Source organism: Phyllostomus discolor, chromosome X (assembly GCF_004126475.2).
Source record: "Phyllostomus discolor isolate MPI-MPIP mPhyDis1 chromosome X, mPhyDis1.pri.v3, whole genome shotgun sequence".
In the NCBI taxonomy this organism is placed as follows: Eukaryota; Metazoa; Chordata; class Mammalia; order Chiroptera; family Phyllostomidae; genus Phyllostomus; species Phyllostomus discolor.
The window spans coordinates 37,503,028-37,575,116 of record NC_050198.1 but is presented as its reverse complement, the minus strand read 5'-3'; the positions used below and the strand labels follow the sequence as shown (position 1 = coordinate 37,575,116).

At 39.7% G+C, this 72,089-nt stretch overlaps 3 protein-coding genes across 3 annotated transcripts; 1 reads left to right on the top strand and 2 right to left on the bottom strand.

Moving 5' to 3' along the window:
* Positions 1–22,220: 22,220 nt before the first annotated feature.
* Positions 22,221–29,562, bottom strand: RAB39B (RAB39B, member RAS oncogene family). Its single transcript, XM_028523146.2, has 2 exons — positions 29,103–29,562; positions 22,221–25,229 (listed from the first exon to the last, which is right to left on the bottom strand). The coding sequence occupies exons 1-2, from the start codon at positions 29,519–29,521 to the stop codon at positions 24,803–24,805; spliced, it is 846 nt and encodes a 281-aa protein (XP_028378947.1). The 5' UTR covers positions 29,522–29,562; the 3' UTR covers positions 22,221–24,802.
* Positions 29,563–43,510: 13,948 nt separating this feature from the next.
* Positions 43,511–44,365, top strand: LOC114505000 (28S ribosomal protein S18a, mitochondrial-like). The gene is given in 1 exon segment (XM_036016554.1): positions 43,511–44,365. A coding segment is annotated over 1 exon segment (591 nt). The 3' UTR covers positions 44,102–44,365.
* Positions 44,366–64,929: 20,564 nt separating this feature from the next.
* LOC114505455 (histone H2A-Bbd type 2/3-like) lies at positions 64,930–65,292 on the bottom strand. Its single transcript, XM_028523351.2, has one exon. It carries the CDS (start codon positions 65,287–65,289, stop codon positions 64,930–64,932), a length of 360 nt encoding a protein of 119 aa, XP_028379152.1. The 5' UTR covers positions 65,290–65,292.
* Positions 65,293–72,089: the final 6,797 nt, after the last annotated feature.

Below are 72,089 nucleotides of genomic sequence, written 5' to 3'. Positions count from 1 at the left end.
AGAATAATATAACTAACCTGATTTGACATGATGTTTTCAAGTTTAATTTTAATATTAGTATAATAGACCTATAGAAGATAATGGGCAAAAGATTGACTATAAAACTTGATACTGGGTAACAAATGTGTTGGAAATACAACAAATTTAACTTTTTTTCATTATAAAACATATTCATTTGAGAAAATTTAGAAAATGGGAAAAGGATTTTGTTTCACTTGTAGTTTCCCCTAACATTCTGTCTTCCATTTCCTTTTCTATGCATAAGTTTTTATAAAAACATAATTGAAATATTTTTCTGTGTAATTTTTATCCTTTATTTACTTAACATGGAATTTGCTTATTGCATAGTGCTATTACATTAACATTTTACTACTTTCATAATAGTCAAATGGATGAGCCTGTAGTAAACTGTGATTCACAGTTAGACACTGGGTGGTTTTAAAATTTTTTCTCTATTATTAGTGACAACTAATTCAGTTTTTTTTTTACATAAGATGTTATATTTAGGCTTTTTCCCCTGAGACTAGATTACCAAAAATGTACTTAGGAAGTGAATAATTATAGATAGCATTTTATTTTCTGGGGTTTAACAGAGTAATTTTGTCAGAAGCAACAGCAGGGGCTGATGGAAAGCACAACTCATCATCCCCACTACTCCTACCCTCCTCTACCATGTAGACACCAATGGCTACAGAGGGAAGGACCATACAAGGCTGCATAATCAGCAAAAGACCCAGATCCAGCTCCTGAATGAATTTCCCTCCCTCTGTACCATGATGCCTCACTCCTTTATTTATAACTAAGTTTGGTAAAAATGTTAACTTCAATCCTTTAATGAATGAATATTCTATATGTTTGCCATTCTCTGCCCTCAACCTCAGTGATCCCTTTAAGGGCCTTAAACCATTTCTTAAAGGTTTGTCTTGGTTGGTTCTAATGCCATACCCTTTTGATAGTCATACCTGGGCCTATTTCGTACTAATGTGGGATTGTTGTCTCTGTAGACACTGCTGAGTACATGCGCAACTCCTATCACAGTTGACGTTGGGTTCAACTACACACATTTAAACTCCCAAGACCTGAATAGGCTATGTGTGATGCCAGTTTACTCTGGAGGACATGAGAAGGCAAGACACCATGACGGGGCAGCTTTAGGCATAGTTCCTATGTAGGAATTCTCACAACCATCTCCACAGACTACACAGATGGGTGCAGGAACCCCCTGGCTTAGAAGCCCTAAGGGACCACCTCATTGTAACAGTCCCCTGTGCATAGCATCCCCATATCCTGACTAGGGATAGGTCCCAGGAACAACAGGGCACTGTACCTGGGAAACCAGAGCTGTGACTCCTAGCACGTATGAGCACTCAGTGCACTACCAGCTTGGACACAAGGTACCACTCAGGGCATTTTACCAGAATCAAACTCCTGTTCACACTGCTAATGGTCCACGTTCATCACATTTCTAGGAACTGAGCTAGAAAGCTAATTCAAGGTCAGTTTGTTGTCTCGAGAGGAGAGAGGGGTTTTAATACACCTCTCTCATAGCTTGTTGAATCTTGTGTAATCATGGACCAGTTTTGGATAATGGATTACTTACTTTTCCAGATCCTTTTATATAAACCCCTTAGGTAATAACTGTTCTGCCAAAAAAATATATATCACAATAGTTATGTGTTTTAAAGGGCTTGATGGAAGCATTTCTGTCCATGTTAGGTGAAAGTAAGGCATCAGCTGGGAAGTCCAAGTCTCCAAAGTTTCATAATTATACAATGGATTGGAGATGCTATAAATTTAGTGAGACTATTTGTGATGTAATTGCAGTGACTTTTTAGACATGTTGCCAAAATTGATAAAATTTCTCATATTTTACACTTTTTATTTTGATATTTTATAATTATAACCAGTATCATAAAAGAGATGGGCCTGCTAATTAACCATATTTTCTACATATTAATATTCTTCTGGCCCCAAGGAGTACTGCTTACATGAGCAGTTGTGAGAAGAAACCAGTTTGAGACTGGAAGGGTTTGAGGCTGGAGAAATTGGTTAATGTGTTATGTGCACAGAGATGCTTTTCTTGTTTTTATTATCAAAAGCTGTCCCAGGGTTCTGTGTGCACATGAAAACTCAAGTGAGAATTGTGTCTTAAAGAGTTTTTATTTGTGTCCCTCTCTCTTGTCTGATGTCATACTTGGTTACAGACACATTGAACAAAAAGCATGGACCTGGTGTGCACAGTATATTTGAGCAGTTTTGTTTATAAAGGATCATGCCTCTTGGCCATGGTTTTCAATTTTTTTTTTATTTTAATCGTTCAAATACAGTTTTCTCCCTTTTACTCCGAATCCAGCTCCCCCTCCCCACTCCTCACTTCCCTCCCATTACCACCCTCCCCCTAGTTTTTGTCCATGTGTCCTTTAAGTTTGTTCCTGTGAACCCTTCCCAATGTCTCCTGAAATTCCCTCTACTCTCCCCTGTGGTCACTGTCAGCCTGTCCTCTATTTCAGTGTCTTTGGTTATATTTTGCTTGTTTCTTTGTTTTGTTGTTTAGGTTCCTGTTAAAGGTGAGATCATATGGTATTTGTCTTTCACTGCCTGGCTTGTTTTGCTTAGCATAATGTTTTCCAGCTCCATCCAAGCTGTTGTGAAAGGTAGGAGCTCCTTTCTTTCTGCTGCATAGAATCCCATTGTGTAAATGTACCATAGTTTTTTGATCCATTCATTTACTGATGGGCATCTTGGTTGCTTCCAGCATCTAGCTATTGTAAATTGTACTGCTATGAACATTGGAATGCATAGGTTCTTTTGGATTAGTGTTTTAGTATTCTTAGGATAAAGTCCCAGCAGTGGAATCGCAGGGTCAAAAGGCAGATCCATTTTTAGTTTTCTGAGGAAGTTCCATACTGCTTTCCATAGTGGTTGTACCAGTCTGCAGTCCCACCAGCAGTGCACTAGGGATCCCTTTTCTCCACAGCCTTGCCAGCACTTGTTTGTTGATTTGGTTATGCTGGCCATTCTCACTGGTGTGAAGTGGTATCTCCCAGCAGTGCACTAGGGACCCCTTTTCTACACAACCTCTCCAACACTTGCTGTTTGTTGCTTTCTTTATGATGGCCATTCTGACTGGTGTGAAGTGGTATCTCATTGTGGTTTTAATTTACATCTCTCTGATAGCTAGCGATATTGAACATCGTTTCATATGTCTTTGGATTTTCTGTACATCCTCCTTGGAGAAGTGTCTGTTCAAGTCCTTTGCCCATTTTTTAATTGGATTCCTTGTCTTCTTAGAGTGCAGTCGTGTAAGTTCTTTATATATTTTGGAGATTAAACCCTTGTCTGAGGTATCATTGGCAAATATGTTTTCCCATACAGTTGGTTCTCTTTTAATTTTGACACTGTTTTCTTTAGCTGTGCAGAAGCTTTTAATTTTGATGAGGTCCCATTTGTTTATTCTTTCCTTTATGTCCCTTGCTCTAGGGGACAAGTCAGTGAAAAAGTTTCTGCGTGAAATATCTGAGATTTTCCTACCTACATTCTCCTCTAGGACTTTAATGTTGTCACGTTTTATATTTAAGTCTTTTATCCACCTTGAATTTATTTTTGTATATGGTGTAAGTTGGTGCTCAAGTTTCATTTTTTTGCACGTGGCTGTCCAGTTCTCCCAACACCATTTGTTGAAGAGACTGTTTTTACTCCATTTTATGTTGCTGCCTCCTTTGTCAAATATTAATTGACCATAGAGACTTGGGTTTATTTCTGGGCTCTCTGTTCTGTTACATTGGTCTATGTGCATGTTTTTATGCCAGTACCAGGCTGTTTTGATTACAGTGGCCTTGTAGTATAGTTTAGTGTCAGGTATTGTGATCCCTCCTACTTTACTCTTCTTTCTCAAAATTGCAGCAGCTATTCGGGGTCGTTTATGATTCCATATAAATTTTTGAAGTGTTTGTTCTATGTCTGTGAAATATGCCATTGGTACGTTAATAGGAATTGCATTGAATGTGTAAATTGCTTTGGGTAGTATGGACATTTTAATGATACTAATTCTTCCAATCCATGAACACGGTATATGTTTCCATTTGTTTGTGTCTTCCTTGATTTCTTTCCTGAGTGTTATGAAGTTTTCTGAATACAGGTCTTTTACCTCTTTGGTTAGGTTTATTCCTAGATATTTTATTTTTCTTTTTGCTATTTCAGGTTGGATTTTTTCCTTGATCTCTGTTTCTGCTGTTTCATTGTTGGTGTACAGAAATGCCTTTGATTTCTGGATATTGACTTTGTATCCTGCTGTTTTGCCAAATTCATTTATTAGGTCAAGCAGTTTTTTGGTGGAGTCTATAGGATTTTCTAGGTACACTATCATGTCATCTGCGAACAGTGACAGTTTTGTTTCCTCCTTTCCGAGTTGGATGCCTTTTATTTCTTTTTCTTGTCTGATTGCTGTGGCTAGAACTTCCAGTACTATATTGAATAGAAGTGGTGAAAGTGGACAGCCTTGTCCTGTTCCTGACCTTAGTGGAAAAGATTTTAATTTTTGCCCATTGAGTATGATCAAATATTTTTATGTTTAGTTAATTGTGTGACAACTCTATTTGCCTTTTGAGAGTACTTTATTTGGAGGTAGTCTATGACCAAATAGGAAATTTCTTTCAGATTTTTTATCTCCTCAAGTAAACCCATCTTAGACTGAATCAGCTTATTTTCTCCAGATCAAACCTGTGGATTCTAGAGAGCAAAAAAAATACAAACATTAAAAAGCAAGCCCTGGCTGGTGTGGCTTAGTAGATTGGGTGCCAGCCTGTGAACTGAAAGGTTGCTGGTTCAAGTCCCAGTCAGGGCAAATGCCTGGGTTCTAGGCCAGGTCTCCAGTGGGGTCGTGCGAGAGGCCACCAATCACTGTATCTTGCACATCAATGTTTTCTCTCCCTCTCTTTATCCCTCCCTTCCCCTCTCTTAAAAAAAAAAAGAAAAAAACAGGGAAAAGGTCAGCATATAACAATCCCTTTTCTTAATATTCACATCCTTGGTTACTTTAGCCCATGTCTAGCCTGGATTGGGCAGTAGCTTCTCAGGTGGTCCAGAGGCAGCTTAAGAGTTCAATTTTAATTGACCCTAGATACTTAATTTCAACTTTACTGTAACAGTTGGTTATACTACCAGAGCAAAGTGACAGTGCTAGCTTTTCATTATCTATTGAATATTTGGTGTCACACTGAAAACACACCAGTGTTTGGTTAAAAAGTGGTCTGGTTGCCCTTCTCCACTTGGTCCTTGCCTACCTCAGAGGTGACCAAAGTCTAGGACTGACCTTGGCTTTCTGGCTAGAATCTGTGCAGGTCAGATGACAGGGAAAGAAGATACTGGAGAAAATAAATTTTATTCTAGGGGAGGAGCAGTCAAGTTCCAGTACAATAAAGATGGCCATGGAAAAACAAAAGGCTGGAGGAACAAGGGAATTTAGCCCTGGGGCTAGATGTAGGCAGGACAGGCAAGCTGGGAACTAAGCATGGAACCCCTTCCCTTCCTCCCTGCTCCCTGTCATACCCCCTTCCTTGACACTCCACTTACCCCTCGGGTAAAAGTTGGATACACTAAGAACTGAAAGTAGATAGGACCCAAACTGGTTCTGGGAGAAATTCAGATAACTAGTAACTCTAGAGAAAATTATTCATTCATAGTTAATAGTAACCAAAGAATCAGCACGTCCTCCAGCCCACATCTATGCATTGCCAGCCTGTATTTATAAACCAATGATGTTAGGCTTTTTTTTTCCCTAGGCAAGAGGAGTCAGAATAGCAGGAGGAGAATCATAACTATAAAGCCCTCAGGTCAACTGCTTTGCTGTCAGCAGGAGCACATTGGGCTGTATTTTAAGTAAACTAAAAAATGGAAAAAAAAAAAGCCCTATGGTGTGGCTCAGTTGGTTGGACATTGTTACACAAAGCGAAAGGTTGCTGGTTTGATTCCCAGTTGGGGCAAGTGCAAGAGGCAACCGATCAATGTGTCTCTCACTTACTTCCCTTTCCCTCTCTGGAAAAATAAATACAAATTAAAAAATCTTTTTAAGTCCTGGATGGTGTAGCTCAGTGGATTGAGCACGGGACTGCGAAGCAAAGGGTCATCAGTTCAATTCCCAGTCAGGGCTCATGGCTGGGTTGCTGGCCAGATCCCCAGTTGCGGGTATGTGAGGGGCAACCACATATTGATGTTTCTCTCCCTCTCTTTCTCTTTCCCTTCCCCTCTCTTAAAATAAATGAATGAATGAATGAATGAATAAATAAATAAATAAATAAAATCTTTTTTAAAAAAAGTTTAAGAAACAAAAAAGAAGCTTTCATATGGGACTCTTCCTGAGTGCAGCCCCCAACCTATGGCACTTTCTTTTAGCAGGTTGTGCTTTTTCTGCACCTATTTCCCAACAACTTTGCTCTATCCTCTTCATCTCAGCCTCCAGCCCTGCCCTAACTGAAACACTGGAAGCATCATAAACATTTTTGGGCAATGTATGGGGAGCATTTTTAACATCCCTGGGGCACTTCAGTTATCCAAGTACTGGCCTGGTGTTATCTCCCAGGTACCAACAACTGTATCGGTGATATGCCTCAAACCATTTTTTCCCGAGGCCCCTTGCTATTGTTAGTGTATTATTTTGCCAGTTGCTGTAACAAAGTATGACAAACTGAGTGGCTTAAGCAATAGAAGTGTGCTGTGGTACAGTTCTGGAGGCAGAAGTCTGAAATCAAGCTGCTAGCACTGCCACACTACTCCCTGAAAGCTCTAGGGAAGGATCTGTTCTGGGCCTCTCCCAGCTTCTAATTTTTTGGCCTGTGGCAGCACCATGCTAAACTTCATATGGGGTTCTCTCTGTGTGCATGCCTGTGTCCAAATGTCCCCATTTTATAAGGACACCAGTCACTTGGATTAGGGGTCTACCCTACTGTAGGGTAAGTGGAGGCAGTCTGGCTTCCTCACCCAGGTGACTAAGGGGAGCAGTGTTCCCATAGCCTCAGAGGGCCCTGATAACCAGTGTTCTCATAGCCTTGAGACTAGGTTTAATAAACTGTTCCCATAACATCAGGTGGGCTCACATGTGCAGAATTATGTTATATAAGTTCTGGCATCTTGTTCCCCTCTAGTACTTAAACAGGTAGGACTCCCTGATGGGGGCAATGATGAGAGACACGCAAGGAGACAGGTGCCACAATGGGTGCCACATTGGGGAGCAAGGGCCATGACATGAGATATGCAGGTAGACACAGCCTGTAGTGTGTGTGGCTTGACCACCCATAAATAAAGGCATGACAGACATCCTAATGGCTCCGTGAATATTTTTCCATCTGCATGAATACCATGGACCTGCCTGGCCTTGAAGGGTGGCAACACACCTACTTTAGTATGACCTCAACTAATTACATTTGCAAAGACCCTTTACAAATAAGGTCACATTCACAGGTACCAAAGGTTAAGACATCAACATTTTCTTGGGGAATTCAATTCAACTCATAATAGTTGCTGTGCACTGAGCTACCACCCTGATCCCAATCATCAATATCTCACCCAGATCACTGCAACAGCACCTGATGGCTCCGTGCTTCCACTCTTGCTCCTCTTCAGTCCGTTCTCTAAGAGAGCTGAAGGAGAGGGATTCTGGTACAATGTAAGTCAGATCAGGTGTCTCTATTGCTCAAAACTTTCTACTGCCTCCTGTCTCACTCAGAGCAAGCCAAAGTTGTTAAAATCATCCATAAAGTCCTATCCAATCTGGATCCCCCATTCCTTTAAATTCATTCACATGAGCCCTGGCTGGTGTGGCTCAGTGGATTGAGGACTGGCTTGTGAACCAGAGGGCTGTTTGATTCCCAGTCAGGGCACATACATGCCTGTGTTGCAGGCCAGGTCCCCAGTAAGGTGCGGGGAGTAAGAGGTAACCACACATTAATGTTTCTTCTCTTTCTCCTTTCCCTCTCTCTAAAAATAACTGAAATCTTTAAAACAAATTCATTCACGTGAGATGGCTTCCAATCTCTTCATTTACCCCCTATCATTCTTCCCCTTGTGCATTCTGCTTAGCACACCTGTCTCTGCTATTTGTGGAATGAACTTGTTTTACTCTTACCTCAGGACTTTCCCACTTGCCATAATTTTTAAAAATATTTTATTTCTTTTCAGAGAGAGAGGGGAAGAGATAGAGAAAGAGAGGGAGAGAAACATCAATGTGTGGTTGCCTTTCATATGCCCCCCACTGGAGACCCGGCCCGAAACCCAGGCATGTGCCCTGACTCGGAATCGAACCTGTGACGCCTTGGTTTACAGGCCAGCACTCAATCCACTGAGCTACACCAGCCAGGGCCGTAATTTTTTTTTTGAAAGTGCTTCCCAGGAATCTACAGATAGCTACTTTCTCACTCCTCAACTCTCTCAGGTGGCCACTCAAATGCAACTTCATAAATAAGCTTCATATGGCCACCATATATACTTTTGCAATTACTACTCACCCCCTTACACACATACACAAGTGCATATTCTTGTCCTTCCTTGTTTTATTTACCCCTGAGCAGTTAGCTCTAACTGTATGTCATAGTTTGCCAGGAGGAGTTCTGATTTGTACCTGTTCTGGAGCAGTTAACACCTATTGATTTTTTAGTGGCCCCTTGTACTTTCAATAGTGTCTCAACTTAGTTGGGATTTCTGTCTGGAGCACAGAAAAGGGAAGCCCAAGAGAACTGGCAAGTACTGGGGTGAGACACACAGGGAGGGAGGAGCTCTGGAAAGCGACTCCTCCCCCACATGTTGATTACCAAGTCCCGGGTTTCCTGTGTTCCTAATTAACATACTGAAGACCTCTAGAAGTGGACAAAAGGATAGACCACTGACCAATTTTGGGACTGGCCACTGGGTCGTGTATGAACTAAGGAAAAATTTCATTCAAAAGGTTTGAAAACTAAAGTGGCATTGATTGGAACAACCACCCACAGAGGCCAAGTTAGAACATGTGACATGAACCCATCTACATAAATTGTCGGCTAAAACTAACATTCTTGACAGAATTTTAACAAGACCCAGGGTCACGTAATATTCAAAATGTTCAGAGTACAATTAATTACTTGGCATATGAAGAACCAGGAAAACATTCACGAACATGAAAAAAAGACAAAGTATAAATTTCTGTAGCTGATGACATAAAAATGAACAAATTAGGGTGCAAAGAGGTAAAATCGATAAAACCAACAACCAATTCATCAAAAATACTAATAAAAACAGATCCCTGGCAACTCTTAAAAAGGAAGAAATAACATCACAAATGAGACATTTCTATCCACCAATATAGAGATTCAAAATTATACTAAGTATAACTGTATACCAATGCATTTGAAAATCTACGTGGAATGGATAACTGTAGCGGTACAGCTAAGAGGGGACCCCGAATAGGGATTTGTAATGGGGTCCAAAAGAGCTTGGCGATGATTGGCTCCACACCACAGTGTCACACCTGCCTGGAATACTGGCAGCTGTGGCCAATTGTGGGAGGAGCCAGAAATGAGGCTGTAGAGGAAGATTGGCGTTGGGAATTAAACCCAGGCACAGCAGCTATTTGGCGTCTTTTTGGGAACCATGCGGCTTTGGAGGTGTTCTCTTTTGCCACATGGATGGTACTGGGAGCCTGAATCATGGACTTCTACTTCTTTCCTGAGATACAGTACCCCAGACTGGGCAGAGGGAGAAGGAAGGACTGTGTGCATTTGTGGGTATTCTAAAGAACTTTAGTCTGTGTAACTTTTATTTTTTTAAATGCATTTTATTGATTATCCTATTACAGTTGTCCCATTACCCCCCTTTCACTCCCCTCCACCCTGCATACCCACTCCCACCCACATTCCCCCCCTTAGTTCATGTCCATGAGTCATAAGTTCGTTAGCTTCTACATTTCCCATACTATTCTTGCTCTCCCCCTGTCTATTTTCTACCTACCATCTATGCTACTTATTCTCTGTATCTTTTCCCCCTCTGTCCCCCTCCGACTCCCCTGTTGCTAACCCTCCATGTGATCTCTATTTCTGTGGTTCTGTTCCTGTTCTAGGAGTTTTCTTTGTTTTTGTTTTAGGTGTGGTTGTTAATGATTGTGAGTTTGCTGTCATTTTACTGCTCATATTTTTTATCTTTTTCTTAGACAAATCCCTTTAACATTTCATATAATAAGGGCTTGGTGATGATGAATTCCTTTAACTTGACCTTATCTGAAAAGCACTTGATCTGCCCTTCCATTCTAAATGAAAGCTTTGCTGGATAGAGCAATCTTGGATATAGGTCCTTGCCTTTCATTGACTTGGAATACTTCTTTCCAGCCCCTTCTTGCCTGCAAGGTCTCTTTTGAGAAATCAGCTGACAGTCTGATGGGAACTCCTTTGTAGGTGACTCTCTTCTTTTGCTGCTTTTAAGATTCTCTCCTCTTTAATCTTGGCTAAGGCAATTATGATGTGCCTTGGTGTGTTCCTCCTTGAGTCCAACTTCTTTGGGACTCTCTGAGCTTCTGGGATTTCCTGGAATTCTCCTTTATTATTTTTTCAAATAAGTTTTCCACTTGTTGCTCTTCCTCTTCTTCTTCTGGCACCCCTATAATTCGGATGTTGGAATATTTAAAGATGTCCTGGAAGTTCCTAAGCCTCTCCTCATTTTTTTTTTTTTGAATTTTTGTTTTGTCATTATTTTCTGGCTGGATATTCCCTCCTTCTGGTCCACTCCGTTGATTTGAGTCCCAGTTTCCTTCCCATCACTATTGGTTCCCTGTACATTTTCCTTTTTTCAATTATCATAGCCTTCGTTTTTTCATCTGATTTGCGACCAAATTCAACCAATTCTTTTTTTTTTTAAGATTTTATTTATTTATTTTTAGAGAGGGGAAGGGAGGGAGGAAGAGAGAAAGAGGTCAATGTGTGGTTGCCTCTCAGTGTGGCCCCCACTGTGGACCTGGCTCGCAACCCAGGCATGTTCCCTGACTGGGAATCGAACCTGTGACCCCTTGGTTCGCAGCCCGCGCTCAATCCACTGAGCTATGCCAGTGAGGGCAAATTCAACCAATTCTGTGAGCCTCCTGATCACCAGTGCTTTGAACTGTACATCTGATAGGTTGGCTTTCTCTTCATTGCTTAGTTGCATTTTTTCTGGAGCTTTGATGTATTCTTTTGTTTGGGCCATTTTTTTTTTTGTCTTGACACTCCTGTTATATAGTGAGGGGCGGAGCCTTAGGTGTTCACCTGGATGGGGCAACACAGTCACTGGGTTGTGACGCTGTATGTGGGGGAGGGGTCCAGGAGGGAACAATGGCACTTCCCTGCTTCCCACAAGCAAATTGGGTCTTTCCAGTGCTGATTCCCGTGTGGGTGGACTTGTGTACATTCCAGGACCCTGTGGGTCTCTCCAACAAACTTTTCTGTGAGGCTGGGAGTTCCTCCTGGCACCTCAACGTCCACAGGTGTTTTCAATTGGTGTTTTGAGGCTTCATTTCCCCAGCGCTGGGACCCTGAGTTGCATGGTCTGTCTTGCTCCCCAGTTTTGCCTGGTTTACAGTTTAGTTTAGTGTGGGAATGTGGTAACACCCAGTCCGCCAGCCACCTTGTGTGCCACACCCCTCCACAGTCCTCTCCCTTGCTGGGTCCACCAGCCACTGCCCTGCATGCCCAGGGTTCGCCAGCCACCACTTTGCTGAGACCCCTCTCTGCCCAGCCGTCTGACTCCGTCCCTCCTATGGGTCTGGACGAATGTGTCTACTTTAACTTCTTGGTTGTCAGACTTCCATACAGTTTAGTTTTCTACTGGTTGTTACTAAAACAACCAGTTTTAGTACTGGTTGTTTTTTGTTTCTAAACTGTCCTTGTTTTGGTTGTGTGAGAAGGCACAATGTGTCTACCTACACCTCCATCTTGGCCGGAAGTGGGCTGTATAACTTTTAAATAAATAGTAATTCCTTTCCTTTTCATCAGTCTCTGGTATTGAGGGACATCTTTCCTCTAGCTGTGGGCAAATTGAACCTAGTATGGGGGAGGACCCCCTGGAGGAAAAGGGGGGGTCTTTTATATCATTCAGCCCCATCCCCCAGTCTGTTCTGTAACAAACTTTCAAGAAAAAGATAAATTACTAAAAGTAATTTACTAATTTACTAAAGGTAAATTACTAAAATTTACTCATGAAGATGTGTATATTTAGATAGGCTACATGATGCTGTGCTAGTCACTCCCAATTCCTGTGACCTCATGTCCTCTGCATGTCAGGGTGTCTCTGCTCCATGATCTTTTCACTCTAGAATTCATGCTGATGGGAAGCCTACATCATAAGTGGGAAATATACTGTTCCAGGGAAGGGCAAAACATTTTGTTTTATGGTTTTAAACTGATTCTAACCATAAGCATGAAATAAATTGAAAGATTGTTAAAGATCATACTCTTTTGAAAAAAAAAAAAACCTCCAAAATTGTTATGAGTGAATTCTATCCCATGTTATTTAAACCACTCTACGGTATAGAAAAAGAAGACAAAGAGATTCCCAAATATTTTATGATTTCTTGAGATCAGAATAACCATGATGCCACAACCTGACAGGAAGCATAAAAGATCAACATTTTCCAATGTGTTTTAACTGAACAGTAGTTATTTTAAGTGCTCCAGAAAATAAGAATTATTTTGTCATATAAGTTAAGATGCTGTACAAAATTGCTTCCTATTGGAGAGCCCCAACATATGATCGTGTAATCCTACAGAATATTTTACTTTGTTTAATCTGCAGTTTTCCAAATTTGTCAGTTCTCCCTACTCCCCACCCCAATTACTCTTAATCCCTGTGGAATACATTTTTGGGAAAACTGTTATGAGCAAATCTCAAATATGAATTTAGATGCAAAGATTCACATAAAATAGTAAATTAAATCACGCAGTGTTTTAAAAATACAGTATGAACAAGTAAGAGTTTATTCTGAGAATATAAATAATTATGGTTAAACACAGATTTACTGATAAAATGAATTACATCAATAGGTTAAGTGAAGGACACCATTTGATTATCTCAGTGGGTACCAGAAGGACATTTGGAAAACTATATATTCTTTCTAAAAACACATAGTAAAATAGTAATGCAGTGACAAGTTCTATGATGTAATAAGGCTAATTCATAGTTAAAATACTAGAAGCATATAATAGCAACGAGACAAAAACAACACCATCACTGTTATTATTCATCATTTTTTACTACAGGTTTTAGCCAGTGTAAAAAGACAAAAAGAAATGAAGTATGAAAATTAAATAAGAGAAAATTATTATTTGTAGATTATGTCTACCTAGAAAACAGAAGACCTCAATTGAAAAACTTTTTAGCCCTGGCTGGCATAGCTCAGTGGATTGAGCGCGGGCTGGGAACTAAAGTGTCCCAGGTTCGATTCCCAGCCAGGGTACATTCCTGGGTTGCAGGCCAGAACCCCCAGCAACCGCACATTGATGTTTCTCTCTCTCTCTCTCCCTCCCTTCCCTCTCTAAAAATAAATAAATAAAATCTTTAAAAAAAAAAAAGAAAACTTTTTGACACAGTAGAATTAAGTAAGATGTCTGGTTACAAGATGTAACTACACAAATCCACAGATTTCCTACATATTAGCAATGACCAATTAGAACATGTAATGAGAAAAAAATTCAAATAAAATATAAATATATTTATAATATATAAATATTATAAAATATCTGGGAATACACCGTATAATTAAAATTTACAAGTGAACTATAAGAATTTACTGATGGACATGAATGAAAAATTAAATTAATGAAATGACATATTCCATCAGTGTCAGTAAATCAAATAAAAATCCTAATTCTACCTGAAGGGAAACATGAGTCATTCTTATTTTATTTTTTTAAATAAAAAGTATACACTTAAGTAGTACAACATGATTGTGTACACACACACACACGTACAGGATGGGGCAAAAGTAGATTTAAAATTCTCATGGAAAATAATATAGTAGTTTGCAGTACAAGAATAAACTCTGTGTTTCATGTACTCACAACTGCAAACCTACTTTTCCCCCACCCTGTATATGTAAGTGTTGCTACAGTCAAGCTAATTAACATATCCATCTCCTCAGAGTTATCATTATTTTGTGTGTATGGTGAGATCACCTGAAATCTAGTCTCTTAGCAACTTTCCAGGGTTCAATACATTATTAAGAACTATAGTAATTATTCTGTACATTAGGTCTCCAGAACCTAGTCATTCTGCCTAAATGACCAACATCTCCCCATTTCCCCCACCTCCCTGCCCCTAGTAACTACCTTTCTACTCTCTGCTTCTATGTATTTAAGTTTTATAGAGTTCACATATAAAATCATATGAAATCATACATCTAGTTTACTTTCTGGGTCTGACTTTTTCAATAAATGGATGGAGAAAGAAATTGACACATTTATCCTTATGTGTTAATATACTGCATGAGAATATCAAAGAAAAATTTTGAAAGGAAAAAGATAAAACATACTGTGGAATTACTGTATCTAACACAACATGGTACTGGGGCAGGTTTATACAGATTAATGAACCATAAAATGTGAATCCCAAACCAGACCCATGTATTTATGACAACTTAATATTTGAAAAAGAAAAAATTTCCAACCATTATAGAAAGAATGGGGTGTTCTATGGATAGTGTGGGGTAAATAGTTAGCTATTTGGGGAAAATAGTTGTTATTCCTACCTGCACATCTTACACATGTCAGTTCCTAAGGGAACCCTAAATTCATTATAGGAAGTTTGTTTTTAGTGTTTGGGTAGAGAAGGCCTATCTCAAAGGAACACTACTGCTGCACAAAAGAACCTTAAGACAATAGGCTATCTAAGTAAAATAATAAGGTACATTGTAGAAAAATCAAAAGGTACAAAATGTTACCCAACAGAAATAGCTTTCTTTATACCTTGTTCCCCAGCCACCCAGTTCCCCAACTCTGAGATGACTTCAGTTTCTTGTAGACAACATATTAAATAATAAATATTAGGTATTAAATTATTTAATAATACTAAATTAAGTATTAAAGATTTTTATGTTACCAAACATTGTAAATAAACTCAAAAGTCAGAAAAACATGAAAATTTGTAATGTATGTGATGAATAGAGAATATACATTTATAAGGCGTCTTACTAATTAATAAGAAAAAATACCTTTTTATTAAAAATATTTGTAGCTGCAAGCACCAAAAAAAAATCAATAACCAAAAATATGCAAACTTTAAAGGAACATTTGATTTTTTAATTATATTTTATTGATTATGCTATTACAGTTGTCCCAATTTTTTCCCCTTTGCCTCTCCACCCAGTACCCCCTCTCCCTCAGATCATCCCCCCACCACTGTTCATGTCCATGGGTTATGTGTGTAAGCTCTTTGGCTTCCCCATTTCCTATTCTGTACTTTACATCCCCATGGCTATTGTGTAACTACCTATTGTACTTCTTAATTTCCTTACATATTCACCCATTCCTCCATGACCCCCTCCCATCTGGCAACCATCAAAACCCTCCCTGTATCCATGATTCTGTATAAATTATTTACCACTCAGCTTTGCAGAGTTAAAAGATTGACAGTAATACTTAGTATAGACATTATCATACACTGTTCATGGGCATTCAGTAGAACCTTTCTAGAGAGCAATCTGATTAATTATATCAAAATTTTAAATGTGTATATTCTTTAAATCATAAATTCTACTTTCATGATTTTGACTCCAGGTCAAAATTGGTCAAATGCCCAAAGCTATATATGCATTACAGAATTTCTTAAAAAAAAGATTTTATTTATTTAGAGAAAGGGGAAGGGAGAGAGAAAGAGAGGGAGAGAAACATCAATGTGTGGTTGCCTCTCATGCACCCCCTACTGGGGACTTGGCCCACAACCCAGGCATGTGCCCTGACTGGGAATTGAACTGGTGACCTTTCAGTTTGCAGGCTGACACTCAATCCACTGAGCCACACCAGCCAGGGCCAGAATTGCTTTATAACAGAAAAAAAAAAATGTACAAAACCTAATGTCCACCAATGAGAATTGATTAAATATCTTAATCGAAATTTTACTGTCCATATAGTAAAATGTTATTGTATCACTTAGAAGGCTTTCAGCTACAAATATTAAAAATGGCATAAAGCAAAAGGGAATTTGTCATCTTATGTAATAAGTTTTACTATAGAGTGGCTCTAGGGTAGTTAGGTGCTCAATGGCATCATCAAGGACCCAGTTTTCTTATGTGTCTCCTTTGTCCTCTTTAGTACGTTAACTAATTCTCTTCCTGATCATATTCAACAAACATGTACCAGGCACTGACTGACTGCAGAGATACAATAATGAGCAAAAATAGACAGTTCTTGACCTCATGTATTTACAGAAAATATAGTGAAAAAAGTAATAACACAGTATGTGTTATGTGATACCATTTATCAAAAAAGATTCATTTAAGTGCAAACATAATATCTAAACACTTTCTGAGTATGTTTACTATATGATGTTTACCACATGCCAGGGCCTGTGCTAAGTACTTTAAATGGATTATCTCATTTTATCCTCCCAGCAAACCTATGAGTTAAATTCTTTTATCCACTTTAATACCATATAGGTATATGTATAAACTGAGACTCATAGAGATTGAATCACACATACATTGACTGGTACCGTCAGAATTTGAAACTGTCTTACTTCAAAATTCATACTCTTAACTACTATGTTAAATAACCCTTTGAAAATTAAGAAACTCTAGAAGGAAACAGACCAAACTTCCAACAGTCATCTATTTTTATTTCACTCTATGGCACTCTTTAAAAAAAGGTTATTTATTTATTTATTTATTTCCAGAGAGATGGAAAGGGAGGGAGGAAGAGAGGGAGAAAAATATCCACATTTGAGAGATAACACTGGTTGGTTGCCTCTTGTACATGCCCAAAGGGCTGCCTGGCCCACAACCCAGGCATGTGTCCTGACAGGGAATTGAACCAGCGAGCGATCTTTTAGTTTGCAGGCCAGTGCTCAATCCCCTGAACCACATGAACCAGGGCTACTTTTTTAAAAAAAGTATATTTTATTGACTGTACTATTACAGTTATCCCATTTTTTCTCCTCTTTATCCTGTACCCCCTGCTATCCCCATTCCCTCCAACATTCCCCCCTACCTTAGTTCATGTCCATGGATTGTACATATAAGCCCTTTGGCTTCTCCATTTCCCATACTATTCTTTACCTCCCCCTATCTATTTTCTACCTACCAATTATGCTTCTTATTCCCTGCACCCTTTCCTCCATTCTTCCCTTCCCCCCCCCCACTGATAACCCTCCATGTGATCTCCTTTTCTGTGATTCTGCACCTGTTCTAGTTGTTTGCTTAGTTGTTGTTGTTGTTGTTTTAGGTTTATTTGTTGAGAGTTGTGAGTTTGTCATTTTACTCTTCATATTTTTTTATCTTTTTCTTAGCTAAGTCCCTTTAACATTTCATATAATAAGGGCTTGGTGATGATGAACTCTTTTAACTTGACCTTACTTGGGAAGCACTTTATTGCCCTTCCATTCTAAATGAGAGCTTTCCTGGAGAGAGAAATCTTGAATGTAGGTCCTTGTCTTTCATGACTTGGAATACTTCCCAGCCCCTTCTTGCCTGCAAGGTTTCTTTTGAGAAATCAGTCGATAGTCTTATGCCACTCCTTTGTAGGTAACTGTCTCCTTTTCTATTGCTGCTTTTAAGATTCTCTCTTTATTTTTCATCTTGGGTAATATAATTATGATGTGGCTTGGTGTGCGCTTCTTTGGGTCCAATTTGTTTGGGACTTTCTGAGCTTTCCAGACTTTCTAGAAGTCTATTTCCTTTGCCAGATTGGGGAAGCTCTCCTTTGTTATTTTTTCAAATAAGTTTTCAATTTCTTGGTCTTCCTCTTCTTCTTTTGCCACCCTTACGATTCAGATGTTGGCATGTTCAAAGTTGTCCTAGAAGTTCCTAAGCCTCTCCTCATTTTTTGTATTCTTGTTTCTTCATTCTGTTCTGGTTGAATGTTTATTTCTCCCTTTTGTTCCAAATCATTGATTTGAGTCCCTGTTTCCTTCCTTTCACTGTTGATTGGTGCCCTGTATATTTTTCTTTATTTCACCTTGCATAGCTTTCCCTTCTTTATTTTGTGACTGACAGACCCTTCTGTGAGTATCCTGATTACCATTCTTTTGAACTCTGCATCTGATACATTGGCTAAGTCCCCATCACTTAGGTTTTTTTTTCCTGGAGTTTTGATATTGTCTTTTATTTGGGCCATATTTCTTTGTTTTGGTGCATGTTACATTATAAGGGCTGGACAGCCTTAGGTATTTGCCAGGGTGGGACAGCCCACTTCAATGTGTTGCGGTGCTGTCTGTGGGGGCAGAGTCAGAGAGGGAACAATGCCACTTGCTCAGCTTTTGCCCCACATTCAGTCACTTCCCCCACTATCCATAAGCAATTGGGCCCTGCTGGTGCTGATTACCAGGTGGGTGGGCTCATGTATGTTCTCAGATCCTGTGGGCCCCTCCAATGGACCCTCCTGTGAGACTGGCAGTTACTCCTACCTCTGCAACCTCCACAGGTTTTTACATCCAGAGGTTTGAGGCTTTAGTTTCCCATGCTGGAACCCTAGGTTGCATGGTGTTTCTTGCTCCCCATTTGTTCCTCCCAGTTTATATGCATGTGAATGTGGGACCACCCAGTCCACCAGCCTCCACCTTGCGTGTCCTTGCCACCCTGACTTCCCGTCTCCGCCCCTCCTATAAGTTTGGATGAATGTTTCTTCTTTAACTCCTTGGTTGTTGGACTTCCATACAGTTCGATTTTCTAGCAGTGCTTGTTGTTTTTTGTTTTTAAATTGGTTGTTATCTTTGTTTTGGTTGTGTGAGGAAGTGAATCCTATCTACCAATGATGCCATCTTGGCTGGAATTCAAAAAGCCATTTTCCTTAGGAACTGATGACTTCAATGCAGTTAACCACAAGAGCCAGAAGAAAGGGGGAGGGAACAAATTCAAGGGATACATTGATAGACTGGCAACAGGCAGTAGTAGTTGATTGCCTGAAGGTCTTAGGGAAGTTTCAATCAGGGTTCTTGGGATAGAGGGGACAAAGAGAACTTCTAATCAGAAAGGAATTTTAGAGGCTGCATAAAATTTGGTAATGCTTCAGCATAGGGCCATGTGTGTGTTTTACTGAAGTGAAATACTGTTAACAGCCAAGGTCATTGGATTAAAGTAGGGCAAGAAAATAATCATTCATTGAAATATTTATTGATTATTCGAGGATATAGCTATGCTATAAGTTGCAGAAATACTGGTGAACAAGATAAATAATATTCTTTTATGGAGCTTACAGTTGGAGAAGTGGGCAGAGGCTAGATTATGCAAAGCCTTGTAGTCATGTTAAGAAATGTAAGATTTATTTGGATTTGTTCTAAATGCAATGAGAAACCATTGGTGGGTTTTATGCAGGGGAATGGCCTAATCTTATTTCTGCTTTGAAAAGATTGTTCTGGCTGTTATGTTGAGAAAGTATCATGCAAATAAGAGTAGAAGTGGAAGAACAGTTAGGAAGATATTGAAGTAGTTCAGGAGAGAGAAAGGTGATGTCAATGGAGATGAAAAATGGCAGACTTGTATATGTTTTGAAGGTAGAGCTGACTGTGCTTGATAATGGATTTGATATGGGAGGCGAGAGGAAGTGAGGAATTTAGGATATCTTGTCACAGAGATAAGAAATGCTGGGGTGGAAGGAGCACATTTTGATAGATGTTCATTTCATATTGGATATGTTGATTTTGAGGAATTTGTGGATGTGTTTAGTAGGAAAGTTGGCTGTGTTGGTATAATGCTCAGAAGAATGGGCTGGAGCCCTTCATTCAGGAGTCATAAATGCAGAGGCAGTTAACTGAAGTTATGAGAGTATGTAAGATTGTCTAGAAGGAGAGAGGATGGGGAGTGAGAAAAGAATTGGGCCTCCAGCAGAACAGACAACACCGACTCCTGAGAGGCTTGGAGTAGGCAGAATTCATTCTACCAATACTATGCTGGCAAAGGTCACTTGTGAGTTCATGCTCCCTCAAATCCTATGAATCTTTTAGTCCTTCTCTTTCTGAACTCACAGGTGCATTGTGATACTATTGTTCACTTCCTGTGAAACTACTTTCCAGGTTTTCCATTCCTTCCTACACATTTCCTTTACTTTTCCTTTAGTTCACCCTAAACTTTGTTGTTCCCCAGGGAAGACTAAACAGTTAGACTTTATGTTGGACTGTCAGGAAGGACTTCTGGAGCCACATCTTCTCCAGAATCAGGAAGCTGCTTGCAAATTTTGGAGGCTGTTGGTTCCAAAATTTGATGGAGATAAGGGAGAATTCCAGATAGAATGAAGAGCAAGTACAAAGGCCATGAAATATGAATGTGCTTGATGTGTTTGGAGAACAGGAAAGAAACCCATGTAGCTGGAGTAGAATGATCAAGGAAACAGCAATAAGAAACAAGGTTACAGATGTTATGTGATGGGAATGGAATTCATTTCTAAGGGTTCTAAGGGAAGGGAACCTATTTCTAATGGTTATAGATGCCATTGGGAGGACTATGGGTTTTAAGCTAAGTAAAATGGATAATCACTGGACAATTATGAGTACATGGTTCCTTATTGTTAGGTCGGAATCACTCAAGAACCTGGATAGATGCAGCGAGCTAAGGAGAGCAGGGTTTATTAGTGGGGAATAAGAGGGAAAGTGGAGCCAACCAAGGGAGGTTGGCTCGCTCAGTTATTCTTAGGTCAGGGTTTTTAAACACAAAAACCTGTGAAGGGTATCAGTTTGATTGGCTGGAACTGGTTGCTGGGTGCAGGCTCAAGTTAAAGCTGCATCCTGTTATGCCAGATAGGCCAACCCCAGGCTCCAGTCTTCATCTGCTTTTCCTGGGTAGGGTCTGCAGGCAGCTTCCCACAGTGCCATTTTCTCATTGGTGATTTTCATTTTTCCTAGGCCTGCCTAGATCTAACACTTATAACTAATGTTTTATCAGGCTTCCTCTGGCTGTTGTGTGGAGAGTGGATTGAGGGGGTACTAGACTGGGAGCAGGGAGACCATCTATCACAAAGACGCAGGCAACAAATGACAGTGGCCAGGACTAGTGTTAGCAGTGAAAATGGTGAAAAGCTGTCAAATGCTGGTTATACTTTTAAGGTAGAGCAAGCTTAACTTCCAGATAGATAAAGTGTGAACTGTGAAAGAGAAGAGACTAGGATGACTCCAAGGTTTTTGGCAAGAGTGCATGGAAGGACGGAATTGCCATTTCCTGAGAAGGGGAAGGCTATGGGAGGAGCAAGTTTGGGGAGGAAGATTAGAAACTTGGTTTGGGACATGTTAAATTTCTAATACCTAATAGGCATTCAAATAGAAATGTTGGATAGAACAGTTGGTTATAAAGGTCTGGAGTCCAAAGAGACTAGTTGGAGATATAAATTTAGAACTCATTGGCTTAATGATGGTATATACAGGCATGTGACTGAATGAAGTCACCAAGGGAATTAATGTAACTGAAGAAAAAAATGATCAAGCCCTGGGGAATGTTTTAAGGAGAATGGAGTCATAAACTATATTAAATGCTGTTTCATCATTGGTTTTTCCTTTCTTCATCCCTCATTCACTCATGACTATGAGTACAATAAAGCTGTGCAGAACTCAATCTACTTGTGCTCAAACTCAGAATCAAATATCTTTTCTTCTTTTACCTTCCTCTAAATATGCACTATAAACCCTACACAATGTTCTGAACTATTATGTTCCAACCTGGGCCCCACACTGCAACTGATACTGAGGTAAAAAGCATACCATAGTAGGACTTTAAAAAGCTGAGGCAATTTGGCCTGGAGAAAAGATGACTTTGCAGGGAAGACAATAGTTATATCAGCTACGTGGTGTCAGAATTAAAACCCTTGACTTGACAGAACAACTTTTTCCAAAAGTGGCATGAAAGTCCCAGGCAGTAGTGACTTCTCTGTGACTTTCAACGTAATGGTTATTCAATTTTCCAAAATCACGTTCTCTTTCTGGCTTTAAGATACTAGTAAACACTGTGGTGCATAGTATATGTCATCTAATTGATATCCGGGTAGTGGTTGCTATGCTGTAGTGACAGATTCTGGAAACAGCTACAACACACACTTGGAATCTCACAGTCACATAATCAACCATTTTACTAAATACAAGCATGTTTTCATTCACATACAGCTAAAGAAAACATTTTTTTTTTCACATTTCATTATAGTGCACAACAAAGTGAGGAAAAGTATACAGTACATTTTATTTTGGAATATGAGACAATCTATTCCAACATGCAGTTGTAGTCTTTGTTACAAGTTAATCTTTTCTTTACTTATGTAGTAAAATAGCTTCTAAAGCTTTATCCTTAGTATTAACACCTGATTTTTTTCACACTTATTTTCTAAAACCCACTTATTGCAGTGACAACAGCACTGAATTCTACTAAAATGATTTTTGAAGTTTCTAGAACTTGTTTAAGCAATTAAGCTCAGCCACCTTTGCTGGATCTATGCTGAGTATTTTTAAACCTGCCTAAAAATGCAAGGAATGGGAAAAGTATACATATAGTGTATTTTAGTCAAAAAATTGGAGAAGTTTTGTTTTTATCTTTTTTTTTTGAACTGACAGAATCCAGTCAACTCTCACCTATCCACTGGATAATATTGCTTTCAGAATCTTTTAAACATAATTAGGTATAGTAGTTGATAAATTTCATATTAACCCAAATTACCATCTTTTATTTGTCATCTACACTTGATCTTAGCCAAAAGGCCGAGAAGCAATTTTTATCTGTCATCTACAATCACAAAACTGTCAACTTAATTACTCTGCCTGGTTGTGTTAAACATAAGTAGAGATCATGGTTGGTTCATTTGTAGTTGATGCTGCAGGTTGGTTCAAGGTTTGTTTTCATATATTCACGATTTGGCTTCTTTATTCTGACTTAAGTAAATTTCCACATTTTCAAATCCAATCACATTCATACTGAAGTTTAACACTATATCTCAAAGCAATTTACCATTCTTAGGCTTTCCTATCACAATGAATATGAGAAATCTGACTCTAATCAGAATTTTCATACTGTGAAAAGTATGGCTTTTGCCCAGCTGAACTGGCTACAATTCAAAAAATAATTTAAAGCATCACCTCTGTTCAAGAAGGTAACGGAACCTCAAGCCAACCATTCCAATTTTCTGATGCAATTATCTGTCTGTTCACCTGAGAATTAAGAGCTTACTTTCTAGGGCAGACAGGAACCTAGTGTAGGTATATGGCAAACTGGTGGCCAAGGTCATTGTGAGGTGAGTATTTTATCCCCATCCCACATCCCATTGCTGTATTTGGTTCCTTTCAATAATATGTCCACTGTGTTTCAGTGATAAGAACACTTCTAGCATACACAGTTCTAAGGTGTTTTCAGTTGTGCAATTATTCACTTGTTTAAAGCCTTCTCGTCAATAACACCTGAATGGTCTTTACCTTTGATTGATCCCTAGGTTCCCTCAGCATTATTATAGTTGAGTTGTAATCAATAAGGAAACATCCTAACATGTAAAGAACATTTATTTACAGCCATATCTCTTCCAAAGTGAACAAATTAATAACAGTTCCTTCATCTGACAGCAAGACAATGCAGTGAAACAAGAACTAGGAGTCAAGAGACCTTCACCTTGGCCAAGTGAATCTCCTGCCTCTTAGTTTACTTTTGTAAAATGGAGAAAACCTCACAGCCCTGTTAATGAGGATTAAATAAGTAATTCAAATGACTGTAAGGTGTTCGTAAGAGTTATAGCGCCTCCTGTTGAGAAGGTACTCAGTACAGGATTGGTGAGTGAGTGCCTCTGTTTTCAGAGGCAATCCCTGTGTTGTTGCCATGACCTGAAGAAACAGGCACATTGTTTACTTCTAGATTGTAGTTGCCAATGCAGTGAAACCCCAGGCATAGTCAGAGGGAAAAGAGGCTATAGCATTTGAGTTAGTGTTTCTCTCTTTTACTTACAAGGTATTTTGCATGGGACAATTTCTTTCACACAGCTGGTTATTCTGTCACAAGGGTGTAGATTTTCCCCAATGTGATGATAACAGTGTGCAAATAGCCTCTCTTTTCATAGTCACACAATTTTTACTAGAACACCAGGCCTTGAAAGGGTCTTAGTAAATAGCTGGTCCATACCCCTCATTTTACAGATGAGCTGTTTAGAAGCTAATTGGTACACTTTAACCAAATCTAGCACACATACTTGGTACAGGATAATCTCACGAATTAAGATAATCTCAGTTTTTCAGTTTTGCTAATTCTTCCCAATGATGTACTCTTTTCCCCCTTACATATGTCTTTATGTTCATGACCAATGAATGAGCTGAAATACCAAGAAATAGTTGTCTTGTCTGTGGGTATATTTTTCTGGGGCCTGGCTCCCCAAACCTCAGGCTCTTGACATGTGGTTTATAAAGGGCACACGGAGCAGTCACTGCCCAGCATGGGCCACAAAACAGTGCTTGGCCCATGCCAGTAATGTAGTCCCTCAGTCACAGCACCCAGGCTCCCCCGTCCATCTGCCCACAACCTGTCAGAGTGCCCCTTGGGAAGGAGGTTCACTTGGTATCCAAAATTAAGGTTGAGTTCTCTTCAGTGACACAAGGATTCTATTCATTTCGATCACTTTTAAGTTCAGATGGGAGAGCATGTTTTGAAAATAAAAAGGCCTGACTAGCACAAACATCTCCTCTCTGATTTGACAACCTCTTCTGAAGAGTGAACCACATTTGGTACAAATCCACTCTTCACCCCTTCCCAGCCCTCCTGGATTGTAATATCCCCCCTTTTAACCAGCTCATATATGTCTTTCGTCAGGTCTGTGAAGGCTTTCTCCACATTAATGGCATCTCGGGCTGATGTTTCAATGTACTTCATGCCGTACGCAGCAGCCAGTTTCTCTGCCTCATGGCGAGTCACTTGCCTCTGTGTATCCAGGTCACACTTGTGACCCACCAGAACAAATACAATTTGGTAGGGCTGAACATGTACTTTGGTCTCTTCTAACCACTCATGGACATTCTGGAAGGACCTGCGGTTGGTAATGTCAAATAAGAGAAGACCACCTACTGAGTTCCTGTAGTAGGCTCGAGTGATGGATCTAAAACAAAAGAAAGAAGAATAAAGATCATGCCCAAAATCCTGTAGGTACTTCAATGAACTCAGTGTGTTCTACTATTTATAGTTACTGACACAGTTCTTTAGTAAAAACGATTTTCTTTTTTTTAACAATGGAATACAAGTGTCACCCCATAATCATCATGATATGTGAATTTTCAATTGCACAAAATTTTGAAATGACATCTTCTAGAAATGATGCTCATGTACTTAGAGGCATTTTCCCTCGATTCAGGTAGAACCACAGCTAACTCTCCCACCCCAACAACTGAATAACTAAAGGAGACTTCCAGTTCTGCAAAATAAGATACCCAAGTCACAGGTTATCTTGAGGCAAAATGAAATAATGAATGCCAAAGTGTTCTGTGACTTGGAGGGCTCATTATAAATTCTAGCAGTTGAAATACAATTTTTAAAAGAGTATTTTTAGAGATAGGGGAAAGGAGGGAGAAAGAGAGGGAGAGAAACATCAATGTGTGGTTGTCTCTCACATGACCCCTACTGGGGACCTGGTCTGCGACCCAGGCATGTGCCCTGACTGGAATTGAACTGACAACCCTCTGGTGTGCAGGCCAGTGCTCAATCCACTGAGCCACACCAGCCAGGGCTGAAACACAATTTTTAAAAAGATAAATTTGTCCTGACTGGTATGGCTCAGTGGATTGTGTGCTGGCCTGCACACCAGAGGGTTGTCAGTTCAATTCACAGTTGGGGCACATACCTGGGTAGTGGGCCAGGTTCTGTGATGCGGGGCATGTGATGGGCAACCACACATCGATGTTTCTCTCCCTCTCTTTCTCCCTCCCTTCCCTTCTGTCTAAAAATAAGTAAATAAAATCTTTAAAAATTAATTTATGGCTGTTGACAGAAAATGCTTATAAGTATATAGGTATATTGCAGTACACTCCATTTCCCAATTATCACCCACATGTTTCTCTTTCTATTATTCCATTATTTTAACCTAACAGGGGGTCCTCAATGTTTTCTGTGAGGAGAAACACAATTTTATTTTTATTTTTTAGGCCATTGGGAATAGGAAAAAGAGAGATGGCCTGCAAAGGCCTTGAGCAAAGTGCCTATCAGCCATTTTTCCTGTCACATTTTAGAGAGGCTGAATAAGGAGCCATCAGCTGGGCAAGACTGCCTAAATCTCCAAAGCTTCCTCTTAAAATGACATGATTTATTTAAAGCATTATAATTAGAATATTTCTAATTACAATATTTTAAAATATATATAAATTTGCTATACTTTTTTAAAAGGTTTTATTTATTTATTTTTAGAGAAGGAAGGGAGGGGGGGGAGAGAGAGAGAGAGACAGACAGACATCAATGTGTGGTTGCTGGGGGTTATGGCCTGCAACCCAGGAATGTACCCTGGCTGGGAATCGAACCTGGGACACTTTGGTTCCCAGTCCGCACTCAATCCACTGAGCTATGCCAGCCAGGGGTTAAATTTGCTATACTTCTTAAACAGAAGAAATCTCATCTTTTTAAAGATTATATTTTATTTTTAGAGAGGGGGAAGGGAGGGAGAAAGAGAGGGAGAGAAACATCAATGTACGAGAGAAATTGGTTCCTTTTGCACGGCTTGGCCGGCAACCCAGGCATGTGCTCTGGCAGAGAATGGAACCGGTGACCTTTTGGTTTGCAGGCCAGTACTCAACCCACTGAGCCACACCAGCCAGGGTCAAACTTCAGCTTTTTAATCTCTTGATTTGAGGAATCTCATTATCAATATACATTATAGTACATTGCTTCAAGTATTTTAGAGTTTAGGATTATTGCTTCTACAACCAGTTGCTTTAGACTATTGGGCTTTTTTATCTATACCTATTTTTAGGTTTTCTGTGTTCTTGGATGAAGAAGATAAAAATGAGGACTGAATAGTTAAGGCTTATGGCAAATGGCTTAATGGTAACAGAATAAACATTCTCCAGAGCGTTAAAGTCCAGACTAGATGATGGGAAGAGCAAACTGGTTCAAGTCTCTAGAACCAGCCAAACCAGCCCTAGGGAATGAAAACAGTTGTAATTCCCTTATGTTTGAAGATTCATGGATACATGATCAAAAGTGTTGATTTGTGAACAGCTTGGTTCAAGACATCAATAAGAAAGCTGTAGATCCCTTTCAAAACTCTAAAATACATTATTACATCAGTATTAGAAAATAACAAAGTATTTAGAAAGTAACAGAACGCCTTTTAAGCACAACATAAAGCTGTATAGAAATTAAAACCTTCAGCATATTGAAAACTTTTTTTGCCCTGGCTGGTGTGGCTCAGTTGGTTGGGCATCATTCCAAAAACCCAAGGGCTGCAGGTTCGATTCCTCCCGGTCAGGGCACATGCCTGGATTGCAGGTTCTGTCCCTGGTTGGGATGCTTGCGAAAGCAACCAATATTTCTCTCTCACATGGATGTTTCTGTCCCTCTTTCTCTCTCCCTTCTCCTCTCTCTAAAAAACATATCAATGAGCATGTCCTCAGGTGAGGATAAAAAAAAAATTCTTGAATAAAGTTCAGACAAATGACAAACTAGGAAAATATTGTATACCATGCATGGCAGAAAAAGGGTAAATATTGCTAATCTAAAAAAAAAAAAACCTCTAACAAATTGCTATCACCCAATAATAATAAGCAGTGGATATGAAAAGGCTATTCATACAGATATTCCAATAAATATAAAAAACACCTTTCTTCACTTATGAGAAATGCATTCACCAGTTCAAAGTGAACCAATACAAGGATATTTGCCAGTAGTGTTTGTGGAAGTGGGGATTTGGAGACAGCTTCAGTCTGTAGTTATCTTTTCTCCCTATCCCTCTTCAACTACCTAACCAGTATCTTCTATGCTCAATTAATGTTCAATAGATGAATAAATGATCGTAAACATGGGCTATTGAGGCCTTTTTGATCTAGTTCCTGATGCTCTATGTGACTTTAGTTCAAGTTGCGCTCTCAAAGCTTTCTGTGTACATTGCTCTCTGTCACTTCTGTGTTTATGCATAGGCTGCTTCCTCTCCCTGGGCGCTTTTTCTGTCATACTCATCAGGCCTCATATTCTCCAGGTAGTCTTTCCTCCCTCTGTATATATTACACATATATTTACAAATGATACATATTACAAAGGAAAAACTAAGGACTGTACAATAAAATTAAACCTGTTAATTGATTATACATTTGTGCTAAGATTTATAGTAGGGAGTGGGCATACCAACATAAAGAAGACTCTGTTGTGTAATTGCTGATAATCTATTCCCCACCCCCTCCACTATGCTAGCACAGAAGTTTTAAGATGGATGGGCCTGTATCTGTTTTGTTTACATGACACCCCCTTGTGTAAATTTCTTCAGAAACAAGCCCGATGTGTGAAATGGAGTGGGTGCTCACTGAATGTGTGCTGATTGCAAGAGGGAATCAATCATCATCTATTTCATATATATGTATATATCTATATATAACAATACACCTATATCGGTACTTATGTCTATCTTTACATCATATATGTCTATATATGTTGGGATGACCTGGTCACATTTAAAAAAGTATGTAGTGTAGGGACTGAGATTGATGAATTACAGTGATCAATTCCTACTGGCTTGTTAGCCACCAAGGGGCAGGATGGTGGAGTTGTGGTGCAAACAATCTGTATTACTGACTGGCCTTTCCTGCTAGGGCGCTTCTTTCCCTGCACAGAACTCCCAGCTAGAGGAAGGTGTGCTTAAGCAGAAACCCCCAGACCTTCGGTACCCCTACGAGCGAGCGGGCCGCGACCAAGACCAGGAAGTCCTCTTTCCCCAGGGGCTGTGTAAAGCTCTGAAGACCCTCCCACCGCTTGTGGGCCCGGACTGTGTTCCCACCTGAACCTCTCTTGACCCGCAGTATCCCAGATCTGGAGCTTGATGCGTTTTCCTGGTTCAATCTCCACCAGACGCGAGAAAAAATCCACCCCCACAGTGGGGTCTGAAACCTGGGCAAAGCGGCCCTCAGTGAAGCGGCGGATCAGACACGACTTGCCCACTGTGGAATCCCCGATGACAATGAGCCGAAACTGGTACAGCCAGATGGCCTCCATGGCCCGGGCTCCGCAGGTCTTATCCCTGGCCCTGTGCCGCAAGAGGGGTCGTCCCGCCAAGGCCTCACAGAGTACGGCTCGGTCCGGATCTAGATGTGTTGCGAGCACATCGCTTGAGGAAGCTCCAGACCAGGTAGGCCTAGGCGCAGGGAGAGCAGAGGGATGGATGCTGTGCTCACAGAGGTGATGAAATGGCAGCAGCATCAGCACCGCGCACTCTGACTCATCACCGACAACCAGGTTACTGTAATCCCCCGCATAGACGCGTCTCCTGGAGCCGCCGCATTGTCTGTAAAAGGAGTGCACACAGAAATGACTGAAAATCATTATTCCCTTCTCTAATTTTTCCACCCACTCCTTCTTGATTAAAAATGTCTATCCATCAAATTTCAAAAATAATCTCTTATTAAAACTAGGAAAATAATAGAAAAATGTGCACAAAAAAGCAAAATCCATAATTATCTGTGCCCCACCCTCCCCAATATATTTAACAGCTTGTTATATATTCTTCCACATGGATTTCCTGGAAAAAAAATATTTGTGTATATATGTATACATGTACATATATAATAAAACATACATATATACATGTATACATGTGTTGCCTTTCGATTCTATAAAAATGGGATCAAATGGGACCAATACTCTGACAGTTGCTTTTTGCAATTAACAAAGAATCATAGACATCTCTCCGTTTCCGACTAATCTTTCTTTTGTCATGACAATGCTGCAGTAAACATTCTCTTAAGTATAGTCATACATTATTTTCTTGAGATGGAATCTTACAAGAGGGCTTAGGAATTCAAAGAGTGTGAGTATTTTAAATGTAGTGGATGTAGGCATTATATGCAACTTGCAAAATAAATTCTAGTCAGCAATTTGTGAAAAGACTATTTTTTACATTATTTCAATCATCATATGCCATATTCTCTCATAATTCTTGCCAATCTCTTGTAGTTAAATAAAAAGGTATCTCTGCTGTGTTTTACATTTCCCTGATGACTAATGAGGTCAACATCATGTCTTGTGCATCGGCCATTTGTATTTCCTCTTCTGGGAATTGCCTCTTCAAATCCTTTTAATTTTTTCTATGTGATCGTTCATCATTGCTATCACTGCTTTACGCTTGTTTTTTAAAACAGTTTTATTGATATATAATTCACATGTCATCTAATTTGCTCACTTAACATGTACAAGTCAATAATTTTTAGTATAGTCAGAGTTGTGCAAGCATAACCACAAATTTAAAATATTTTAGTCACCTCAAAAGAAGCTCCTACCTTTTAGCCAACATCCCTGTGTCCTATTATCTTTCTAAGCAACCATTAATCTACTTTCTGACTCTACATTTCCCTATTTTGGACATCTGATATAAATGGAATCATATGACATGTGGATTTTTGTGTCTGGCTTCTTTCACTTACTGTGTTGTTTTCATGCCGTGGGATGAATTAGTCACTTCATTCCTTTTTCATAGCTGAGTAATATTCCATTGTATGAATAGACAACATTTTATTTATCCAGTCATTAGAATGGTGGACATTTGGGTTGTGTGGGAGACTGCTCTGCATGGTGTGGGCCCAGCGCTCACTCGGAGATGCACAGGACCCATGCCCACGGATAGGTTCTCCTTGGGGGAATCAGGCCTGCAATGTACCTAGGCTGCTATGAGTCTTGCTTTTTGCTAAAACTCCCTCACCCTGATTTGAGGATATTTACTACAAAGCAACTTCCTAAAAACCATGCTAAACCTTCCAAGGATGAGTGTAACCAGTCCAACTACTTTTGACTTTTGATTTGCAAATATCCCTCTTCTGTGATGTGATTAGCAGCATTGGCTCCTTTGTTTTCTGTAAAAGGTAACCACCTAAAGGGAGCCTGTGCATAGTTAATGAGGACCTTCTTGTAGTGTGCCCAGTAAGACAATAAAAGCTCATTGGAGCAAGGGCTGAGGCTTTTGCTTTCCTTGAGAAAAGCCATGCCGTCCCTTTTCCTCCACCAGATTTGGTAATCTGTGTGAATGTCTCATTTCATCCATAATGATGCAGACCCCATGAGCTGGGGTCTGCATCAGGTTGTTTCTAATTTTTGGTTATTCTGGATAATGCTGTTGTAAATATTTGTATACAAGGTTTTGTTTGAACACATGCTTTGAACTCTTTTGGGTTTAAACCCAGGAGTGTAATACCTGGGTCCCATGGTAACTCTATGTTGAATCCTTTGAGGAAATGCCAGACTGCTTTTCACAGTGATGGTACAATTTGTGTTCCTACCACCAGTGTATGAAGGTTTTGATTTCTCCATATCTTCTCCAACACTTTCTATTTTCTGACTTCTTGATTCTAGAAATCTTAGGGGATGTGGACTGGTATCTCATCATCATTTTGATTTGAATCTTCCTGTGACTAAGGACAATGTGAACATTTTTACATTCTTATTGGCTATTTATATATCTTCTTTGGAGAAATGTAGACTCAGATATTTTGTCCATTTTAACTGTATTATTTGTCTTTATATTATAGAGTTGTAAGAATTCTTTATATATTTTAGGTAGATGTCCCTTATCAGATATATGATTTGTAAATATTTTCTCTAATTCTGTGTGTTTTTTTACTTTCTTTAGGATGTCCTTTGACGTACAAAGTTTTAAATTTTGAAAAAGTAGAAATTATCTATTTTTGCTTTTGTTGCTTGTGCTTTTGGTGTCAAGTCTAAAATACTTTGCGAAATCCAAGGTCATGAAGGTTTATGCCTATGCTTTTGTCTGAGTTTTTTTTTTTTTTTAGGTTTAGCTTATACATTTAGGTCTATAATCTATTTTTAATTAAGTTTATTGGGGTGACAGTTGTTAATAAAATTATATAGGTTTCAAGCATGCAATTCTATGATACATTACCTGTATATTGTGTTGTGTGCTCACCAGCAAACGTCAAATCTTCTGTTACCATATATTTGACCCCCTTTGTCCTTTACTACCTCCCTCTACCTTCCTTCCTTCTGGTAACCACCATACCATTGTTTGTGTCTATGAGTTTTTGTTAGTTTGTTTTTCTTGTTAGTCCATTTGTTGCTTTCAGTTTTATATGACACATATGAGTGAAATGATATGATCCTTGACTTTTTCCATCTGACTTACATCGCTTAGCATGATAATCTCAAGATCCATTCATGTTGTAGCAAATGGCAGTATTTCATTTTTCTTACAGCTAAGTATATTCTATTGTCTATTTGTACCACATCTTCTTTATCCAATCATCTATTGAAAGATACCTTGGTTGTTTCCATGTGTTGGCCACTGGGAATGGTGCTGCAATAAATATATGAGTGCATATATCTTTGTGAATGAATTTTTAGTTAATTTTTATATATGCTATAGGGTTACAACTTTATTCTTTTACATGTGGATTTCTGGTTGTCCAAGAACCATTTGTTGGGGAGATTATTCTTTTCTCATTGAATGATTTTGGCACTCTTGTTGAAAATCAACTGATCATAGACTTCTTTTTCATAATTTATTTCTGGGCTTGAAATTTTAATTTTATTGCTCTGTATGGCTAGTCCAGTACCACATGGTGTAGATTGTTGTAGCGTTTTTAATTATTGTTCAAGTACAGTTGTCTCCAGTTCCCCCCACCACTACCCCCCACCCCAGCCATCACTACCTCCCACCCTAAATCCTACCCTGCTTTGGCTTTGTCCATGTGTCCTTTATACATGTTCCTTGAGAATCCTTCCCTCTAAGTCCCCCAATATCCCCTCCCACCTCCCCTCTGGTTATTGTCAGTTTGTTCTTTATTTCAATGTCTCTGGTTATATTTTGCTTGCTTCTTTGTTTTGTTGATTAGTATCCACTTACAGGTGAGACCATGATATTTGTCTCACACTGTCTGGCTTATTTCACTTAGCATGACGCTCTCCAGATCCATGCAAGCTGTCACAAAGGGTAGGAGCTCCTTCTTTTTTTAGCTGCACAGAATTCCATTGTGTAAATGTACCACCGTTTTTAGATCCACTCATTTACTGATGGGCACTTAGGTTGCTTCCAGCACTTGGCTATTGTAAATTGTGCTGCTATGAACATTGGCGTGCATAGGTTCTTTTGAACTGGTAATTCAGGGTTCTTAGTGTATAGTTCCAGCAAAGGAATTGCTGGGTCAAAAGGAAGTTCCATTTTTAGTTTTCTGAGGAAATTCCATACTGTTTTCTACAGTGGCTGCATCAGACTGCATTCCCACCAACATTTTACTAGGGTTCCCTTTCTCCACAACCTCACCAGCACTTGTTGTTTGTTGATTCGGTTATGATGACCATTCTGACTGGTGTGAAGTGGTATCTCACTGTGGTTTCAATTTGCATCTCTCTGATGGCTAGTGATGCTGAGCATCCTTTCACATGACTCTGGGCCCTCTGTATGTCCTCCTTGGAGAAGTACCTATTCAAATCCTTAGCCCATTTTTAAATTGGATTGTTTATCTTTCTGGTTTTGAGTTGTTATGAGTTCTTTTTTATTTTTATTTTACTTTTTAAGTATATTTTATTGATTATGCTACTATAGTTGTCTCATTTTTTCTCCCTTTTATTCCTCTCATCCCAGAGCTCCCATTCCCTCCAACATCCCCCCTTTTAGTTCATGTACATATAAATTCTTTGGCTTAAGCATTTCCTGTACTATTCTATTCTCCTGTCTATTTTTGTACCTATGAACTATGCTTCTTATTCCCTGTACTGTTTCCCCTGTTCTCCTGCATCCCCCTCCCCACTGATAACCCTCCATGTGACCTCCAATTCTGTGATTCTGTTCCTGTTCTGGTTGTTTGCTTAGTTTGTTTTGTGTGTGTGTGTGTGTGTGTGTGTGTGTGTGTGTATTTTTAGGTTCACTTATTGATAATTGTGAATTTGTTGTCATTTTACTCTTCATAGTTTTGATCTTTTTCTTAGATAAGTCCTTTTAACATTTCATATAATACTGGCTTGGTAATGATGAACTCCTTTAACTTTATCTTATTTGGGAAGCATTTTATCTGCCCATCCATTCTAAATGAGAGCTTTGCTGGATAGAGCAATCTTGGATGTAGGTCCTTGCCTTTCATGACTTGGAATACTCCTTTCCAGCCCCTTCTTGCCTGCAAGTTTCTTTTGAGAAATCAGCTGATAGTCTGATGGGAACTCCTTTGTAGGTAACTATCTCCTTTCCTCTGGCTGCTTTTAAGATTCTCTTCTTATCTTTAATCTTGGGTAACTTAATGATGATGTGTCTTGGCATGGTCCTCTTTGTGTCCAACTTTTTGGGACTCTCTAAGCTTCCTGGACTTGTATGTCTATTTCTTTTGCCAGATTGGGGAAGTTCTCCTTCATTATTTTTTCAAATAAGTATTTCATTTCTTGCCCTTCCTCTTCTTCTTCTGGCACCCCTATGATTCAGATGTTGGAACGTTTAAAGTTGTCCCACAGGTTCCTAAACCTCTCCTCATTTTTTTTGAATCCTTGTTTCTTCATTCTCTTCCAGTTAGGAAACAATGAAATTCCATACTCAAATAAGCAAATGCAGAAGGAAGGCAAAATGGAGTAAGACATGGGGAGAGTAACCCATGAGATTTGGAAAAAAATTTTAAAAAAAAGGAATTCTGTTGAAGAAGAACAGCAATAACCATAGTATCCATGCCAAACAAGCCACAATTTATAAAGGCTGTAAGAAAATAAAAATATTATATGAAGGGGAAAAATGTGAGGTGATTAGAGGAAGAAAGAATTATTTGAGGAGGATAGATGGAAGAGAAATACTAGGAGTAAGGAATGGGAACAAAGCATCACATGGGGGAATATAAAGGTTTTAAAACCTTTACATTAAAAATAAGAAAAATAAGTTACAGTAAACTTAAGAAAGGGCAGGAAGAAGGCAAAGGAATAAGGCATGGGAAGACTACAATGTGAGATTTGAAGTAAAAATAACATAAAAATAATATGAAAATGTAAATATAGAGAATAAAAGATAGTCCTGGCTGGTGAGGCTCAGTGGATTGAGTGCCAGCCTGTGAACCAAAGGATCACTGGTTCGTTTCCCAGTCAGGGCACATGCCTGGGTTGTGGGCCAGGTCCCCAGTAGGGGGTGCATGAGAGGTAACCACATATTGATGTTTCTCTCCCTCTTGTTCTCCTTTCCTTCCTCTCTCTAAAAATAAGTAAGTGAAATCTTTAAAAATAAAATACATAAAATAGTGAATTAGTTGGATTACAATTAAACAAAAGAAGAAATATTAAAAGGTGGTGCAAAAGAAAGAAAAAATAATGCAAATTCTGAAGAAAAATGAGGTTAGAGTCACCTCAGCAGAATTTGGTTGTTTGCCTTCTGTTTTCTCTTTCTGGATCCTCTCCTGGCTTTTTATCAGCTCAAGGTCCAGGTGTGGGTTATCCAAATTCTGGCAGCACCACCTGTATCACCTTCACCTGCCTCTAGAGGGGGCTTCTGTTGCAATCAGGAGGGTGAGGCCCCTGAATCACCCCTGGGAGGCACTGTTCAGTCTTCTGGGAAAATTGTGGGTGTCTTCCCCCTGCCCTTGCATCACCTATCTTGGTCTATCTCAGCTTATTTCCAGTAGTGTATAGTTTCTGATTAACTAACTGTCTGTTTCAAGGGAGGAGCCGATCTCTGTAAGAGGGTCACTTCTCTTTTGCTTGGTGCTGATGGCAGCTCTGTGTGTGAGCTGAGGCTGGGTAGGGCCCTGATTCCCCCTTGCTGCACTGATTGCTGATCTCCCTGCTTTGCTTGCCTCAGTGGAATAGGGCCCTAGGAACCAGTGTATTTTGTCTCCCTGAGACATGTTCAAAATAGGCCCTTTAGGCATTTCTCTTTCTGTCTTTATCTTGTGGATATGAATCTGCCAGGGGGTTCTTAAGCTTGTCCTGCCTGTTTTGTGATCCTGCATCACGTGGTGTGGCTGGGTGTGTCTTCCTCTTCCTAGGGGCTGTATTTCTTCTGGGGAGGGGGCTCTGTTTGGCTGTAAATAATCTTAGGTGCTCAATTCCTACCCATCCATTTCCCAGCCCACTACACTCGCAGCAGACACCATCCCAAAATTCTACTCTGTGCAGCCTCCAGCCTGCCAACTAACTACACTGGGCTGGGCCTGAGAAATCCCCTTGCTGTGCACCTTTCTGATCTCTGCCCAGTTGCACTCAGTGGGAGCAGCCTGTGCCCTCAATCCTTTCCCCTTGCTGGAAGGGCAGCTGCACATGTAGTACCTGCCCAGCAGGCCTCAGCTCTCCCTTTAATAAGTCTCTCTAGGCACTCCCACTGAAGCACTGAGTCATTGTCTGGCTTTCTGTACACACCACCTCTCCAAAAAGCCAAAAATCTCTCACAATAATGGCTGGCTGCTGCCTGCCTCATCGGCCCAACCCAGGTGCAGATAGAATCCGCCCCCACCAGCACTCTCCTTGTTGTAATTTGACACTGTAGCTATGGGTGTGCTGCTCACTGTGTGTGTCTGTAGCCTGGATATCCCCGACTTTGTGTATCCAAGTCACTCCCAGCCTGGGTCTGGGGACTCTCTGCCCTGCAAGGGGAGGGAGCCACAAAACTGTGACCTCTCACTAGGCTCTCCATGGCTGCAGGTGCAATGCTTTGGGTATTTGTCCTTCAACCTGTAAAATCTCCTTATCACCCATTATGAAGTGTCTCCTGTACTCTCTGGTTTCTAAACTTCATATCAGGTAAGATTCCGTTGAATGTTCAGTTTAGTTTTTAGAAGGTCAGTCAGGTATCTGAGTTGGGGGCAAGAGCAAATGGACTCAGCTTCCATCTACTTGGCCACCATCTTCTCTCTAGGAACATTTCACAAATTATTATTTTCTTTTAAAAATTTCCAACTGTGCCAGGATAGTAGGAAGCTAGGAAATTTCCTGGGCAAGTGGAATGGGGAAATTGAGAAGAAAATTAAACAAGGCCAAACAGTTTGAGAAACTTACGGCCAGCTGGTGAATCTTAAGACCTTATCTCCCCTAATGAAAGATACTTGAAAGCAAGTGGTTCATACCTCTCCTCCTTAACCAGAGAATGCATAGCTTAAATCACTCATGTCTGGGAAAATAGAGAACAGAGACCCAGTTAATGCCATTCGTGTCAGCTAAACCCAAGGACAGATGGAGTCAAGGGAACGAGTAACAAAAAACCCCACTAAATGCCAAGCAGACCCAAGATAAAAGTAAAACTATCCCAGACCAAACCCCTCTATGTGCTCATTTGATGCATCAGCATATTAAAAATGCACCTGGAAAGCTAATGAATATTCAGCTGAAACCCTTCCCTAAGATTCTCACCCACAGAAAAAAAGATTAAAAGCCCTCAGGAAAAAGACTCAGTATGGGTGGCTCTAGAGCTTACCCATTCTCCTTCCTCATCATGAACTTTTTACTTCCTCCTAAACTCTAAGGATCCCCAGGAGACTTGCAGCCAGGGGAGCAGTGGGCGGTGGCAGGTCAACCAGGGCTTCTCTCAGATCCTGTTTCTAAGCCTCCCTTTTCTCTGACTTACCAGTGAGCTAAAAGCAGCCCCACTGTAGGGAAAATGGAGTCAGTCAGGCTCCCTCACCTGGATGTCAAGGCAACCAAGGGAAGCAGTATTCCCGTAACCTTGAGAGTGGGCCGGATAGGAGAATTCCCATAACCTTGAAAATGGGCCTGCTGTGCAGAATCATGCTTTATTATACAATATCTTGGCACCTTGCTGGCGTTGTGCGCATTTAGTATATAAAGGAGTTGGGACTCCCTGCCAGTGTGACATGCAGCTTGCGGCATGCATGGATCGCCCTGCCCTTGAATAAAGGCATGCCAGGCATTCCCACCACTCCACAAATTTTCTTCTGTCTGCCCGAAACCTGTGTGAACCTGCCTGGCCTTGAAAAGCTGCAAGACATCCACCTAAGCTCTCTCCTGTTTGAATCATTCCTTTGTTTCACTGTCCCCAGCCTTAATAAACATACTCTCAAAATCATATGGACTCATATTGTGAAATCTTTCCTACATAAAGTCAAGAACCCACACAGTACAGGCTGGTCTGAGGCAGACCTAATTCCGGCTGCTCCCTGTCTGGTAACACAACCACTTAAAAATGCAAAAATAGGTAGTGGGCTAAATTTGATCCGTGCTTCATAGTTTGCTGACCTCGGCTCTAAGATTTTAAAGGTATATTCTCATATCACTTGTAAATATAGATAGTTACTTCTTGTCCAATTCTTGTGCCACTGATGTATTTCTCTTGTATAATTTCATTGACTAAAACCTATAGTATTAAGTTTAGTGGTAGGTGGAAGTAGATAGAAGACACTTGCCTATTGTTCATCTTAGTGGAAACATTTGTAGTGATTTCCAACTAAGATTCTGGTTTTAGGACTGAAGTATATATAATTTATTATGATAATATAAACCTTGATTCTTACTTTATTGAGTGTTTTTTAAAATCAGGTATTTCATTTAAAGCTTTTCAGGATTTATTATGATAATCATATATATTAATATATACTATGTTAATAGGTTAAGAATTTTACTATTATTATTTGCAATATATATTATTAATAGTGAAACAACCTTGTATTCTTGGAATAAATCCTACTTGGTTATAATGTATTATTTTTTTATGTGATTGGATGCTGGTAATGTTTTATTTAGACTTTTGTATGAATATCCAAAGGAGATATTGGTCTATGTTTTCAATTTTTGTACTACCTTTATCAGGTTTAGTTATTAATGTTATACAGTACTTACTAAGTAAAAATAACTAGGATATTTTCTTCCATTCAGTGCACTGGGGTATTTTATAAAACATTGAGACTCTGTGGTCTTTGAAGTGTGGTGGAAACCCCTGTGAAACCACCTGGGGTTTGTAATGTTTTGTGGGGAGTTTCTTAATAATTGCCTCTATTTCTTCCATGAAAATTAGTTCCTTTAATTTTTCTATTGCTAATGGAGTTATTTTTGCTAATTTTTACTTTCCTAAGGGAGTTATCCCTATTATGTAGATTTTGAAATTTATTTGAATAGAGGTCTGCAGTTTTTTATTATTGTCTTAAATTTTTCCTGAATTGTTATTTCCCATTATTTCTTTTGTATATTTTTCTTTGTCTATTTTGTTTTGATCAATTTAGCTAGTTGTTTGTCTGTATTGTTCGTCTTTAAAAAAAAGAGGATTTTGACTCATAAGTTAAGTCTATTATTTTTCTATTTTCAATTTCATTAATTTCTACTTTTATCTCTATTAGTTCATGTCTTGTGTTCTCTTTCAATTACTTTGTTGTGCTTTCCCTAGTTTTTTTTTTTTGTGAAGTCCTTCACTCAGATCTTCTTGGATATTTTTTTAAAGATTTTATTTATTTATTTTTAGAGAGGGAAGGGAGGGAGGGAGGGAGAGAGAGAGAGAGAGAGAGAGAAAGAGAGAGAGAGAAACATCAATGTGCGGTTGCTGGGGGTTATGGCCTGCAACCCAGGAATGTACCCTGGCTGGGGATCGAACCTGGGACACTTTGGTTCCCAGCCCGCGCTCAATCCACTGAGCTACGCCAGCCAGGGCTGGATATTTTTTTTTAAATTGTAGTAAAAAACAACACAAAACTCAGCATGTTAACTATGTTTTTAAAAAGATTTTATTTATTTTTAGACAAAGAGGAAGAGAGGGAGAAAGAAAGGGAGAGAAAAATCAATGTGTGGTTGCCTCTCTCATGACTCCTACTGGGAACCTGGCCCACAACCCAGGCATATTCACTGAACTGGGACTCAAACTGACAACCCTCAGTTCACAGTCAGGCACTCAATTCACTGAGCCACACCAGCCAGGGCCATCTTAACCATTTTTGAGTGTACAGTTTAGGGTATATTCACATTGCTGTGCAATTTTTCAGTTTTTTGAACTTGGTATTTTAAAAAATATTTAATTTTTAAAAAGATTTTATTATTTTTAGAGAGAGGGGAAGGGAAGGAGAAAGAAAGGGAGAGAAACATCAATGTGTGTTGCCCCTCATGTTCCCCCAACTGGGGATCTGGCCTGCAACCCAGCCATGTGCCCTGACTGGGAATTGAACTGGTGACCCTTTGGTTCACAGCCTGCGTTCAATCCACTGAGCCACACCAGCTACGGTGATTTTATTTAATTTTTTTAGAGAGAGCGGAAGGGAGGGAGAAAAAGAGGGAAACATCAATGTGTGAGAGATACATTGATCAGTTGCCCTCAACTGGGAACCTGGCCTGACCTGTAATTGAACCAGTGACCCTTCTGTTCTCAACCCACTGAACCACACCAGCCGTGGCTGAACTTGGTATTTCATAAATTTGTTTTCAGTCTTTCCTTTCTACTGCTAACAGTGTTTAATGCCTCTGATCATTTCCTCTGATCATGGCTCTAAATGCACCCCATAGATTCTGATATGTTTACATTATTGTTACTTGTTTTAGATATGCTACTTTCACTTTTTATTTTTCCTTTCAACCAAGAGCTGTTTAATTGAAAGTTTAAAAAATTCAAGGTAGATGGCCTTTTAAAATTTTGTTAGTACTTTCTAGTGTTATTGCATTATGATAAGACACTGTTGTTTATAATATTTGTGCTTTATGGAAGTTAGTGATTTTTTTATTGTTGTTCAAGTACAGTGGTCTCCCTTTCCGCCCACCACTCCCCCCCAGCCATCCCCACTCCACACCCTTGATCCTACCCCTCTTTGGTTTTGTCCATGTGTCCTTTGTACATGTTCCTGGAAACCCTTTCCCCCTTTGCCCGCATTATCCCCTCCCACCTCCCCTCTGGTTATTGTCAGTTTGTTCTTAATTTCAGTGTCTCTGGATATATTTTACTTGCTTGTTTGTTTTGTAGATTAGGTTCCACTTATAGAGAGTATGTTTACACAATGGAATACTATGCAACAGAAAGAAAGAAGGAGCTCCTACCCTCTGTGACAGCATGCATGGAACTGGAGAACATTATGCTAAGTGAAGTAAGCCAGACAGTGAAAGACAAATACCATATGCTCTCATCTTTAACTGAAACCTAATCAACAAAACAAACAAGTGAGCAAAAAAAAAGTTACTGATCCCTTTTGGTGACCTAATGTATTGTCAATTTTGTGATGGTTTCATTAGTTCGTAATGCATAAGATCAACATTATTAATTATATTATGTAGATCCTCTATGCTATTACTTATTTTTTGCCAACTTGATCTGTCTTGCATTGAGAATGGTACATTAAAGTCTCCTGTCATTAGTGTTTTTTTAAATCCATGCCTCTATGCATCTCTTGTGTTTTCTGCTTCATAAAACTGATTGCTTTGTTATTTGATTCATTTTTAAGTATTTTAGAGTTGATAGTGCCCTTCTTTTTCACATTGAGTGCTTTTTGGCTTCAATTCTACTTTGTCTAATATTAGAATCACTACCCCTGATTTCTTATTGTTTCCATTTCCCTGGTATATTTTCCCCTTCTTTTATTTTTGGCTTTTCTGAATCATTTTGTTTTCCATGGTCTCTTACATGCAGCATATGATTGGGTTTTATTTTGTGAGTCAAATTGAAAATATTTACTGGACAAATTAAGCCCATTCATCTTTGTTGATATTACTGATATGCTTGCTTCAATTTAGTCATAACATCATTATATATATATTATGTTATATTTATGCTTCCTTGTCTACAAGATGTGCTTTTTATAATTACTTGCTTATTTATGTATTTATTTTAATATACACAGAGGTTTATTTTTTTCTAGTGGTTACATTTGTACTTAAACTTTTTGAAGTAATTACAATATCAAAAGAAACTTCAAAAATAATACAAAGAGGTCCTTTTTACCCATCATAGCTTCCTCCAACAGTAGTATTTGCATAGCTATTGTACTAACACCTTTATAAATCACTTATGGGCACATTAGTACAGAATTTTCTAAGTTCTATTTTGTTTAAAACCTTTTTTTCTATTGTATAAGCTTGATATTAAAGACTAACTTCACTGGACAAAAAAAAATCCTTGGTCCACACTCTTTTCTTGAATTTTTAAATATGCTGCTTTATTGTTGCCTTGCTTTGCATGTTATTGTTTGAAAGCCTGATTCAAGATTAATTCATTTGTCTTCATAAGTTATTTAATCCTTTTTGCTTAGAGGCCTTGAGAATACATTTTTGCTATCTTTCATAATAATAGATTTATTAAGCTATGTCTTGGAGTTGATCATTTTCATTAATTTTCCCTGGAACCTAGTGGAATCTTTCAATGTGTAGACTGAGGTCTTAATTTAGAAAAGTTATGGGATCCTAGGTTTAAAATTTTAGGTATTACCTTTGTTCCATTGTTTTGTTTTTCTTCCCCAGTATTTCCAGTTATACAATTGCCATTCCTTCTTTGCTTCTCTTTTAATTCACCAATAGCTATCTGATCCTTTTACTTCTTTATTTCATTTATTTTCTCAGATATTTTCTGCATTTTTCAATGCACGTTATTAAATTTTATTTTTTTAAAAAATTCAATAGGTGTTTTATTTTTATTATTTTAAAGTATATTTTATTCATTATGTCATTACAGCTGTCCGATTTCCTTCTTCCTTTTATTGCCCTCAACCCTGCACCCCACCACAAGCATTCCCCGCCCTTAGTTCAAGTCCATGGGTTATACATAAAAGTTCTGTGGCTTCTCCATTTCTCATACCTCCCCCTGTCTATTTTGTGCCTACCATTTATGCTTCTTATTCCCTGTACCTTTCCCCTCATCTCTCTCCCTCCTCACTGAAAATCCTCCATGTGATCTCCATTTCTGTGATTCTGTTCATATTCTAGTTGTTTGTTTAGTTTTTGCTTCTTTTTTTTTAGGTTCAGTTGTTGATAGTTCTGAGTTTGTTGTCATTTTACTCTTCATAGTTTTGTATCTATTTCTTAGAAAAGATCCTTTAACATTTCATATAATACTGGCTTGGTGATGATGAACTCCTTTAACTTTATCTTATTTGGGAAGCACTTTATCTGCTGTTTCATTCTAAATGAAAGCTTTGCTGGATAGAATAATCTTGAATGTAGGTCCTTGCCTTTTGCGTCTTCAAATACTTCTTCCAGCCTCTTTTTGCCTATAAGGGTTCTTTTGAGAAATCAGCTGATAGTCTTATGGGAACTCCTTTGTAGGTAACTATCTCCTTTCCTCTGGCTGCTTTTAAGATTCTCTCCTGCTTCATCATGGCGGCCCTCGGGGTGTTGGTGTCCGGTTGTAAGCGGCTGTTCTGAGGGTTCCTGGCAGGCCGGCCTGCGACCCCCTGGGCTCGGCCTCCAGATCGCGGGTACAGGGAAGTGGTGGAGATCCAAGAAGGGAAGACAACTATAATTGAAGGCCATATCACAGAGACTCCCCAGGAAAGCCCACATCCTCCTAACCCCACTGGCCAGTGCCCCATCTGCAGGTGGAACCTGAAGCACAGGTATGGTTATGAGGATGTTCTGCTGCTCAGTCAGTTCATCCGGCCTCACGGAGGCATGCTGCCCCGAAGGATCACAGGCCTGTGCCAGGAAGAGTACCGCAAAATTGAGGAGTGTGTGAAGATGGCCCACCGAGCAGGTCTGTTGCCAAATCACAGGCCTCCGCTTCCTGAAGGATTTGTTCCAAAAAGAAAACTCCAACTCAACTGGTACCTGACCCACTGGTCCCCCAGCTCTGTCAAGCCCATCTACAATAAAGGCCACCACTGGAATAAGGTGCGCATGGCCGTGGGATCACCCCTCCTGAAAGACAATGTCTGCTACTCAAGAAGGCCTTTGGTGTTATATCATTGATGGAGCAGGGCTTCCTGAGAACCTAGCCAGATGTCCCCTTGCTCTGTCACCGGTTCCTACCAGGGCGGCCTGACTCCTCCAGTGTGAATGACACAAGTGGCAGTGACACCACCTTCGGTACCTTCAGCTGGGGGCACGCAGTTCACTTGGGTTCCTTGGCACCTGAGGGGGTCTCACAACTGGTTGGGGCCTTACTCTGTGCTGGGGGATAGGAGTTCTCAAAGGAATGTCATAAACCAGGCTCATGTCTCAAAAAAAAAAAAAGATTCTCTCCTTATCTTTAATCTCGGGTAACTTAATGATTATGTGTCTTGGTCTTTTCCTCCTTGGGTCCAACTTGTTTGGGACTCTCTGAGCTTCCTGGACTTCCTGGAAGCCTATTTCCTTAGCCAGATTGGGGAAGTTTTCCTTCATTATTTGTTCAGATAAGTTTTCAATATCTTGCCCTTCCTCTTCTTCTTCTGGCACCCCCATGGTTCAGATGTTGGAACACTTAAAGTTGTTCCAGAGGTTTCCAAGCCTCTCCTCATTTTTTTTTTCATTCTTATTTCTTCATTCTGTTCTGGTGAGATGCTTATTTCTTCCTTTTGTTCCTTCTCGTTGATTTGAGTCCCAGTTTCCTTCCCTTCAATGTTGGTTCCATGTATATTTCTTTTATTTCACTTTGTGTAGCCTTCATTTCTTCCTTCATTTTGTGATTGAGCTCAGCCAATTCTGTGAGTATCCTGATTACCAGTGTTTTGAACTCTGCATCAGATAGGTTGTCTATCTCCTTGTTGCTTAGTTCTTTTTCTGGAGTTTTGATTTGGTCTTTTATTTGGGCCATATTTCTTTGTCTTGATGCACCTGTTATGTGATAAGGGGTGGAGCCTTAGGTATTTGCCAGGGTGGGCATTGTGGTGCTGTCAGTGGGGGAGGGGTCAGAGAGGGAACAATATCACTTGCAATGCTATTGTCCCACTTTCTGTCACTTCCCTCTCTCCCACAAGCAGATTGTGCTCTTTCTGGTGTTTATTCCCAGGTGGGTGGGTTTGTGTACATTTTAGGATCCCGTGGGCCTTTCTAATGAACTCTCCTGTGAGGCTGGGAGTGTCTCCTGCCACTGCAACACACACAGATTTTTTACAGTCAGAGGTTTTAAATCTTTAGTTTCCCACGCTGAAACCCTGGGTTTCATGGTCTGTCTTGCTCCCCACATTGTTCCTCCCAGCTTATTTGTGCATGAATGTGGGGCCATCTGCTGGGTCTGCCACCTTGCCTTTCTGCACATCCTCTCCACTCCGAGTGCCCGTCTCTGCCCCTCCTATTACTCTAAATGGATGTTTCTTTAACTCCTTGGTTGTTAGACTCCATGCAAATAATTTTCTGGCAGTTCTGGTTGTTTATTGTTTTTAAATTGGTTGTCATCCCTTTGGTTATGTGAGGAAGTGAAGCGTTTCTGCCTATGCCTCCATCTTGACTGGAAGCTCAAATTTTCTTGAGTCTATTTCCCTCTTCAAAACCTCTTATTTTCACTTATGAAATAATTTTTTTTTCTTCCATTTATTTTCTCAGTTCAATTTTTTCTCTGTATTGTCTTGATACTTTGAAAGTGTGAATCAAGGTGACATTTTTTATACCCTCAAATATTTATTTGCATATATTTAATTGAGTTTGGAATGTTGTCTTGCAATTTTTAAAAAAGATTTTATTTATTTATTTTTAGACAGAGGGAAAGGGAGGAAGAAAGAGAGGAAGGAAAACATCAATGTGTGGTTGCCTCCCATGCACCTCCCACTGGGGGCCCAGCCTGCAACCCAGGCATGTGCCCTAACTGGAAATCGACCCCTTGGTTCTCAGGCCAGTGCTCAATCCACTGAGCCACACCATCCAGGGCAGTCTTGCACTTTTTTTAATGCTTTATAGTTGTTTTCTAAAATGGAATGTTTTATCGGTTGAGGTGTGTCAAATCTTATTTTCTGATTTTTTATGATAATTCTGCAGATATTTACTGAGGAGTTTTCTATTCTTTTGATGGATTTGTGATGGTTTATAATATTTGTAGTTTAAAGTCACACCATCTTCTGCCAGTATATAAAAGTGCAGAGTCTTTATTCTCTCTTTTTTTTTCTTTTGGTAGTGAAGGGACAAGTTATGTTTCTCTGATTCTTTTTTATTCTTTTTTCTTTTATTTTTTTAAAGTATATATTTTATTATGTTATTACAGTTTTCCCAATTTCTTCCCCGTTATCCTCCCTCCTCTCCGTATGCCCCAACCCTCCTGCATCCTCCCCCTCTTCATGTCCATGGGTTGTACATATAAGTTCTTTGAGTTCTCTGTTTCCTATACCATTTTTGACCTCTCCCCATCTATTTTATGCCTACCAATTATGCTTCTTCTTCCTTGTACCTTTTCCCCGCTATTCTCCCCCCCCCCCCGAAAACCCTCCATGTGATGTTGATTTCTCTGATTCTGTTCCTGTTCTAGTTGTTTGCTTAGTTTTTGTTTTCATTGTTTTTCTTTTAGGTTAATTTATTGATAGTTGTGAATTTGTTGTTATTTTACTGTTCATGGTTTTGACATCTTTTTCATAGATGAATCTGTTTAACATTTCATATACTAATGGCTTGGTGATGATGAACTCCTTTAACTTGACCTTCTCAGAGAAGTACTTTATCTGCCCTTCCATTCTAAATGAAAGCTTTGCTGGACAGAGTGATCTTGTATGTCGGACCTTGCCTTTTGTGACTTCAAATACTTCTTTCCAGCCCCTTCTTGCCTGCAAGGTTTTTTTTTTTTTTTTTGAGAAATGAGCTGATAAGCCTTATGGGCACTCCTTTGTAGGTAGCTCTTTCCTTTCCTCTTGCTGCTTTTAAGATTCTCTCTTTACCTTTAATCTTGGGTAACTTAATGATAATGTGCCTTGGTGTGTTCTTCTTTGGATCCAACTTCTTTGGGATTCTCTAGGCTTCCTGAATTTCTTGGAAGTCTATTTCCTTTGCCAGATTGGGAAGTTTTCCCTTCATTTTTTGTTCAAATAAGTTTTTAATTTCTTGCTGTTGTTTTTCTCCTTCTGATACCCCTATAATTCAGATATTGGAATGTTTCAGGTTGTACCAGAGGTTTGTAAGTCTCTTTTCACTTTTTTGAATTCTTGTTTCTTCATTCTGTTCTGCTTGAATGTTTATTTCTTCCTTTTGTTCCAAATTGTTGCTTTAAATCCTGATTTCCTTCCTGTCACTGTTGGTTCCCTGAATATTTTGCTTTATCTCATTTTGGGTATCTTTCATTTGTTTTTTCATTTTTTGACCAAGCTCAATAAGTTCTGTGAGCATTTTGATTGCCAGGGCTTTAAATTCCCCATCAGATAGGTTGGCTATCTCCTCATCACTTAGCTGTCTTTCTGAAGCTTTGCTCTGTTCTTTCATTTGGGCCATATTCCTTTGTCTCAGCACACTGGTCTGGTTTTTCTGATTGACTGTATCTTTAATTCCTTGGTTGTCAGAGCTCCATGCAGTCTGATTTTCTGGCACTTCTGGTGGTTTATTGATTTTAGGTCAGTTGTTATCCTTTTTTTGGTTGTGCAAGGAAGTGAAGGGTTTCTTCCTACACCTCCATCTTGGCTGGAACCAATGATTCTTTTTTCTTGTAGGGCCCTGAATGTTCTTCTTTGGCTTAATTTTCCCTTCAACACCCAATAACCTAAAGTTGTTTCTCACTTATTTTTTTAACCTTTTTTTTCTTTCCTAGAACCCATTTGAAGATTGGTACCTCAAATTATACACACTTTTATGTTATCTTCCTGTATTCTTTGCTCTCATCTACAAGGGCATTTAAAATATTTTATTTTACTTTATTATCTCTTACGTTTTTTATTGTTGTTAAGTTACAGTTGTCCCATTTTTCCCTGCTGATCTACCCTGCCCTGCTCCCATAGTCAATCCCCACCATTGTCCATGTCCATGAGTCCTCTATTCATGTTCTTTGACTTGTCCCTTCCCCTCCTTTCCTACATTATCCCACTTTGCCCTCCCTTCTGATCACTGTCAGTTTGTTCTTTATTTCCATGTCTCTGGTTCTATTTTTCTCATTTGTTTATTATGTTGATCAGGTTCCACTTAGAGATGAGATCATATGTTTTTTGTCTTTCACTGCCTGGCTTATTTCAATTAGCATAATGCCCTCCAGTTCCATCCATGCTGTCACAAATGGTAGGAGTTCCTTCTTTCTTTCTGCTACATAGTATTTCATTGTGTTAATGTACCACAGTTTTTGGACCCACTCATTTACTGGTGAGCACTTAGGCTGTTTCTAGCATTTGGCTATTGTAAATTTTGCTGCTTTGAACACTGGGGTGCATAGGTTCTTTTGAATTGCTTTTTCAGGATTCTCAGTGGAATTACCGGGTCAAAATGCAGTTCCATCTTTAGTTTTTTTAAGGAAGTTTTACACTGTTTTCCACAGTGGCTGCACCAGTCTGCATTCCCACCAACAGTGTACTAGGGTTCCCTTTTCTTCACCACCTCACCAGGACTTGTTGTTTGTTGGTTTATTAATGATGACCATTCTGACCTGTGTGAAGAATTTGCATCTCTCTGAAGGTTAATGATGTTGAGCATCCTTTTATATGTCTTTGGGTCCTCTCTATGTCCTTAGAGAATTGCTTGTTCAGATCCTTTGCCCATTTTTTAATTGGATAGTTTGTCTTCCTGGTGTGGAACTATATGAGATCTTTGTATATTTTAGAGGTCAAACCCTTGTTTGAGGTATCGTTGGCAAATATATTTTTCCATACAGTTGGTTCCTTTTTCATATTGCTTATGTTTTCTTTAGCTGTGCAGAAGCTTTTTAATTTGATGTGGTTCCATTTGTTTACTCTTTCCTTTATATCCCTTTCTCTAGGGGACATATCGGTAAAAACATTGGTGCATGAAAGATCTGAAATTTTCTTGCCTGTGTTCTCCTCTAGAACTTTTATGGTGTCATGACTTATATTTAAATCTTTTATCCATCTTGAGTTTATTTTTGCATGTGGTGTAAGTTGGTGGTCAAGTTTCATTTTCTTACATGTACCTGTCCGGGTCTCCCAATATCATTTGTTTTCTTCAACTTTTTTTGTGTACATTTAGCTTATTTTAATTTCATGTTATATTGTGCACCACTCTACCTGTTCCAATGATCAAAGTATATATACTCTATTGAGGGTCAGTGTATATAATATAGAGATTCTAGAAATCACATGTCACTAAAGCCATTTCTGATATATTATCTAATATGGAAAGATATAAACATATTACTTAATAAGAAAGGTATGTATATGAGTTCACAGAATCTGATGCCTTACCTAAAATCTGCTCCAGGGTGCAATGTAGTCTTTCACTGTGAAAATCTGGAAAAAATTCATCTATGACCTGCACAGCAGGGAAGGCCTAAAGGAGAACATGGAGTCTAGTGCAGCTATGGAAATCAGCAATTCTGAACTTGTAAAATATAAACATTTCCCCAGTCAGAAGAGACAGCAGCCCTCAGGTCCTCACATTCTCTGTCCTGAACTAATTAACTCCACCCTTTGTGCTCTCCAGTTCTGACCTATTTCTAAATATCTTAGTTGATACCCCTCAACTCATCTCTTGTTTTCTATACCCTGATGCCCCCCTATTCACATCTGTTACTTGGTTCTAAAACTCAAGCACTGACCTCTACCTTCCTTTCTCCCACAATTACTTAATTTCTCTGTGCCTTGAGTTCATCTTCTATAAAAAGAAAATAATAATAATATGAATTTGGCTGTGGACCATAGTGACTTTGAGTATCATATTTTCTAGAGGTGGAACAAAAACTCTCTTAAACTTTCAATAACAACAAAAATACAGTCCTCAAAACAAAACAAAAGAATAGTTAATAAGCATTAAATTTGGCATTTAACCTATTGACTCACCTAATTAACAGGAACTATAAGTTTCCAACATTAAATCATAGGCCAGGGTCTTGATTCAGAATGAACTGAAAAACAGTTCAGTGGTCTCATAAGCTCTAAGTGATGCTGTGTGATCAGCACCACTGAAGAGGAAGGGGCTACATTGCTGTGTGGATGATCCAAATAATCGTATTGGCTTTTCCACTTACTTACTTGTTCCAATGGTCAAATACACGGGTGGGCAAAAGTAGGTTTACAGTTGTGAGTACATGAGAGTTTATTCTTGTATTATTATTCATTTATTAATTATTGTAGTATTTATTTGTATTATTCATCTTAGTGTTGTTATTGTTTTGTATCCTCACTTATGATTTATATTTTAGGTAATGATGCCTGGTAATTTAAGTTACTTTTGCATACCCCTATATCTGCCTTTCATTGAACCACAGTTTTCCTATCTGTGCTGTAAGAAAAGAATATATTTTCCTGACACATAGGCCAGGGCTGATGTTCACCAGTGTGACTTTATGTAATGTCCCCAAGAGTCCTCTGGAGGGAAGCAGAGGGAAGGACTGTCAAGAGCTGTGGCTACATAAACCAACTGGGAAGATATATTGTAGTAAATTTTGTTAATATAGGCATAAAATCCTTCAAATCAGATAAAATCTGCCATTTGTCTCTCACTGACAAGACATCTGGACTAAATCATTAAAGTAATTGTGTAGAAGATCTATTTTGCTCTACTGGTGAAGACTCCATCTTTCTGTTTTCTAGGAAACTATGGTCTTGAATCCATTTATTTCTCTGAAATAATTTTCTATAGTCTGGCCTCTGGGGGTATTTTCAGCAGGAAGAGACGTGCCCAAGAAGTATTCACAAAAGCCAAACAACACCTAGACCCATGGGAAAAAAAGTTATTTGGTGTCTCTCTCAGAAGACTGTATAGCCTATTTATTCTAGACTATTCTTTCTTCCTTTACTAGTTCTCTGACACCATGCACCTTCCTCTTGCAAATAAACATAAGACCCACATGTCCCCCAAACAGCAAGAAACACTTGGGAAAAGTGGGTTTTTTTTCAAGTGAATTTCTTGCATTTATAATAAGAATATTTTCCTCTCATATTCTATCCTCTTCTAACATCACTTTTCTTATTCTCTCTTACATTTCACTCCAAAATTAGCTCCATTGTCTGTGCTTTAAGAATACTTTATCTCAGTGTAGCCCCTTCCTCTTCAGTGGTGCTGATCAGATGATATCAGGAAATATCAACTCACAAATGTTTTATATAATTGTTCCACATTAGTAAAAAGTAATACCTAAATAACTAAAAGTAATAATAACTAATAATAGAAATGGAGACTGTCCTAGTGTCAAAAGAAGAGAGAGCATCAGAAATTATCAACTCACCTGAAAATTCTGGGGCTGCTTCCAGGAAAACTGCCAGACACTAATAGACAATGCAAAAGGACAGGAGTGGGACTGGGTGGAGCGGGGGGAGTGGGAATATGGAGGACATCTGTAATAGTGTCAAAAATTAGAAAAAAGATAATGTCAGACCTGCGGTCAGGATGGAGGCATAGGTAGACATGCTTTGCCTCCTCGTGCAACCATAGAATTACAACTAGATCTAAAAACAAATAATACCCAGAACTGTCAAAAAATTGAACTATATGGAAGTCTGACAACCAAGGATTTTTTTTTTATTTTAATCATTGTTCAAGTACAGTTTTCTCCCCCCTACTCCCATTCCAGCCCACCCACCCAACCCTCCCCCCTTCCCACCATTACCCCCCACCCCTAGTTTTTGTCCATGTGTCCTCCAAATTTGTTCCTGTAATCCCTACCCATTCCCCCCTGGAATTCCCTCTTCTCTTCCCTCTGGCCACTGTCAGGCTATCCCCTATTTCAGTGTCTTTGGTTATATTTTGCTAGTTTTGTTTTGTTTTGTTTTGTTGTTTAGATTCCTGTTAAAGGTGATATCATGTGGTATTTGTCTTTCACTGCCTGGCTTGTTTCACTTAGCATAATGCTTTCCAGCTCCATCCATGCTGTTGCAAAGGGTATGAGCTCCTTTCTTTCTGCTGCATAGAATTCCATTGTGTAAATGTACCATAGTTTTTTGATCCATTCATTTACTGATGGGCATCTAGGTTGCTTCCAGCACCTAGCTATTGTAAATTGTGCTGCTATGAACATCGGGGTGCAAAGGTTCTTTTGTATTGGTGTTTTAGTGTTCTTAGGATAGAGTCCCAGCAATGGAATTGCTGGGTCAAAAGGCAGATCCATTTTTAGTTTTCTGAGGAAGTTCCAAACTGCTTTCCATAGTGGTTGTACCAGTCTGCAGTCCCACCAACAGTGCACTAGGGACCCCCTTTCTCCACATCCTCTCCAACACTTGTTGTTTGTTGCTTTGTTTATGATGGCCATTCTGACTGGTGTGAAGTGGTATCTCATTGTGGTTTTAATCTGCATCTCTCTGATGGCTAGCGATATTGAGCATCGCTTCATGTGTCTTTGGATTTTCTGTGTGTCCTCCTTGGAGAAGTGTCTGTTCAAGTCCTTTGCCCATTTTTTAACTGGGTTATTTGTCTTCTTAGAGTAGAGTCGTGTAAGTTCTTTATATATTTTGGAGATTAAACCCTTGTCTGAGGTATCATTGGCAAATATGTTTTCCCATACAGTTGGTTCTCTTTTTATTTTGATACTGTTTTCCTTAGCTGTGCAAAAGCTTTTAATTTTGATGAGATCCCATTTGTTTATTCTTTCCTTTATGTCCCTTGCTCTAGGAGACAAGTCAGTGAAAAAGTTTCTGTGTAAAATATCTGAGATTTTCCTACCTACGTTCTTTTCTAGGACTTTAATGGTGTCACGTTTTATATTTAAGTCTTTTATCCACCTTGAATCTATTTTTGTATAAGGTGTAAGTTGGTGCTCGAGTTTCATTTTTTTGCACGTAGCTGTCCAGTTCTCCCAACACCATTTGTTGAAGAGGCTATTTTTATTCCATTTTATGTTGCTGCTTCCTTTGTCAAATATTAATTGACCGTAGAGGCTTGGGTTTATTTCTGGGCTCTCTGTTCTGTTCCATTGGTCCATGTGCCTGTTTTTATGCCAGAACTAGGCTGTTTTGATTACAGTGGCCTTGTAGTATAGTTTAGTGTCAGGTATTGTGATTCTTCCTACTTTACTCTTCTTTCTCAAAATTGCAGCAGCTATTCGGGGTCGTTTATGGTTCCATATAAATTGTTGAAGTGTTTGTTCTATGTCTGTGAAATATGCCATTGCATTGAATGTGTAAATTGCTTTTGGTAGTATGGACATTTTAATGATACTAATTCTTCCAATCCATGAACACGGTATATGTTTCCATTTGTTTGTGTCTTCCTTGATTTCTCTCCTCAGTGTTATGTAGTTTTCTGAATACAGGTCTTTTACCTCTTTGGTTAGGTTTATTCCTAGGTATTTTATTTTTCTTTTTGCTATTTCAAATGGGATTTTTTTCTTGATTTCTGCTTCTGCTGTTTCATTGTTGGTGTACAGAAATGCCTTTGATTTCTGGATATTGACTTTGTATCCTGCTGTTTTACCAAATTCATTTATTAGGTCAAGCAGTTTTTTGGTGGAGCCTATAGGATTTTCTATGTACACAATCATGTCATCTGCGAACAGTGACAGTTTTGTTTCCTCCTTTCCGATTTGGATTCCTTTTATTTCTTTTTCTTGTCTGATTGCTGTGGCTAGAACTTCCAGTACTATATTGAATAGAAGTGGTGAAAGTGGGCATCCTTGTCTTGTTCCTGTTCTTAGTGGAAAAGATTTTAATTTTTGCCCATTGAGTATAATGTTGGCTGTAGGTTTCTCATATATGGCCTTTATTATGTTGAGGAATGCTCCCTCTATTCCCACTTTACTGAGTGTTTTTATCATAAATGGGTGCTGTACCTTATCAAATGCTTTTTCTGCATCTATTGATATGATCATGTGGTTTTTGTCTTTGCTTTTGTTTATGTGATGTATTACATTTACTGATTTGCGAATATTGTACCATCCTTGCATCCCTGGAATGAATCCCACTTGGTCATGGTGTATGATCTTCTTAATGTACTGTTGGATGCAGTTTGCCAGTATCTTGTTGAGGATTTTAGCGTCAATGTTCATCAGCGATATTGGCCTGTAGTTTTCTTTCTTCGTTGTGTCTTTATCTGGTTTTGGAATTAAGATGATGTTGGCCTCATAAAAAGAGTTTGGGAGTCTTCCATCTTTTTGGATTTTTTGAAATAGTCTGTGAAGGATAGGTGTTAGTTCTTCCTTAAATGCTTTGTAGAATTCTCCTGTGAAACCATCTGGTCCAGGGCTTTTGTGTGTTGGGAGTTTTTGGATTACTGCTTCAATTTCTTTTGCTGTTATTGGATTGTTCAGGCTTTCTGCTTCCATTTTGTTGAGTTTTGGGAGGTTATATTTTTCTAGAAATTTGTCCATTTCATCTAGGTTTTCAAATTTCTTGGCATACAGCTCTTTGTAGTAATTTGTTACAATCCTTTGTATTTCTGTGGTTTCTGTTGTAATCTCTCCTCTTTGATTTCTGATTGTGTTTATCTGGGTTTTCTCTCTTTTTTTCTTGATGAGTCTGCTTAAAGGCTTGTCGAATTTGTTTATCTTTTCAAAGAACCAACTCTTGGATTCATTGATCTTTAGAATTGTGCTTTTAGTCTCTATGTCATTTAATTTTGCTCTGATCTTGGTTATTTCCTTCCTTCTGCTTGCTCTGGGCTGTCTTTGTTGTTGTTCCTCGAGTTCTTGTAGACGTAGGGTTAGGTTGTTTGTTTGAAATGTTTCTAACTTTTTTAGGTGGGCCTGTTTCGCTATGATCTTCCCTCTCAGGACTGCCTTGGCTGTGTCCCATAAGTTTTGGGTTGTTGTGAGTTCGTTTTCATTTGTTTCCAAAAACCGTTTGATTTCTTCCCTAATATCATTCTTGACCCATTCATTGTTTAATAGCATGCTGTTTAATCTCCATGAATTTGAGTGTTTTGGGTTTTTTTCCTTGGGGTTGGTTTCTAGTTTCAGTCCCTTGTGATCCGTGAAATTGCTTGGTATGATTTCAATTTTTTGAAATTGTTGAGGCTTGTTTTGTGTCCTATCATGTGGTCAATCTTTGAAAATGTTCCATGTACATTTGAAAAAAATGTGTATTTAGCTTCTTTGCGATGGAGGGTTCTGTAAATATCGGTAAAGCCCAGTTCGTCTAGTTTATTGTTCAATGCCTCAATATCTTTGTTGATATTTTGTTTGGAAGATCTGTCCATTTTTGATAGAGGGGTGTTAAAATCCCCCACAATAATTGTGTTGCTGTCCATATCTTTCTTGAAGTCCTCTAAGATTTTCTTTATGTATTTGGGTGCTCCTATGTTGGGTGCATATATATTTACAATATTTATGTCTTCTTGGTGAATTCTTCCCTTGAGTATTATGAAATGACCTTCTGGGTCTCTCTTTATGGACATTCTTTGGAAGTCTATTTTGTCAGATATGAGTATTGCTACCCCGGCTTTTTTCTCCTGTCCATTTGCTTGGAAAATTTGTTTCCAGCCCTTCACTTTCAACCTGTGCAGATCTTTTATCCTGAGGTGGGTCTCTTGTAGACAGCATATGTGTGGGTCATGTTTTCTTATCCAATCAGCTATTCTATGTCTTTTGATTGGAGCGTTTAGTCCATTTACGTTTAAGGTTATTATTGATAGGTACTTATTCATTGCCTTTTATGTACGTGTGATCCTCTCTCACTCTCTCTTTTCCTTTCTTTCCTTAAAGCAGTCCCTTCAGCATCTCTTGCAGAGCTGGTTTAGTGGAGGTGTATTCTTTTAGACTTCTTTTGTCTGAGAAGCTTCTTATTTGGCCTTCTATCTTAATTGAGAGCCTTGCTGGGTAAAGTAGTCGTGGTTGCAGGCCTCTGGTTCTCATTACTTGGATTATTTCTTGCCATTCTCTTCTGGCTTGGAGTGTTTCCATTGAGAAGTCAGCTGTTAGCCTTATTGGGGCCCCCTTGTATGTTACTTCCTTTTTCTCCCTTGCTGCCTTTAGGATTCTCTCTTTATCTTGAAATTTTGCCATTTTAATTACGATGTGTCTTGAGGTGGGCCTCTTTGGGTTCCTCTTGATTGGGACTCTCTGTGTTTCCTGTATTTGTGTGACTTTTTGTCTCATCAAATTAGGGAAGTTTTCCATCATCACTTGTTCAACTAGGTTTTCTATCCCTTGTTCTTCTTCTTCTCCTTCTGGTATCCCTATTATGCGGATATTATTATGTTTCATATTGTCTTGCATTTCTCTTAATCCCTCTTCATTTTTTCTGAGCCTCTTTTCCTTTTATTGCTCTTTCTGGGTGTTTTCTTCTATTTTGTCCTCTAGCTCGCTGATCCGATCTTCTGCTTCATCGATCCTGCTTTTCATTCCTTCTACTGTGTTCTTCATTTCAGAAATTGTATTCTTCATTTCCTCTTGGCCCTTGTTGAGAGTTTCTATTTCCTTTTTTATGCTGATGTAGTTTTCGTTGAGTTCATTGTAGCTTCCCTGTAGACTCTCGTAGCTCATTGTGAGCTCATTGAGCTTCCTGACAATCACTGCTTTGAATTCAATATCTGATAGTTGAATTGCCTCTGTTTCATTCAGCATTCTTTTTGAGGCTTCCTCCTTTCCTTTCATTTGGGGATTATTTCTTTGTCTTCCCATTGTTTGTGGGACTCTTCTTGTTCGCCTCAGCTTCTTATATTGATCTGTTCTGGCTCCCTGGGTTTATGATGTGAACTTCTTTAGTAGAGTAGCAGTGAGTTTCAGTGGTGCTGTTTCCTTGACCCCCCACTCTTGCTGGTCTTGGGCTGTCGTTTAAGTTGTCTTTGTGTTTGCCTTTGGGTTTTGAATGTTGTTGAGTCTTTCTTTGGTGGTTCCTTCCCGCCAGCTGGTTAAATGTGGGTCACTCTGTCCACCACCTTCTGTATTTTGCTGTGCTGGTGAGGGCAGGTTGTGTTGAAGCTGGATCTTTTGTGTGTACAAGGTTTAAAGAAATCTTGTTCAGTTGTTTGTATTAGGTACTGTCTCTACTGTTTAGTTGTATTTCCAGATAAGTCCTGGATTGAGGTTTGTGTGGTTACTACTCCCTCCTTCACCTTCTTCTGCTGCTATCTGTTTGTGGTTCCTTTGTTGTTGGGTTTCCTCTTCCAGTGGGTATCCTGGTGTTCACCTCCTCCACCTATTCTTTTTTGTCATCAGTTGGAGGGGGAAGGCAAAATGGTTTAAGACAGCAACAGAGAATTCTATGCTATTTACAATAGTAGCAAGTAGGGAAAATATAGGAGATCCTTTCACTATGTATAGTGTTAACCGTGGTCTTCCACCCAGCTAGCTGATTTTTAGAAAGGATGGAAAGAAGATAAGACTCTTGTTGGGGGAGGAAGGATTGTGAGTTAGATCTATAAAGCAGAGAGGTTGTGGGCGGTCAGATTCTGGGGTAAGGTGAGAGTAAAGGATAGTAAATAGGTGTAGTGTGTGAGAGAATAGAGTTAACCACTACAGTAATAGAGTTCAGGAAACTTTGAAATGGGCTAAGACCTGGGGGCGGGGGGTTGTTGTGAAGTAATTACAATTGCATGGAACAGCAGTTATTTACAATAATATTATGGCAACATTCATATGACAGAGCCTATGAGATCTAGGTAACAAGAATAGGGAGTACAGAGCATCGAGTAGTGTGCTGATGGGACACAGGTGAGTTGAAGGACAGTAGATTAGTAATACAGTATAGAAAGAGGTATCAGGGGAAAGCTGTCAGGTCATACAATAAAACCAGCCTAGCAAAGCAGGCTATACAAAAATAAGAGGGATATACAAATACTGTTAAAAAAAGAAAAAAAAAGAAAAAAAAAGATGTAGGAACACTGGAAAAATAATAATAATACAAATATGCAATAACTTGCAGGTTCTCTGTAATAGCAGAGTGACATTTATCTCACTGTCCCAGCTGTTGTGATGCCCCTTCTTTGGGTTCAACTTTGGTCTTTTCACCGATCCAGGCTTTTGTCACACTTGTAGGTATTTAGGAAAAAATTTAAGAAAGTAAAAAATAGAAAAGGCAGACGAAGGCAGGAAGAAGAGATAAAATTGGAGGACAGGAAGGAGGAAAGAATAAAACAAGAAATCAGGTAAGAGAGGAAAAAGAAATCAAAAAAGAATAAAAACAATAAAACTTAAAAAATTAAAAATTGTCAAAAACATAGAATCAAATTAAAAAGTCTCTTGGTTTCAAAGTGGTCAAACCGGTTTTTCTGCTCTTGCTGGATGAGGCAGACTGAAGGATGATTTGTTTGGCTTTTCTTCCTTGGCCCGTGGAGTTCGCACTGCCTCCTCAGCTTTGGGCCCTGGGTGTGGGAATCAGGTCTTTCCCCAGGGTTACTGCTGTGGGTTGCTGTGCGGGGATGCTCTCCTTGTAGGCACCTCCCCTTTGCCGCCTGTGCTACCGGTGCTGGCGAGGCCATCCCCTGCCGGCCGGTGTGCCAGGTGCCCCTGCGAGCGGGCGCCCGCGCTCTCACAGCTGGGAAGCAGACAGGCTAGAGTCACTAATCACTTTAGGAGAATTCCCCAAACAGTGTCTGTGTCTATTCACTCCTTCCTCTTGAGAAATTCCTCCCGATCGAGCCTGCCACTCCCCACAGTGGCCTGGCTTCTCTCACCGCCAAAGCTCCAGCCAGACCGGTGACCTCGGAGTCCGGGTCCACTGCGTGACTCAGCTCTGGTGTCCACCGCCTCTAGGGCGCCGTCTCTGCTGCTCACCACCCCGGTGTGTTTGCCAGCACCTGGATTCCTCCCAGAGCCGCTCAGACCTTGCTTGGCTGGGGAGGGAGCAGTTGATCTGGCTCTCTCCCACTAACCCTATGGTAAACACAGCCACGGCCCCCGGGCCTGGGGCTGCAGCCCCAGGACCACACACTTGTCCTGGGACCTTACCTTGTTGTAGCACTCCCCTTAGGATCTGTTCTTTGTTCTTTCGGTTCTGCCACAATCCTTGGTCCTCTGTTTTCAAAAATGCTGAAATATGTTGGTTGCTTGCCTTTCTACTCCATAGATTGGTCAGGGTTTTCTCCCCTGAGCAGAGGAAAGCCAAATCTGCTCCTTCCTACTCCGACGCCATCTTAGATCTCCCCGACAACCAAGGATTTAAAGAAGCCACATTCATCCAGACAGGTAGGAGGGACAGAGACCCAGAGATGAGGCAGGCAGAGAAGCAAGAAGATGTGAGGTGACACAGAGAGGTGGCAGTGGCAGTAACAGTGGAATAGGCATGGGTGGTCCCACATTCATGTGTGGTGGATAAAAATTGGGAGGGATACCTTGGGAGTGAGTGATCCCAGCCCCAGGCCAGATGGCACAGCCTAGGTTTCCAGCACCAGGAAGGTAAAGACTCACAACTTCTGGCTGTAAAAACCAGTGGGGATTGGACCAGGGGAAGAAGCTGCTGGATTTTCAGTAAACTTCTCTTAAAGGGCCCACATGGACTTGAAATGTATGCAAATGCACACACTCTGGGATTCAACACTAGTGCAACAGCTGGAAGTGTGCCGGTTGCATACAGGGAGTGGGTGAAGCGACTGAAAATGGGGAGAGTGCTGGGAAAACCCCTAAAAGCCAGGTAGAAGCACAGTCCCCCTCTCTGAGCCCTCCTCCTACACAGAGCCACAAAACTGGGGATTGTCCCACCCTGATACCTAAGGTTCTGCCCCACACAATTTACAGGTGCCTTTTACAGGGAGTCAAAGCAGCTCTATCTAATACACAGAAACAAACACAGGGAGGCTGCCAAATTGAGGAAACAAAGAAATATGGACCAAATGCATGAACAGAACAAAACCGCAGAACAAGGAACTAAATTAAATGGAGATAGCTAACCTATCAGATGCAGAGTTTAAAACACTGGTGATTGAGATATTCAAAGAACTCATTGAGTATGGCAACAATAAAAAGGAAGAAATGAAGGTTACACTAAATGAAATAAAGAACAATCTACAGGGAGCCAACAGTGAAGGGAAGGAAGCTGGGATTCAAATCAACAATTTGGAACATAAGGAAGAAATAAACATTCAACTAGAACAGAAAGAAGAAACAAGAATTCAAAAAAAATGGGATTAGTATAAGAAGACTCTGGGTCATCTCCAAATGTGCCAACCTCCAAATCATAGGGATGCCAGAAGGAGAAGAGGAAGAGCAAAAAACTGAAAACTTTTCTGAAAAAATAATGAAGGAAAACTTCCCCAGTCTAGTGAAGGATTTACATACTCAAGTCTGTGAAGCTCAGAGAGTCCCAAACAAATTGAACCCAAGGAGACACACACCAAGGCACATCATAATTATATTACCCAAGATTAAAGATAAGGAGACAATCTTAAAAGCAGCAAGAGAAAAGGAGTTATCTACAAAGGAGTTCCCATAAGACTATCAGCTGATTTCTCAAAAGAATTTTTACAGGCTAGAAGGGATTGGCAAGAAGTATTCAAAATGATTAAAAACAAGGACCTACAACCTAGATCACTCTATCCAGAAAAGCTATCATTTAGAATCAAAGGACATATAAAGAGCTTCCCAGACAAGGTAAAGCTAAAAGAGTTTCTCATTACCAAGTCATTATTACATGAAATGCTAAAGGGACTTATTTAAGAAAAAGAAGAAGATCAAATGCATGAAAATTAAAAGGGAAACAATTGCAAAACTATCAAAAAATGAATTTAAAAGAACCTAAGCAAACAACCAGAACAGGAATGGAATGATAGGTATGGAGATCATTTGGAGGGTTATCAGCTGAAGGGGTAAGGGGAAGAATGGGGAAGAAGGTGCAGAGATTAAAAATCATAATTGAGTGGTACAAAATAGTGGGAGGTTAAGAATAGGAAATGAAGAAGTCATGCATGGCCCATGGACGTGAACTAAGGGAGAGATTGCTGGGTGGAAGAGGGAAACCAGGTAGAGGGGGCAAAGGGGAAAACTTTGGACAACTGTAATAACACAATCAATAAAATATATTTAAGAAAAGAAAAAGAAAAATGTAAGCCTGTGCAGTTCAGAAATTCTCCCAGAATTGCCATTTCATGCTGTACTTCCTCAATTGTCTGCATCCGCCTTACAATGGCACTGGGTTTTAGGATTACTAACTTCAAACTCAGTAAAGATTCTCATTGTCCATAAACAAAGAATCCACTCTGTGTGTGTGTGTGTGTGTGTGTGTGTGTGTGAGAGAGAGAGAGAGAGAGAGAGAGAGAGAAAGAGAGAGAGAGAGAGAGAGAGAGAGAGAAATCCATACCCAGAGAAAAGAGGAAAAAAAAACAGATAAGAAAAAGCGAAAAGACTACTTCTTGAGTCAGAGATGTAATGTGCAGCATAGGAAACATAATAATATTGTAATAACTGTGTAAGGTGTCAGATGTGTACTAGACTTTTTGGGGTGATCACTTCATGTGGTATGTAAATGTCTATGCTGTGCACCAGAAACTAACATAATATTGTATATTGGCAATAATTGAAAACAAATTTTAAAAACTATTTCTCACAATTATTCAAAATGAGTCATTTTAATGGGTCATTGGAAGTACCAGCAGTGTCAGTTGGTATTATTCACTGAACTAGTTTGTGGTTTGGGCTTTTAATCTAGAAATAAGAGCAGTTAAGAATTAAAGCTGTGGTGACAAAAAAGGAAATGATATGCTACTCTGCTTGCCCTAACCTTATCCACTTAATGCACCATGAGGAAGCCTTGAAATGTAATCCAAAACTCTTATATATAGCTTAATTTTTTAGCATTGCAGCTGATGAAGGCAAACAGTATTTGTAGAGGGAACATGTATGCAGAGAACATCCAAGAACTCACCTTCAGTTCAAGGATCCCATGCAAATATTACTTGAGTTTCCATTGCTGTGTGTTAAAATCATTTTTAAAAAGATTTTATTTATTTTTAGAGAGGGGAAGGGAGGGAGAAAGAGAGGGAGAGAAACATTAATGTGTGGTTGCCTTTCACATGCCCCCTACTGAGGACCTGGCCTGCAGCCCAGGCATGTGTCCTCAACTAAGAATTGAACCAGTGACCTTTTGGTTCACAGGCTGGCACTCAATCCACTGAGCCATTGCAGCCAGGGCTAAAATCTTTTTATTTTTTTGTAAAATAATAACTAAGAAGTGCTTATATACATATAGGTTATTAGTTCCTTGTTATAACATGGCTAAGATGATAGAAAAGAGTATTAACTAAAAATGTTAATTATTCAGTGTAAGGTAGGGGCTGTGGAATAACCTTGTGTAAAAATATCCTGTAACATTAAGTAAATGTGATCTCTGAAGGTTTTGGGCGAAGACAAAGAGAGATAGGAAAATCTAAAATGTGCCTAACTACCCTACATAGTAAGTCTTCAGCAGAGATACTTACAAGTTCAAGCTTTTAGCTATAACTACACACACACACACTATATATATATATATATATATATATATATATATATATATATATATATTACACACACACACACACACATCAATGGCATGGTCTAAAAACCTTGAAAAAGTTACTTACAAGAGTTAGCAAGTTTTGAACTTCTCAAAGAACCCTCTCCTTCATCTTTGGATTTTGAATGCTAGGTAGGCCTGAAGAAACACTGTTAATTTTTTTAAAACGTTCAGAATCTTAGCTAGGATTTTTAAGTTCCACTAACCATTGTACAACTAAAAAAATATCTGGAACAAGAGGTGGAATGGGAAACTAGATGCTGAGTTCCCAATTCCTAGGACATGAGCTTGTGGAAACCTTCCCTATTACGCAAAGACCATTGGGGAAAGGGGCCGAAAGAGCATTTGGGCTTGAATTCCAACTAAAACTTGATTCCAACATCTTTAAAATACTAATATGACTTAATTTAAGCTTTGACAACATAAGCTAATCTGATAATCACACTGTATATAAAAGCAAGACTCAACATCGTCTATGAAAGATTTTTTTTTTAACAGTACAGATGAATGTTGAGGACATTATGCTAATTGCAATAAGCCACTCAGAAAGACAAATACTGTATGATGCCACCTACATAATGTATCTAAAATGGCCAAATTCAAAGAATCCAAGTGTGCAATGGTAATTTCCAGGGCATAAAGTTGCAGATAAGCAAGATGAATACTTGCTAGAGATCTGCTGAAATGGTTATTTGGATATTTAAGAAATCACAATCATGTTGGAGATTTTAACATCACTTTATTGGAAAGTCAGAAATATGCTCAACATCTTTAACCATTAGCCAATTGGAAATTAAAACCACAGTAATATATTATTATACATCTACTAGAGTGGCTAACACTAACCTGCTGACATCACCAAATGTTGACAAGGATATGGAACAATGAAAACCCCACACATAGTGGGAGTATAAAACAATACAAACACTTTGGAAAACAGTTTATCACTTTATTTGAAAGCTAGATATATACCTAACCTATGACTTTTAGGAATTACCCAGGAGAAATCAAAACGTGTACACAAAAACTTGAACACCAATGTTCATAACAGGTGTACTGTGTCCTGAATATGTTGGTGAATAAACACATTTATGTGCTAAATTCATAGAAGGGGATACAAAATACATTGATTATATTGTGTGAGGTAAAGAAATAAAAACAAAAAGTAACAGTATAGTGGGCAGCATATGTTATTATCCCTAATACTTAGTAAATTCTTAATTTAGTGTAACTATTTTGTATATTTTAAATATTATGTTATATATATCATATATACAGACATGCACAATTAAAATTTCATATAATTTCTTTTTAACCTTATCACCATTCTGAAATGGAGTGCAGGTGTTATGTTCTCATTATAAAAATAAATTGAAGTTTAATAACATGAGTACACTAGCAGGGAAGCAGTAGGTATAAAATTTCTTACTAATCAAATTCAAACTACATGAGACATAAAGAAATATCATTATTTTAAAGATATGGGTATCAGAGTCTGTTATTAATCTGGCTTTCAGACCCTAAGGTCCCCTTCCCTAGGTGATACACAAATCAAGTGATTTGAGGAAGAACCTGGTACAGCTCAAGTTGCACACATAAACAGCGGTCTGGGAAAAGCCTTTCTAGGGACATGGTTACCCAGCAAAGTTGTTGAAGGGCGGGGCCTTGCCTGGTGCAAGCTGTATATGCCAGAAGAAGATCCTCAGGCACCCACTATTACTACATGACAGCTGGTTTACCCGGGTTGCTGTGGTCTCTCCCAGCACCTCTAGGAAAACAGGACCAAAACTAAACTTGTGATCCCACGTCACCATCATTCCGATTTTGCATCTGTCTTGATTGCCTTCCACCCCCACTCCTCAATCTTCCCTTCCATCCACTGCCCCGCTGGAGGCCATGCCAAGCCCTTTGTCCCCTCCTCCATCCAGCACCCGAGTTGGCATGACACAGTCACCTTATCACGATGCCTTAGTCACGGTCTGGGTACTCCACCCCAATGAATACCATCCTTTGGGGGACTTTGATGGGCTTTGACTTGCTCAGAGGCCGTGGGGGAGTCTTCCTCACCCCATCCTCACAGCCATCTCAGGCAGCCTCTCCCACCCAGGGCCACGGCCTGCACTGTCACCCCCAGAGGCCGCTCCTCTCGCCATCCCTGATTCCACCCTCACCCACCAGCAGACACCACCCCGCCCCGATCCCTCCAAGGAGTTCAGTCTCTCAACCACCACGCAGACACAGTGACCGAAGCAGGCACATGGGTTTCTTTCAAGTGTAAACAGTTTATTTTCAATGACTTTGCCCAAGGCACCAGGCAGGCACGGGCTACTTGGGCTGCGAACAGGCCTGACGCCCTGGGGTTGAGGCCCGGAGAAGCCACGTCCTGTTGGGCAGCTACTGCCAGCCCGGGGCCACTTGGGAAACAGTGGTGCTCCCAAAGAAGACACTGAGCAGCGCGTTGTTGTGGATGGCCATGTCCACGAGCTGTGGGGTGATGCGCCTGCAGCCGCTTCTCTGGGCCTCGTTCCCGGCCAGCTGCAGGACCGTGGCGGTCAGATACTGCACGATGGCCGCAAGGAACACGGGTGCAGATGGGGTCAGATGCTGGGCGTAGTGGCCTTCGCGCAGGAGGCGCTCCAGGTGGCTGACCGAGAAAAGCAGCTCAGCTCTGGCGGTGCGGGTGCGGGTGCGGGTCCGCCTCTGGCGACGGTGACCGGTACCGGACGACCCCCTACGGCTCCTTCGACCAGGCATGCTGGGCGTTGGGTGCTCTTGGTCCCACCGGCGTAGCTCTGCAGTGCGCTGCGGGGTGCTGCGGGGTGCGGCAAGGTGCGGCAAGGTGCGGCAAGGTGCGGCAAGGTGAGATTGGGCAGTTGGTCCCAACCTCCCTAGATGGCTGGTACACAGGTTCCTACTGCGTATCCTAGCAACCACAGACTGGCCCCTGGTTGGTGGAGGCGCATGCTGTGTGACACAGGCGTTCCATGAGGTCACCACTTTCCCATTGGCCCCGGCGGGCCTGGGCCTGCCAAGAGAGGGCGCTGGCGGCACCCTGGGCACGCGGCCCACTGGGCCCTCCCTTCGACGGAGCTCTCTCTTTCCACGGGACAGGAACGTTGTATGGAAAAAGCAACAAACGCGTATGGTCCCGTGGCACCAGGTCAACACTCGTGGTGTCGGACGGCCATCAAAACTGTCTACTTCCACAACACTGGGACCACCCAAAAAGAAACCCCTGTCCCCATGAGGCAGTCATTCCCCGCTGCCCGCCCCCTGCCCCGCTCCCCAGGCCAACAACCTCTCCTCTCCCCCAGAACCCAGGCTAATAGGAGCCTTCTTCCTGTACATAGACGTGTGGCTACTCGAGAGACTTCCAGAGATGCCATCATACAATAAATAGGTGGCCTTGTGTGTCTGGCTGCTTTCACTTAGCATAATGTTCTCGATATGGTTCACTCACATGCCAGCACGCGTCAGCACCTGAGTCTTCTTCCATTGTGTGGGTGGACGACGCGTTGTGCACCCGTTCATCAGTTGGTGGGCATTTGGGTGATTTTCACCTTCTGGCTGTTGTGACTAGCGCTGTGGTGAACATTCCTGTACAGGCTTCTGTTTGAACACCTGTGTTCAGTTCTTCTGGGTATATATCTAGCAGTGGAATTGCCAGGCCATAAGGTCATTCTATGTTTAACTTACTGAGGAACCGCCCAGCTGATGTCCACGGTGGCAGTGCCATTTTGCACTCCCAACAACAGTGTATGAAGGTCTCACTTTCTCCACATCCTCACCAAAACTTATTTTCCTGTTGCCTTGCTGATAATAGCCATCTTAGTGGGTGGAAAGTGGATCTCATGGTTTGATTTGCATTTCCCTAATGGCTAATAATGTCGATCATCTTTTCACATGTCTCTTGGCCATTTGTACATCTGCCTTGGAGGAAACAGATGTACTTGCAAGTCCTTAGCCCATGTCCTAAAACTGGGTTGCGGGTTGCTTGCCTTTCTGTCATGAGAGTTCTTTATGCACGCTGGTAAATAGGCCATTATCAGATATATGATTCGCAAATGTTTCTCCCATCCTACAGGTTGTCCTTTCACTTCCTAGATAGAGTCTTTTGATGCACCAAAGTGCTTAATTGGGATGGCATACAATTTCTCTCTCTCTTTTTTTTTTTTCCTCTGTCGTTTGTGGCCATGCTTTTGCTCTCATGTTTTGTAACTGTTGCCCACTGCAAGGTCATGGGGACTTGCATCTATGTTTTATTCCAAGAGTTTTATAGTTTCTGTCTTTACCTTTTGGTCTGTGATCCATCCGAGTTAACATCTGTACATGGTGTGAGATTGGGGTCCATACTCATCCTTATGTGTGTGGATATCCAGTCATCCTAACAGTTTTTGTGGAAGAGATTTTTCATTCAGCCACTGAACAGTGTTGGCAACCATATTGCAAATCAACTATTTATTGATATATGGGCTTACTTCTGACTCCAAATTCTAAAACATTGGCCTATAATCATTATTCCAGTGCTTTTTAGGATAGCTTTTTAGGATAGCTTTGCAGTAAGCATTGAAATTGGGAAGTGAGAATCCTCCAACTTTGTTCTTCATTTTTGAGATTGTTTTGGCTGTCTGCATCCCTTGCATTTCCATGGGAATTTCAGGTTTTTACAAAGACGCCAGGTTAGACTGTAACAGGCATGGCACTGAATATGCATATTGCCTTGGGGATTCTGGTCATCTTAGCCATATTAAATGTTCAATCTACTAACATGGGATGACTTCCCATTTATTTCAGTCCTTTTTAATTTCCCTCTGCAATGTTTTGCAGCTTTCAAGGTACACGTCTTACATGTCTTTTGTTAAATTTATTCCTCAGTATTTTATTCTTTTGGATGATACTGTAAAAGCAATTATTTTCTTAACCTCATTTTTTGGATTGTTCCATGCTAGTGTATACAAATACAACCAATGGTTGCACATTGATCTGGGATCCTGCAACTCTGCTGAACGCTTACTGCATACTTGAATAGGTTGCTGTGTTTCTGGTGTGTTCTTTAGTGTTGTATATGTGTATACACACACACATTTATATACACAAATATGTCATCTACAAACAGGGATAGTTTTACTTGTTCCTTTCCAATTGGGATGCCTTTTATTTATTTGCCCTGCCTCTTTGGCCTGACTGGAATGTTGATTACAATGTTGCATAGGGTGTCAAGAACAACATTCTTTTTCAAAAAAATAATTTTATTTTAATTATTGTTCAAGTACAATTTTCTTTTACTCCCATCCCAGCCGACCCCCCAGCCCTCCCCATCTCCCTCCCATTTCCACCCGCCCCTAGTTTTTGTCCATGCATCCTTTATACTTGTTCCTGTAAAACCTTCCCCTTTCCCCCTGAAATTCCCTCCCCTCTCCCCTCTGAACACTGTCAGCCTGTTCTCTGTTTCAGTGTCTTTGGCTATATTTTGCTTGTTTCTTTGTTTTGTTGATTAGGGTCCCATTAAAGGTGAGATCATAAAGAACAACATTCTTGTCTTCTTCCTGATGCTAGGGGTAAAGCACCCAGTCTTTCACTGTTATGAATGATGTTATCTGTGGGTTTTTCATAAGATGCCCTTTATCAGGTTGAAGAAGTTCCCTTCTATTCCTATTTTGTTGAGTTTGTTTTCATGAAATGGTGTTGGATTTTGTCAGAAGCTTCCTTTTCCCCTACATCTATGAGTTGATCATGAGGTCCCCCATCTCCCTGCACTCTATTAATATAGTGTATTACATTATTTGATTTAAATATGTTACACTCATGGTCACAGTGTACAGTGAGTGGTCCATAAATTTTTTGTTGAAAGCATAGGTTGGGTCAGGGAAGCTGCTTGAGGGTAAGTGTGTGAGAGCATGTGTGTGTGTGTGTGTGTGTGTGTGTGTGTATCTGTAGTCTGATGAAAGGCTAAGGCGTTGGGGGGAACCTGCAATTATTTTACTGAGGCTGGAGAGTAGGGTGCCGATGGGGGACTGGTGGTTGATGTGGCTGGAGGAGGGGCTGGCAGGATCCAAGACTTGGAGGTTTTTGGAAGCTATGCTCAGGTTTTGGAATACCTTGTAGGCTATTGTGAGCCCACTAAGGTCATTAAGCTCTGGAGTGGCATGGCCTGATTTGTTTCCATTGAGATCGTTCTGGCAGCTGTGTGGAGATAGAATAAAGAAGACTGAGACTGAAGTTAGAAAGTTTCTGCAGTATCTCAGTCAAGATATGATTATGTTAAACTTCTTGAGTAACTATCAAACTCTTCGCCTATTCCTAGGGTTTTGGCTTATTTACCCAAGTTAGCACAATACACTGGAAAATACAAAGGATTGGAAGCCTTCCTACTGCTGGTGAAATCTAACCATTGCAATTTGGGGTTTTTGCTCACAAAGGTATTTAGTTGATTTTTTTCTACATATTCCATCAGTCCATGTTTTCAAGTTAGAGAATATTAAATTTCATTCACAAAATTTAACTTGTTCTTATTTCTCCACCCTCAGGATTGCTTCTGGGGTATGAGGGCGGAACGCAACATATAGTAAACAAATCTTTCCCTTACAGTAATCTTTTTTTAAAAAATTCCTTTGAAGACACTTTCCTTCCTTTCCCCCTCCTTTCCTTCCTCCATTGCTCCCTTTCCCCTTTCCTTTTCTTTTCCTGCTGCCTTTTACCATTTTTTATTCATCTGTTAAGTATGATGGGGGAAGAGAGATTCTTAGCTCTTTCTTCACTACACCATGTTTTACAGAGCAATTTCTTTTGGTTTTGAATAGTTATTTTGTACTGGGATTCATTCTGGTTTACTTGTAGTTAATTAATTTTAGACAATTTTTGGATTTCTAGTTTTTCACATGTGGGACACTAATGGATTGGAGATTATCAGGTTCCTTAATATTTTTATCATTTCATCAAGTCTAAAGTTAACCATCATCTCCAGTTTCATCCCCAATACTACAAAGACTATGCTAAAAGTCAGTGTTGTCCAGCATTTAGTTATAATTTTGTCAGTTATACTGTTTTAAACAGTTTATTCTTTTTAGACTCATAACCATGGCTACTAATTTCTTTGTTCACCATTCTTCTGTCACATCTTACTTCTTTATTCTATGTTCAATTTGTCTATAATGGAAGAACTTCTTTAAAGGTGTTCTTTTAGTGAGGGTTTGCATGTAGTCGACCTTCTCAATCGTTTATAAGAACATTTGTACTTCGCCCTCATCTTTGATGGGTAGTTTCATTAGGTTTGACATTCCTTGCTATTTTTTTCTCCTAGGTGCTTTAGTAATATGAATTTTATTTTATTATTGCTGGTGAGAAATCTTTTGTCAATTTATTATCAATTAAATAATAATTTAAGTAAAAGGTTCTTTTCTTTCAAGTTTGCTTTTAAGATCTTTTCCCTTTTCTTTGTTTGCCTGTAATTTCCTCATGTTTTGTTTTTATTGTTTCTGTGTGTGGCTTGTGCTTTCAAAACATGAGGAATCCTGTCTTTTATCATATTGGTAAAATTTCCAGCCAGTATCCCTTTGAATATTGGTTTATACCTTCTCCCTATTCTCCTATTTATCATTCCAGTTAGCTATCTTTGGACCTTAGCATCCCCCCCATATTTCTTAATCTTTTATACATTTGCTATCTCTCCTAGTTGAGTCCTGAATAATTTCTTTAGCTCTATCTTCCAGTTCACCAAAGCAGATAAGTCTGCTTTTAAACCCCTTTCCTGAGCTTTTGATATTATTGGATATGTTTTGAATTTCTAGAAATTCCATTTGGCCCTTTTAAGAAAAAACCCAGCCTCTTATTATTTTTTCTTTTCTTTTTAAAAAATATTTTATTTTTATTGTATTTTCCCATTACCCTTTATCCTCTTTATATACTCTTCCACCTCCACCCACCCTTCCCCCACTGCAGTCACCACACTGTTGTCCATGTCTATGAGTCTTTTTTCCTTTTTGCTTTATCCCTCCATCCCCTACCTATCCCCAAGAAATGTCCCCAGGAAACTGTCACCCTGCTCTCTAAGAGTCTGTCTCTATTTTCCTTGTTATTTCAGTTTTTTTTTTCACTAGATTCCATATACAAGTAAAATCATATGGTATTTGTCTTTCTCTTATTTACTTCTCTTAGCAATGTTCTCCACGTCCATTTATGCTGCTGCAAAGGGTAATTTTTTCCTTCTTTATAGCTGAATAGTATTCCATTGAGTCTTTTCTTTTTTCCCACAGAATCTTGTTCTTTTCTTATTTTTTCCTAAGTATCTTAAACAAACTTATTTTATACTCTCTGTTAGTTCTATTATCTGAAGTTCTTGGTGGTCTAATCATGCTCATGATTGCTGACAATCACAGAAGGTATTTTCCTTATGTGTTTTACAATTTTGATTGTGATTTTAGGGATTTCTCAGCAGAGCTTCATCTGTGGGATATTTGTGAGGTCTGAACTGAGGATGTGTCTCCCCAGAGAGGTGTGTTTGCTTCTGCCAGGAGACCTGGGGTATCTTTACATAGTATTTTTTTGCATTAATTGTTTGCAATTAAATGTTTGGGGTTTCTTTGAGTAAACAAGAGGTATTAATTTCAACCCTCGAATTGCATGAGAATAGCCCTAGAATTACAAATTATCAGTGGGAGCCTTTATTATCTTCCACCAGAACTCATCAAGAGACCAAACTCCCTTTTAATCTCCCCATGGTGATGGGCAATTTTTTTTTAGTGTATCCTTTAATTGACTGTGTGGCCTTTGTCAAGTGCCAAGGCTTTTCTCCTTTCCCTGGTGGTCATTAAGTCCTACCTGCCTAATGTAAATTCAAATGCCCATTGATCTGCTGTTTAAGTTCCTCTTTGTTTTTTGACACCTGAGAGTTACCTTCCATGACAAACTCATCATATGCATCAAAGGAGATATTTATTAAAACTTATTGAGCCTTTTAAGGCACTTTGTAGCAGGAGGACTTTTAGGTACCTAGTATGCATGATTTCCAGAAATGGAAATTATGTTCCTCTTTATAACTCACACAGCACTGAGAAGCTCCCACTAAATTTCTGGAAGAGAACTGTGATGATGGACAACATTTTTCATGAATAGGCTTGATGTATGTACAAAATAAAAGAGGCAGCTTGTTGAGGCAGAAAAAGCCCCAGAGTTAGATGATCTGGGCTACAGGACTGGCTCTGTCACTTGCTAAGTCTCAGTTTCTACATCTGTAGAATTGGGGCAGTGGTACTACTTCATATTAATATAAATAACTTCTGCTGCAAAAGACTGGTTTAGGTACTCTTGTTCTGAACTCCCACAGATCCCTTGTGACTACCTGGTATTACAATTGTCTGTTAATAAGTCTGTCTCCCATGGTAAAATGTGATCTCCTTCAGGGCAGAAATTGTACTTGTCTCACCTTACTGTGTACAGCAGAGTAGTCAGTGAATGAAAAACACTGGAAACTTGCATATTTTTATCTGTTCTCTTAAGTTGTTACATTTCTAAAAGAGTAATTTCTGTTTTACAATTGTTGGTAGGCTACCAGGACA

Bases quoted from the DNA above. Each gene is read 5' to 3' on its own strand.
- RAB39B (XM_028523146.2), bottom strand. From the start codon at position 29,521: ATGCTGCTGCCATTTCATCACCTCTGTGAGCACAGCATCCATCCCTCT. The intron at 25,230-29,102 runs GTGGGAACACAG...CTTTTGTTTTAG, and splicing joins GCGGGTCAAGAGAGGTTCAG to ATCCATCACTCGAGCCTACT.
- LOC114505455 (XM_028523351.2), bottom strand. From the start codon at position 65,289: ATGCCTGGTCGAAGGAGCCGTAGGGGGTCGTCCGGTACCGGTCACCGT.